Here is a 72,089-nt window from a genome sequence, read left to right as displayed (position 1 = left end):
TTTTTATCCATCATGATGGGCACTTAAAAGGAACATTACTTCTCCCTCCAAGGTATCACAAATGACATGATAAAACTCAAGGTGGGGATCTTATATATATAGGTAAAGAACGATGGCAATGATGAGAATGGATAAAGAAACAAATTGATGATAAATTGCATGGAGTTAATTTGTTGAAGTTTCCTATGCATGTTTCAAGAGAGATACTCATTACTTGGGGTGACTTACCAAATTACACCAAACTAGCTCATCCATTGAATTTAGAGCAACATTTGAGCAACTGGTCATTCGTACAGAGAACTTCACAAATTCCTTCTATAAAGAACTTTTCACTAGTGGCCTCGAGGAGGATATTCAAGCACAAGTTAGAGTGAAGCATCCTACTACATGGTTAGAAGAAACTAAGAGGACCCTAGAAGTTGAAATGGTGATCGATGTGCAAATAAAAAATATATCACTCATTCCTCACACTTGTCCACCCCAAGGTAATTCACCAAGGACATCTCCTACTCATCACTTAAAGGTACAAAGGTTGTCTCTAGTAGAAATGGGAAATTGTCAACCAAGTCATATGTGTAAAGGGCAAAAATTGTCCCAAATTGATATGACTAATTTGATCATGATGGAAGACATAACCACTGGAGATAATATAGAAATACAAGTTGAACACACCAACACTATGAATCAAGAATATATTGAACCATCATTTCCTCCTGAAGAACATGCAATCTCCCTACATGCATTATCAAGCATTTCAACTCCATAAACATTGAACTCATATGCTATATCAAACATTGGAAAGATATCATCCTAGTCGACAGTGGAAATACTCACAATTTCATTCATAATAGAGTTGCAGAAGAAACCCATTGTTTTGTACACTCAGTGCACAACTTTCATATATGATTGTCAACGAAGGTATGATGAAATGTGGGGTCAGATGTGGAAATGTCAAACTCCTAATCATATATTTTCAACTCAAAACCCATATATTTTCCATATACATGGGTATTTGTGATATAGTATTAGGGGTAGAATGGCTACACACATTAGGACGAATTACAATGGATTTCAAATAACTCTATATGTGTTTCACTAAAGAGCGTAACATATACACCCTTCAAGGTTTGTAGGCAAGTTCCCCTTAAATAGTCATATCTCATCAAGTGGAGAAGTTGTTAAAGAAAGGATACTATGGCATTAATTCCCAATTTAATGTCATACAGGTCATGGATAACATGAGGCATGAAATCCACCTAGATTCTTAGTCGATCCTTGACAAACACCATTGAGTCATTAAGACACTGAAGAGTTTACCCGCATCTCGAGGAGAACATGACCATAGCTTTGTCGTGATTCCAGGTATTCAACCACCAAATGTGAATGTTTAACGACACTCTTTTGCACAAAAGAATGAAATAGAAAATATTAATCAAGAACTAGTAGGGGTTATACTTCCTAGTACAAGCCCTTATTCATCACCGATAGGAATGGTGTTAAAGAAGGAAGGCACTTAGTGCATGTGTCATGATTTTAGGGCTCTCAATAAGTTAAAAATCAAGGACAAGTTTTCCAACCCAATTATTGACAATTTCTTGGATGAACATCATAAAGCGAAGTTTTTCACTAAGTTTGATCTACATTCAAGATACCACCAAATCAAGTTGAAAGAAAGAGACATCCCAAAAACATTTTTCAAAACACACAAAGCTCATTGTGAGTTTCTAGTGATATCTTTCGATCTTATAATGCTCCATGCACTTTATAGAGCCTCATGAACAAAATTTAGGAACCCTTCCCATGCAAGTTTGTGTTGGCATTATTTCATGATATCTTAATAGCATGGAAATCACACATGAGCATGTTGATAAGTACTTGCAACTTCTGAGACACAACCAATTATTTTTGAAGCACTCCAAATGTTCTTTTGGGAACTCTAAGGTAGAATATTTAGGTCGCATTGTAAGTTGGGAGGAGTACAAATTTACCCCAAGAAAGTGTAGGCTATGCAAGACTAGCCGTGACCCAAAACATTAAAGAGCTTGAGGGGATTCTTAGGATTTACAAGCTACTATTGGAAAATTGTGAACATTTATGGCAAAATTATAGCGCCCCTAAATTCACTCCCTTGGAAGAATTCCTTTTTCTGGATTGAGGACACCACAGCATTCATTGCTTTAAAAGAAGCCATGTGCATTACTCTAATATTGACAGTAGCTAAATTTAATAAGACCTTTTTCTAGGAATGGGATGCCTCAAGAAGAGGTTTAGGAGCAGTGTTGATACAAGAATGATGACACTTAACATTGACTAGTAAGAAATTGAGTGACCGCAATTTGGGAAAATCCACATATGCAAAGGAAATGATGGCTATCCTTCATGCAATGGAGACATGGTGACCTTATCTCATAGAAAGGCATTTTCAATCAAGATTGAACATCATAGTCTAAATCATTTCCTTGAACAACAATTATCTTCACTAGAGAAACATAAATGGGTAACCAAGATGTTGGGATATGATTATGAGATCATATATAAGAAGGGTATAGAGAGTTGTGGTTGATGCTTTATCCTTGAACAATTTGAAGAGGATGCATCACTCCTTGCCTTAATATTACCAAGTCCATAATGGCTTTAGGAAGGTCGCAAGGAATGGTTGCCAAACACTGCTTTAAGGCAACTCATCAAAAAGATTCAGACATATCCCAAGCCTCCTAAAAATTATACATGGCAACAAGATACATTATGTGATAAAGGGCACATTGTTTTAGCACAAGATTCTAGCTTTCATAAAACTTGTGAAAGAACTAAGAATTCATTCTTTTGGGAGAGCATGAAAAAAATATCTAGGATTGTAATATCCTGTGATGTTTTCCAAGAAAAAAGGGAGAAACATTAAAGTTACCAAGGGCATTGCAAGCTTTACCAATCCCAACACAAATTTGGACAAACTTTTCAATAGATTTTATTTTTGAACATCCAAAAGTGAGCAGTAAAACATTTATTATTGTAGTGGTAGATCTTCTTTCAAAAGTTGCTCATTTTTGTCCCTTAGCTCATCCTTTCACTCCTTCCTTAATTGTACAAGCCTTCATGATTCAAATCTCCCAGCTACATGGTATGCCCACTTCCCTTGTTTTGGATCAAGACCCCACATTCATGAGCAAATGTTGGCAGTCATTTAAACTTCAAGGTACACATCTAGAAATTCCCTAGCTCATCATTTTACTCCTTCCTCGATTGCCCAAGCCTTCATGAATCAAATATTCAAGCTACATTGTATGCCCACTTCTATTGTTTCGAATGAAGACCCTATTGAATTTGTAACTATGGTCAGTGTTCATAATATACATTCTGTCACATGATGTAATTGTATTTATCACTGTAAAGCATATTTATAAAATCTTGAGTCAAAGGAAAATTTATTTTGAGTCAAAGTCACATTGCAAATTTTTAAAGATGAAAATTTTGAATTTTTGAAATGTAAATTTTGGCTCCAAAAGTGACAAGTCGACTTCCATCCAAGTCAAGTCAACCCAAGCCAAGAGACACGTCCATTCGTCCAAGACTCTACTACTATATAAAGGCAGCTCGAACTCCTCCATTTGGGCATTCGCATTCTCTCACACAAGAGAGTCTCTAAGCAAGAAAGCGAAGGACAAGAAGGAAAAAGTAGGATGGACGTTGAAATCTCCCTTTTCTCTCTCTTGCAACTCGCACATGTGGATTAGTCTCTCTCTCTCTCTGTGGTTCACGTTTTTTTGGGCCAATTGTTGCAGGGGGGCGAAATTTCTGGGTTATTGGGGCAATTGTTGCAAGGACGAAATTTCTCAGGCAACTAGCTATTGCAGGAATGACAAAATTCAAGGTCGGACAAGCATAGTGAAGTGCAAGATCAGATTGGGTAACTTAACCCTGAAGAGAAAACCAGGTTTTACCATAGGTCTAGATGTCTCTCATTGAACAAGAAGAAATTCTCTATTAAAAAAGGTTGTTGGGTTTTTCCTCTTGGTGGGTTTTCCGAAGGTGATTGTCTTCTTTTGTGCGTTGTGATCTCTACTGTCCCATTGTTCTTTATGGTTGAATTTCTGAAGTATAAGTGTCGAATGATATATTGGAATAAGTTAAAAGATCTACATTAAGAGTAATTATTAGAATTTCATAAATATTGTGCTAACCCTAATTGCACTTAAAAATTCACCATCAAATTTTGGTAGTTATTTAAACTTGTAGGTACACGACTAAATATGAGCACTACACATCATCCTCAAATAGATGGTCAAACATAAGTGGTCAATAAGTGCTTCGAAACATATTTGAGATGCTCTACTTTTGAAAAGTTGCACCATTGGGCACAATGGCTTCCCCTCACTGAATGGTGGTACAATACCACTTGTGATGGAGCTACCAAAACAACACCTTCTGAAGCAATTTGTGGCAAAAAACCCCATGTGTGGCATCCTATGTACCAAGCGCATCCAAGGTTCAAGTAGTAAATAGAAGACTTCACAGTATAGAATTATTATATGTATCCTCAAGGACAACTAGGATATGGCACAAAAGCGAATAAACAACAAATTTATCAACATAGATCTGAACATTCTTTTGTTGAAGGGAACCAAGTGTTCCTTTGCCTACAGCGTTATAAATAGACATTTCTCAAGGATAAAGTTCCCTAGAAACTCTCTTAAGTTCTACAGGCCCTATCAAATCATACAATGCATTAGTTAAGTTACCTATAAATCAGGTCTTCCATCCGACTCCAAGATTCATCTAGTCTTTCATGCATCGTGTTTGAAGAAGGTTGTGGAATCAAATTGCAAAACATAGACCAAGCTACCAAAACTTAATGAAGAAGGTTCCATTTAGTTCCAACTAGAAGCAATGTTAAATATAAAATAACGCCAACTACACCAATACATTATAAGTGTTGATTCAATGAAAAGATATGCAACCAGAAGATGCTATATGGAAACCAATAGTCATTTTCCAACAATTTCTTTATCTTTAGTGTTGAGGACAATGTTCCTTTAGAAGGGGTAGGGTATGTTAGGGTCTTACCCTAACCCCCTTAGATACATTATTAATGTATGTGGCCCATTAAATAACTGGTTAACAATCACTCACTATAAAAAGGATCATCTTTGTTAATAAAACCAAATCAGTTAGTAGGCTCTCTTTAGAGATAGGGCCATAGGCAATTAATATTCTCCATGGATAGATATATATGAGTAAAGGATTATGTAATGTTTTGTCAAGAATTGTGATTGTACTTGAAGCAGTGCTCTTGGAGGTTGCCCCCTTGAATAGGCAAGTGAATAAACTCTTTTTTATATTATCAAAAAGATCTTTTTTGGGTTTCTATTTTTTTCTTGGGATTTTGGGTTTGATTTCAGGCCATATTTCATGTGAATTACACTATAGTGGTCCTCCCGTATTGTAACCTAGAATTCCTATTATATTATGATATTAGAGTTATGCCATACCTTACAACCCTTCTAAAATTCATAAACATACATTTATTCCATATTTTTGTTGCATTGATGCAAATTAAAATCGACATATACTTGTATCATCCATAAGCCTTACAAATATAACTTACTACAGCTCCAATATAGAAAAGCATCACTCTAAAACCAAAAATTTAGGGATCAATATCTCATTAGTGATTTAGCAACAAGTTGCAAGGTAATAAAACTTGTATTCACAGTGAACCCTGGAATCACTTTTCAATTAGTCGAGAATCTAGAGACCTTAGAAGCAAGCCCCAGGCGGATGGATCAATCGATGGCATGGATCATTGCCTTACCCTTTTATTACTGTTAGAAACCTAATATGATAGAGTGACTTTACCACCCTTTATTTTTACCACGAAGGCCAGATCAGTACCAGTAGAGGACACACAGTCTTATAACCACTTACCTTTAACGAATGGACACTAGACACCCAGTAGAATAGGAAAGGAAGGACATCACGTAGTGAGCATGACATGTAGCCCTTACCTTTGAACCAAAGGATGGAATTGTGGGATGGGAATCAGAATCGAACATAGGGATGGCCAATGGGATTAATATTTGTTCATGAGCCCTTACCTTACACTTAGAATAGGAACTCACTTTGTCATCTCAAACCCTCACTCTACATATGCCTTCCAGTAGAATAGTCCCTTACCACTCCTAGCCTAGTAGAACCTTTGCCTGCCATATACTTGAGAGTAGAAACCCTATTTACACTGAAACCCTAGGAGTATGGAGTGTTGCCCACCGACCAACTCATTATCTTCTTTCTCTTAGAAGCACCGGATGGATAGGCAATTAGTAAAGCACTTTTAATGTCTCCTGCGAGAATTTTCTATTAGCTAATATCGATAGGGTTGACCTTTAGTTTCTTATATCATATTTTAGCTTATTGTCCCGGATAGATTGATTGATTCTCAACAGCCAGAACTTATTGGATCGGATCAGATATCAGATGATTAGGTAGACATCGGCACTTAGAACCTTTACTATGTTCCATATCCTTACGGCATTAGATCGGACGGGACGAATGGAAGGAAAGGCTTCCAGATAGCATTCATAGGCTTGGAGTCAAACTTATCGCAGATGTTGTTGGGTATTAACCACTATTACCTTTTGAGACACACTACGACCTTCTGGCACCTCTCCCCATAATTGAGAGTGGTCTTACGACACCTTATTGATCCAGTAATCGAGATAGAGAGTCAAAGACAGCAACACCAACAACAGTAGTGCATGTAGCTTACCTAGTAGACCCCGTGGCATCAGTAGCATAGATAGCATAGCTAGGTACAAAGGTAGAGGCTAAAGTACCACGGGCAAAGGCATAGGTTGGGACATAAGCAAAGGTGGCAGGAGCAGCAGTTACAAGTCCAGATCGAGACTCAGAAGCACCTGAAACAACACCAGTAGCAAAGCTACCAACAACACCACCAATTTCAATAGAACAACAGTAGCAGAGGTAATAATTGTAGCTTCTTCAGGTGCATCAATTGATCCTATCGCTTAAGTCGTCAATGCAGAGGTTGAGGCAAAAGTAGATTCAGTTGAACAAACAGTAGCAGATCCAGTCGTTGATTCAGTTTATCCAGCACTACCAATAGCAGATCCCAATCCAATTGTATATCCACCAAATGCAAATGCATCTCTAGTCACAAAACCCGCAGAGGCGTAGCCAATTCCAAATTCACCAGCAAAGGGAGGATCAGTGAATCGAGTTGCAAGGCTGTGAGTAGCAAATGGAGATCGAATTCAAGTTATATTTTGATATAAAGATCCAAAGCCATTCATTGAAGTTCTAGATCCTCCAGTGTCTTTGCAATCATAGGCAAAGGTAGCATCCTAGCTAGTTACAAAACCAATTGATCAAGTGAAACTAGTAGCAGTTTATAAGCAGGAGGAGATACGGTTTAGGTTCAAGTGGATCCAGTAAGCGAAAGAGATAGAGTCAGAAGCAATGGTTTCCATCTCTAATGAACCGGTCTTGCCCCATATATCACGCGGTCACTGTAGATCGTGTATGGAAGTGGATGTTACCATGGGCCTATGGAACTAGCCTATAATCACAGGGGGAGAGATCCTTCACGCCACAATAACTTGCCTATGTCAATCATTGATGATTATGCTCGAGCCCTAGTGACGGGTCAATCCGTAACGAATGTAAACTACAATATTGAACATCTCACCAACAACATAAATCACTCACTTACGGCACGAGAAGCATCCTTACATGCATCCCTTCTAGGCCATATTATAGAGTAAGCATATCCTCTAGTTGCAGAGGAATAAACAGTTTTCCCAGTTCCACAAGCAAAACCAGTTCGAGTTTGAGTTCCCTATTTAGTTATTGTTCAAGCAGATCGAGTACGAGTAGTATATCTAGCATCAGTAGCAGCTTGACCAACATCCCTTGTTACTTATACAGAGCTAGATTCGGTTGATACGATTGATCCAGCTTATCTACCAGCATAACCAGTAGCAGCAGGAGAAGTAGAGACAGTTGACCCAGTTCCAGTTGCTATACCACCAACATCACTAATAGCAGAGTAAGTAGCAGCATCCCTGGCATCCCTTCGCACGGTTACATATCGAAAAGCAACAACATCAATAACAACATAAGTACCCACCACTTTAGCAATAGTAGCATCAGTGGTTTCAGTAGCACTAACAAATTCAGTAGATCCAGTAGCACAAGTAGCATGCTCAGACATAAAACTAGTAGACCTAGGCGCTGCAAATCCAATTGAACGAGCAACAGCATCATAAACTTAGTTCACTCTTTTCTCAATATGAAATTGAACTGCAAATAATGAACAGCAAACAGTGAATAATAAGTAAACTGTAGACTTAAACAATAGCGTCAATTGTCCTAGGTTACCTTTGCTAAGTTCCATACCCAATTCCAAGATAATTTCCAATGCCCAGTTGACCGGATGAAAGCCCCAGGGAAGGTGTTAAAATTGGCAACTAGGGCCAAACTCCATGTGGGTCATCTTATTTATGGCTGCTGATATTTTTATTGGAACCCTCTCATCGAGAGGTGTAGGATTGATCTAAATATCATCCGATTCCGATAAGTATTTATGAAGTTATGAATTTATTTATGTTATAAATCAAATTGTCAAGTCGGCCAACAACTTGAGTAGGCTCGGAAGCCCAATAGTCATGTCCATGCATCATCTACTTTTTAGCGTAAATAGAAGAGGATTTGAGGTCATTTGGACATACATTCTTCATGTGATCTCCTCTCCACGTCTTGGGTTTTTGGAGAAGGAGAAACACTAATGAAGGATGCCCTAAGATGATGCCCTAATCCAACGCAGTAATGGAGACACTTAGCCGCAGGTCAAGGAAGACATTTACACGCTGTAAAAGAAGACTCATATCCACAGCAAATGGTGGAGACATTATACGTTTTATACGCTGGTAGGAGAGGCCTAATACAGTGGATGCACAGGTCATGGATAAATATATTACAGTGTGGCAAAGACATATTACAGCGTGGAAATGATATATTACAGCATGGCAATATATATACACGCAGGTGACAACATATACGCTGATCATGGAAGACACCTAGCCATAGTAACATCAAGCCTAATACACTGGTCATTGAGACAACATACGCAGCAATATATATATATATATATGTATGCACAAGTCATGAAGCAATATATGTATGAACAGCTGGAAGACTTTATGCAATTAATAGATGGAGACCTTACGCAGAAGATATATACGCACAGCATACGCAGTATATATATGCACAGGTCATGAAGATACATATACACCACAAATGGAGGAGACCTTATACGTTGTACAACGCAATCAATTAATGGTAACACACAAACCAGCCTGATCTGTTGTTCTTGAATAAATTAAGGCAGCAGCAAGGTCACTTTGGTTATCAGTCCCGGAAGTCTCTAAGGTACAGTCGTAACCTAACCTAGGAGGTGTGATTAGGACGCTGTAAACAACAGTAATGAGGATTACGTTGGGTGTCATCTCAATAAGTTTCAGTGTTTCTCATACCTGTAAAAGGAGACATATAGTCTCAACAGTCATTACTATATTCAGATCTAGTATCAAGATAGCAAGGATCTAAAGTAGTATGATCATAATGATATATGAGATCATGGAGCATGGACAGCATCATGATGAATGAGATCATGAGCATGGGCAGCATAATGATCATTGGCAGCATGATAGATGAGATCATGGGCAACATGATGTAAGAGATCATGGGCAACATGATGAATGGGCAGCATGATAGATGAGATCATGGGCAACATGATGCATGGCAGCATGATGTATGAGATCATGGACAGCATGATGTATGGGCAGCATAGTGATCATGAGCAGCATCATGATGCATGATGGAGCATGATAGTGCTACACGGTAAGGTGCAGTGAATGGACAAGATGCAGCGCTATGTAGGTGAAGAAGTCACCTTAGAATCAGTGGAATCAATATGTCTTCAACTGATCTCTGTAGATATCAAAAGTCAAAGTATTGACTTCTATTGTAAATGTACTATCTCTCTCACTTTCTCTGCTGAAATTTGAAGAACATAAAATAAGAATTGATCAAGGGTTTGTCCCTGGCTAGCGCCACATCTTGTGTCCTCTTATCTTGGCTTGTCTTTTGCGATTTATGTTTATGTTCTATCTGCAGTTTACATTAATGCTAATGTGATTAATAATCTGGAAAAGATATTGAGCTAAATGTGAAAATTGAAATAAATTGCTCTAAGCATAGAACATACCTAAAATTAACATGGAATCAGAGCTGAGGTGAAGACAATGCCCAAGCAAGAGTGAAAGAGCAATCACCAAAGACAATAGGGACAAGACAAAAGGATCAATGGGTTCCTCATCTCTCTTCTAAGTTCACGAAGGGTGAAATCAAAGCAGAGCATACTATCAGAATGGCGTAGCGGAAGTTTCTAATGGCCCATCTAAAGATCACTTCATTGGGAAGTTCGGATCTAAGGGTGGAAGGTAAGGCGGATGCCTTGGTTGCAATAAGTTCGGCCATTATGCGAAGGAGTGTCCGAATGGCAGAGACACATCTCTTGATGAAGATAACAATCATTCCAGGGACATTTTCAATGATCAAAGGAATGACTGGGAATGCAAGCCATTAAGGAAATGCTCGACTCTTCAAAGAAATCAAGGAACCCCAGAATCACTTTTATGTACCTGATCGCAAGAAGAACCTGGTGTCCATCTCAAAAATGGAAGTCAAAGGTTTCAGGGTGGCACTCATCGATGAAAAGGTACGTGTTTGGAAATAAAATTTTCAAAGATGTTTTTGAGTTCAAGGTTGTATCAAATTGCAGGAAGTCCACTGGGGACCATGTCCATTGTCACGTAGCACCGAAGGTCTATAAGTCAGATGGTGACAGGGATGCCTGAATTCAAAAGGAGCATGAAAATACATCTCTGAGATGTACCGAAGGAAAATCTTACAAGGGGACCATTCCCCTCAAATAACATATCCAAAAGTCTGGAACAACCCGAGGGGTTTGACATTGATAATCAGGAATCTCGCATATGCAGGTGGAAGAAAGCCCTCTATGGCTTGAAGCCACCCCAGGCATAGTATGAGAGGATTGATAGTTGTTTGATGAAGCTAAGATTCACTAGGAGTGAGACCAATCCAAACCATTATCCGAAGGTTGTGGATGATAGACCTCTCATACCAGCACCTTATGCAGATGAACTATTTCTGACAGGGGCCAACCCTCTCATTTGCAGAAGTAAGAGGGAGTTGGATTCTGGACATATGTTTTGCAGTTAGCACGAGGAGCTCATATTTGGTTGAGCCTCACTGGATTGGTGCCAAGAATCTTCTGAGATGTCTTCAAGGCACAATCTCTCATGGATTGAGATACACTGCCGAAAATATGAAACTGCATAATTATTCGAATGCTGGCTCGGCACGTAGTGTGGAAGAAACCTAGAGCACTTCTCATTGTTGGTTCTTTTTGGATTTTGCTTCAATATCATGGACAAGCAGGAAGCAGAAGTCGAGACCGAATACATAGCTATGAGTATGATCTCGTATGAAGTTCCATGGTTGTGGAAACTCTTCAATGAGTAAACATGATGAATACCACTCTGATTCTCTGTGACAACCAGAGGTGGGATTCAATTATTGAGGAATCCCGTATTCAATGATTGCTCCAGCAAATAGACATCAGACACTGCCTTATCTTGGATATGGTAAGTCGATGAGCAAGGAGGCTCCATCGCACTGAGATGATGTACAGGTCACTACACTTTGTCAGAGCCCCAGGGAAAAATCAAATTTGTGATTTTCTCGAACGACTTGGAATCGTCAAGAGACCCTTGTAAAAGGGTCTTGCATGTTGCATACATTGAGATCTGGGAGCTCTGGGACTTGCGTTTCTTACTGGAGCAACATACGACCACAAGGTGACTCACCCTCCCCTGGTGGTGAGCACTGGGACAAGATGATTCGCTCTCTTGTGGGACAGGATGATTCGCTCTCCTGTGGACAGGATGATTCGCTCTCCTGTGGACAAGATGATTCGCTCTCTTGTGGAACAGGATGATTCGCTCTCTTGTGGGACAGGATGATTCACTCTCTTGTGTAGCAAGATGATTAGTTCTCCTGTGAGGTCTAGATGATGTGTTCTCCATGACGATTGTGTAGCAGGATGATTAGTTCTCCTGTGAGGACAGGATTGATTAGTTCTCCTGTCGAGGCATCCTACCCATGCAGTCTGGGACTCATGGGAAGTACCTCTCATCTGATCAATGAGCAGGGAAATGAGGATAGGGACCATAGTAGTACCGATGGACGCATCGTTGTATCTACCGTACTCCCTATGCTAGGATGACCTTCATTGATCTAGGATCAATGATACTCGTTTGGGACCAGTGGCAGGAGTTGTACCCACTATGACGTTGACTTTGGGTCAGTTGAGACTGGTCTGGGACTAGTGGTACATACTCTGAGACTGACTTCAAGTCAGTGGAGGACTGGTCTGGGACCAGTGAGAGTGGTACATACTATGACGCTGACTTCGAGTTGGTTGAGACTGGGCTGGGATCAGTGGTACACTCTCTGACACTGATGATACTAGTCTGGGACCAGTAGTAGGAGTGGCACCCACTATGACGCTGACTTTGAGTCAGTTGAGGTTGGTCTGGGACCAGTGGTACACTCTCTGAGACTGATGATATTGGTCTGGGACCAGTAGTAGGAGTGTTACCCACTATGACGCTGACTTTGGGTCGATTGAGACTGGTCTGGGACAAGTGGTACGCACTCTGAGACTGACTTCGAATTAGTGGAGAATGGTATGAGACATTCTCAATCAATTATTCTTCTTCATAAGTTCAGCAGAGCTAAGCAAAGCAGAGCAGAGCCAGCAGAGCAGAGCAGAGCCAGCAGAGCTGAGCAGAGCCAGCAGAGCTGAGCAGAGCGAGCAGAGCTGAACAGAGCAGAGCCAGCAGAGCTAAGCAACGCTGAGCAGAGCCAGCAAGAGCTGAGCAGAGCTGAGCAAAGCAGTGCAGGGCACTGATGGCAGAGATAGTACAGTCGGACATATGGATCAGCGGATGGATTTCTCCCTAGTTGAGAGGGAGTGTTAAAATTGGCAACTAGGGCCAAACTCCATGTGGGTCATCTTATTTATGGAAGCTAATATTTTTATTGGATCCCTCTCATCGAGAGGTGTAGGATTGATCTAAAGATCATCCGATTCCGATAAGTATTTATGAAGTTATGAATTTATTTATGTTATAAATCAAATTGTCAAGTCGGCCCGCAACTTGGTTAGGCTCAGAAGCCCAATAGTCATGTCCATTCATCATCTACTTTTTAGTATAAATAGAAGAGGATTTGAGGTCATTTGGACATACATTCTTCATGTGATCTCCTCTCCACGTCTTGGGTTTTTGGAGAAGGAGAAACACTAATGAAGGATGCCCTAAGATGATGCCCTAATCCAACGCAGTAATGGAGACACTTAGACGCAGGTCAAGGAAGACATTTACACGCTGTAAAAGAAGACTCATATCCACAGCAAATGGTGGAGACTTTATACGCTGGTAGGAGAGGCCTAATACACTGGATGCACAGGTCATGGATAAATATATTACGTGGCAAAGACATATTACAGCGTGGAAATGATATATTACAGCTGGCAATATATATACACGGAGGTGACAACATATACGTTGATCATGGAAGACACCTAGCCACAATAACATCAAGCCTAATACGTTGGTCATTGAGACAGCATACGCAGCAATATATATATATATATATGCACAGGTCATGAAGCAATATATGTATGAACAGTTGGGAGACCTTATGCAATTAATAGATGGAGACCTTACGCAGAAGATATATACGCACAGCATACGCGGTGTATATATGCACAGGGCATGAAGATACATATACGCAACAAATGGAGGAGACCTTATACATTGTACAACGCAGTCAATGAATGGTAACACACAAACTGGCCTGATCTGCTATTCTTGAATAAATTAAGGCAACAGCAAGGTCACTTTGTTTATCAGTCCCGGAAGTCTCTGAGGTACGGTCGTAACCTAACCTAGGTGTGATAAGGACGTTGTAAACAATAGTAATGAGGAATATGTTGGGTGTCATCTCAATAAGTTTCAGTGTTTCTCATACCTGTAAAAGGAGACATACAGTCTCAACAGTGATTACTATATTCAGATCTAGTATCAAGATAGCAAGGATCTAAAGTAGTATGATCATAATGATATATGAGATCATGGAGCATGGACAGCGTCATGATGAATGAGATCATAAGCATGGGCGGCATGATAGATGAGATCATGGGCAACATGATGCATGGGCAGCATGATGTATAAGATCATGGACAGCATGATGTATGGGCAGCATCATGATCATGCGCAGCATGATGATGCATGATGCAACATGATAGTGCTACACAGTAAGGTGCAACAAAAGGACGAGATGCAGCGCTATGATAGGTGAAGAAGTCACCTTAGAATCAGTTGAGGCAATATGTCTTCAATTGATCTCTGTAGATATCAAAAGTCAAAGTGTTAACTTCTATTGTAAATGTACTATCTCTCTCACTTTCTCTGCTGAACGTTGAAGAACATAAAATAAGAATTGATCAAGGGTTTGTCCCTGGCTAGCGCCACATCTTTTGTCCTCTTGTCTTGGCTTGTCTTCTGCGATTTATGTTTATGTTCTATCTGCAGTTTACATTAATGCTAATGTGATTGCTAATATGGAAAAGATATTGAGCTAAATGTGAAAATTGAAATAAATTGCTCTAAGCATAGAACATACCTAAAATTAACAGAAGGGGACAAAGTCCACATAGAAGGGGACAAAGTCCTTCTTCAATAGCTTGTTCTAGCCCCTTAGCTAGCATCCCTGGTAGTTATTGTTCTACCATAAACACCCGTCTCGGTGTTAGTAGCATCTGTGTCAGTGGATTTAGTTTTACCAAGCGAAAGTGGCAGTCATATCATAAACAGCGATAAAAGGGACAGCTAAGGTGGTAAAAGCACCAGTGGATTGAGATCGATACCTAGTTATTGAAGTTCTAGAGCCAACTTGTTGATCAAGATGATGAACCAGTCCTAGTTCCGGGCGCAGCCCCATAACATTAGTGAAAGATCCAGAGTCCTCACCCTTGATCCTCTTTATCCAATAATACCACAAAATGAGTAATGTTTACTCGTTGAGCCCTGGTACTATGTTATTTAGTTCTTAGGTCTGTAGCATAACTACATTTGTTCTCGATACGTAGAGTACGAATGATTCTCTTTTCAATATAATCCAAATAACTAGGATAATCTATATGAACATAATGTGACAATAAGAAAGGGAGAAAATATCATCTTTTTTTAGAAGTTGTATTAATAGTGATCCTTGTTGTTCTCCCTTTCAAAGAGTCATCACTATCATCCCCTTTTTAGTTATACATCCATCGATCAAGGTTTCATTAGGTGATTGTAGCATTAGGATATCTATAAGTACGCTATGGGATCAAGAATGCATAGTACCCATGAATATCGACACCCTTGACTGTTGAACCATCATTGATGGACGTTACACCACACTTGAATGACACGATCAATTAGGAGCGAAATACTGAGACTCCTTGGATACCTTCTCTTCCCATCCTTCTTCCCATTCATTCCTTCATTCCTTCTTAAATCCCTTCCTATTATATAGTTCGTAGCAGTGCTAGTTTACTTCACAGCAATTTGAGTTTATGATCGAGTAGACCCGATTAAAGTAGCATTCTTGCTAGTTTAACCCATTTTAGTGAATCACCCCTGCATCTTAGAAGTCCCGCAACCATAAATGACTGTTTAAGCCTAAGAGCTGATGCCAGATTATCCGGTTCCATTTGCAGGCAAAGGGATACGTGTCATATCGTCGTATCTTTGCATGATAGATCAGGTTTTTACGAGCGTAATAAGACAAAGCAAGTGAGGGTGCGTTTAGATTTCATCCAAGCATATAAAGGAGGGCGTAAAGATCACAATGTCATCGAAGCATGTCAATATCCCGTCTAGATAGAAGGGTGTTAAAAAACAAATCGAAGGTGGGAAGGCAAATCTTATACTCCATGCCAGGATCGAAGCGCATCAAGATCGAAGGCATAGGCATTTTCTCGAGATTCAAAAGCAATTGATCGAGTTGACTCGGATTCAATTCTAGCACAAGCATAAAAGGTAGAGCCAACATAAGGGACAGAAGCATTCCTTTGCGTGATTCCATTCATTTCCGGCAGATCCTATTTGAGCAGAGCCAATTCTCTGTGCAGAGGCGAGTGCTAGCGGGTCAACAATATCTCTATGATCTCCCTCAAAAGTGAATCTATTTGCCTTAGGTCAATAAATAAAAGTAGTGAGTGGAACCATAAGGGAAGGCTTTACAGGTGAAGAGACGGGTTTTGTAGGCGTGTGATAAAAAGGGTTTTGCGAGCAAAGAGAATGCAAGGGCTAGAGTAGATCGAATCTGACTTGTTGCATCTCCTCCTATCCCAAAATCTTTCTTTCTAAGATACCTGTTCCGAAATCTGCTAGTGTTTCTATGTCATGTGCATAATATGAGGGGATGGGGTGAAGGTAAGATAGTGGGCCCAAAGATCGAAGTCATAGTGATCTGGGACATAGAGATCTGGTAAGTGGCAAAGAGATCAGGTACACAGTTCATTGGGGGCATGTAGGGACTAGAAGGCGATCGTGAACATATAGGAATCAAACATATGGGTATCTGGCGATTGTCAACGTATAAGCCCAAGACGTGTGGATGAGGAGCATGGATTAAAGGGTTGTGTAACTAAACGCATGGGGGGTCAAGAAGGGGCATATGGTTCTTAGGGTTGCTCCATAGATAGACATGTAGTTCTGAGTCGTGTCGTAGAGATGCATAGGGATTAAAGTCAATCTTAAGTTGAAAGATCACATAAAAAGCTGCTAAAACGTAAAGTCATTGTCCTACTAACGAAGCAGACATGAATTGATCTATAAAATAATGAGCATTGCATAGGCTATAAAAGGACTATACACGAACAAGAGAGCATTGAATCAGTTGGCCAATTGTCCACCCAATATTGATGATTGTATCCATTTATGATACAAAGCAACGTCATGTGCCTGATCGAGCCATTCACAGGGCTAAGTATAAAAGCATTGCACTCAACCAAATTGACAAAGCCATATGTGATTTGTTGATTCGATGCAGTGTTATCATGTGTACCTTCCTTTTGCTCGTTACAACCTCGCTCTCGCAGCATAGGCGGCGGCAACGGTCAGGACATCGCCGGGTAGAATGGAAACATAGGCAAATCATTCAGCTTGCCTTGTGGACCCATTCATAATATGCAGATTCAGCTGCCCGATATTCAGATCCACTTAATAGGTGCAGATAGAGATCGAGTTGACAAGTCATAGCTAGCAACTTCAGCAGTTCCATTCGATCCAGTTGAAGAGTCTCCACTAAAATATGCTTTTGTTGTGCCCGACCTAGCTTTGGTTTGCCCTGTTCTAGGTCGAGATACAGATGCGGAACTAGATGTTTACATAACCAGCATCCTAAGAGCAAGGTGCAGATCCGGTTGAGATTCAATTGCCCTAGCAGCATTGGTTTCGATAAAATCTCCACTTAGACCTTAGCAACCACTTTACAAGCTTGTATAAGAACAGGCAGAAAAGAGGGTTTCAATTGTTGCCTTGTCTTGTATAGGTCCACCAAAACTTTCCTCCAGGTCACGGGCATAAGAACTTCGGCAAACAGCAAGTTCATTGAAGAAGGCAAGTATCACGGTCAGAAGGGAAGGAGTAGGTAAAGTGTAGAATGCTAGGTGAGTTCATAGGCTGAGTGTCAGGATGTTTCGAATGAGGTAAGAGGCATAGCTTTCAAAGGCTAGTCCCACCAAAGTCTGATTTCCTAACGTTAGTCCAAAGGTTGAGTGAAAGTTCCCAAGGCTTATTTTCAGGCAGTTCCAAAGGCAGTAAGGCATGGGTTCCCAAGGCTAATCCCACCCAAGGCGTAGGTAAGAATCTGGGGTTCCCAAGGAGTAGGTCTTACGCATAGGTTACCGAGGGTTACAAGGCTGTAGGTACCTAGGGAAGAGTTTATGGTTCCAATAGAATAGCTTCCCAGGCGTACCAAGTTGGTATGGATGAGTGTAAGATCCCGCCAATGCTGGGGGCGGAGGCATATTTTCAGGATGTTTTCCAAGGAGTTTCCCAAGCATATCAAGGTAGAAGTCTGAGGTGGTATGTCTGAGTTTCAGGATGTCCCCAAGGAGGAACTTTATGATTTTCCAAAGGCATAATTTCAGGTCCAAAGTCGTAGGTCTGATGCATAGGCACCCACCAAAGTCTGATTTCGAAAGGCTAGTCCTAAAGCGGAGGGGAGAGTCTGTAGGGTGTCGGTGTGATTTTGAAAGGGTAGTTCCAATGATAGCCTTATATAAGTGAATATCCCACACACCGTGCATAATCACCACCTCACTCAAACACAACTCGAAAACATCGGCCATGACACAACACCTTTGTTTGGAAACGATAAATGCCTGTATGTGTAATGTTTGGCATCCTGGTACTATTCCAGGATAGAGGGAGAGGTGCCCCCCCAGCAGTGTTGTTTGGTGCAATGCGGGGATCTGTACAGGCTTCAAATACCCCAAAAATGTTAATAACAAAGTGTAAATATTGGGGTGTTAATGGTAAATCCTCAACTTTCACCTTATAAGTCTCAACCATTTTTTTTTAATGATAAAGAAATTAGCAACCATTTAGAGAAACGTTGGTCTATCACACATTAATAACAAAATTTAATCATTGTGCTTTAATTAAATTGTTTCAAAATTTAATCATTATGCTTTGATTAAATTGTTTCAAAATTTAATCATTATGCTTTTGAGTATATTGTTTCTATGCTCAAATAGCTTACATGTAAGATCATTCTGCGCACGTTAGTATTCATGGTTAACACATTATAAATATCAGCAGCAGTATTAAAAATGTTTTGAAAATGTAGTTCGCAGTATGAGTTAATGAAGCATAATCTCCTTCCGTATAAGTGAGAATGCATTCAATAATTAATAAATAAATAAAAAGCCCACACAAGCTAGCGAATTAGACTTGTGATTAGAATATGAACTCAAGTTGCACTGTATTTAGTCAATGCATATATATGTTCGAGATAATAAATCGCATTTTTCGAAAGTTCAAAACTTTTTGAAATCAATGACGTTTGCCTGTAGCAAGTTTCAAGTGACAGTATCATGTTTTAGTATTAACCTTGTATGATGCACCTAAGTGCATGCATCTTGCATTTCAAATTTATCTTACTAACCACATGCATGACATGGCTTATGCAAGTGATGCGTGATTCTTAAATTTGCATATTCAAGTCCATACTCAGCCTACATGCCCCTTTAATATCATCGATTACATCCCCCTTTTTAATATTATCTATTTAGATTCAATGTCTAAAGTTGAGGGTTATATTTTTTTTAATCGAGGTTGCTTTTTTATTAAATTTTCTGTTACAGATGGGTCCATGTAGTCTACTAGAGTTGTTTATCTCAATAAGCTCTAATATTTAGACTAGGCAATATTTTCTTGGTAAGCCTTGCTCTAGCAAGCTATCTCAATAGCAATTCTTCTCCCCAAACAAACTGAATAATTAAACATAAGTCGCAGCGAATGATGCAAAGAAGAACCCCTGATGTTTCATTCATAAAGGCCCGAGTAAATTGTGAACGGAACCATGTTTCTTACAAATCGACATCTTTTGCATATAGATTGAATGCAAAGAAAAAACAATCTACTCATAAACCTAGTTGCAAAATATATAATGTACATTCCAGATAAGAAACTTAACATTGGAACATAAGCTCTGCTTGACTCTAGTAAATGAATATCGAACAATGAATACCAAAAAGGTTCGCTGGGTTGAATATATAAGCTCTATGTACATGTACATTGCTGGGGACCTGGATCATTGTGACATTTTGTTTCAATGGCAGTTTTCTGTCGAAGTTCTTACTTTGTCTGTTTCTATGATTCAGAAGAAATGGAACACTTTCTCAGAGCGTGATGGTAAACAAGATATCTTCAACCTATAGGACGCGTTTTTTAGATGCAGAAACCACTAACAAAACCGTGTAGCCAGGGTGCAGGCACCCACTCAGTTACACACACCCCTGCACTGCATTCAACCACCTGAACTATCCCAGTGTGAGATGCTGCACCCCAACCTCTTGCCTCGTGCTCATCCAACAGAACTACCCCCTGTGATAGGAACATCACCAATGCACCTCGGCTTGTTACTATGTGCAACAACAGTTATAGGGTTGAGCCTTGTAGTAACAGACACGCCTGCCTGCCTATAGGCTGTAACCACACGAAGGTCCCCTGTAACAGGCACAGATACCTAAAATTTTTGGGAAACCCTCCCTACACACACAAACCGGACCCAAATTTTAAAATTGGGGCATCTGTACCTGGCACCAAACCTGCACCCTAGCTGCCCAGGACACCGGTTCATTAATACAACACGACAGGCAAGTAAGTCGGTTGATGATGGTGGACACTAGCAAATGATTATTAATCACAGCATATATTAGTTAATACTTACAGACGCTTGTGCTTGATATTATTGATACAGCTTGCTAATCAAGTAAATGTTAAGGATGTTCCTAGATTATTTGCTATAACGAAGGTGAAGAAGAAATACTTCATAAAATAATTAGTTTAGAGAGCTTGAGAGAAATAACAGTTAAGTGTAATTATTAGACCATTACTCAAATGGGCCTTTTCCCTTTGCTCAAAAATATAAAAATGGACTGGATACAAAACCAAGAGTGTTTACAAATGAATAAGGCAGGATATTACTGCCAACGGCATTTTGCATTTCTTTTGCTTGCAAGGTAAAAAAAGATTAGCCCAGAGTTCCAAACAGGTACATAGGATAGCAGTGACTAACAAATTACTTAATCTGAAATTGTAGGAAACATTTAGAAGCAGCACTAGCCGAGTCATGAAATCCTTTTAAGAAGAAAATCTTGTCATAGAATCCTTTTAAGCACAATATCTAACAGTCTTCAGTTCTTAAACAGGATTTCAAAACAAAATTCAACAAATTACATGAAGATCAGAAACATGACAACCCTGTATACCTTAAAATTCACAAAGATCAGCAAAGATATGCCATTACAAATGGCTACCATTCAGCCAGTCTCCTGCTCAAAGTCATCGGCATCACTCTCCTCTGCATTATCAGCTTCTTCATCTTCAGGTTCACCTTCAAATTCCTCTTGATCGTTGTCAACATTCGTCCTGCCAAGTACAGGTAGATTGCTATTTGCACTTCTTATTTCAGCCCACTGTAAACAGCACATAGAGATCATTGTTAGCAAAAACAAATAAAGGTCTCAACAAATATATTGAGATCAACCCCAGGCATGAAAAAGCAGATAGGTGCCAATCAGAAACAACATGACAAAACACACAAATTTAAAAAAATAAAAACATTACAACCTAATAGAATTGGTTCAAAGTTTATACTTGAAAGAAGTATCAAGATGCAACCTTAATTCCAGAGATTTGAAAATTCTGCATATTCCATGATCCATTGAAGAGGGAAAAGGTAATTTTTTCTTATAACCCCAAGGGTTTTCCAGAATGACAAGCCATTGTACACATGCATTCCATTTCCATAGCACTCGTCATGGAGAAGAGAAGCATTACTGTAACAACACACAGAACCACCACAAACCAAAAACATCCCACAAATCATGACACCAAGACTACCAGCAATGTCATTACCAGAGTAAGGAAGGATGCTATTGCAACATCAGGGAGAATATTGGCACAGATTTTGGCGAGGTAACGTCTTATTGCGGCAAAAGGCGATTTCTACACTCCTATATGAGGGAGATGTGTAATTCATTCCGTGCTCAACCTAGAGTTGACACGTGTCCCTTTTAAAATAAAAACAAAATATTCACTAAATAAAAAACAATGTCAATTATAATAAAAAACAAAAACAAATATACATATTAGTTAGTTTTAAGCTATGTTGCACTGGCTGTGGGGACCGGGGATGGGGGGTACGTGGGTAGAGTTTCCGGGATGGCTTGAGTGCATCCCCAAATTTTCAGGGGACGACAAGTGTGGCAACTAATTTTTATATTTATTAAAAAATTAAAATTAAAATAAAATTTAGTAATTCAGCATAAACATGAATAATAAATTAAAATATAAAAATTAGAACTATTACTAATTTTGAAATTCAAATTACAAAATAAAATACTAAAGTCTAATACTATCTAATTATTAAAATATAAAAATTAGAATTATTACTAATTTTGAAATTCAAATTACAAAATAAAATACTAAAGTCTAATGCTATCTAATCATTATTGTACATCACAAAAACAAATCTCGTCATCATTGCCCATTGTCAAGAACTTAAGAAGTACCATTAATCTGCTACAACCTACAGTCTACTACTATCTACATAATCATTCTTTGATACATGACGAATGATTTCAAAATTTAAGTAGCAGCTAAACTTTAAAGACTAAAAGTAAAATTCAATAAAACTGTAAACATGAACAAGTCATTAAAATTTACTTATAAATCCCAAATTAAGAGTCTAGAAATTAAAAACCTTGTGGAACCTATCATCAGTGTAATATATATCATAATCATTCAGAATCATTATTATTTACAGAGCACAAAGAGTATTACCATCCTGTCTATTTACCTTATAACATTAAGTGTTAAAGACGAGTTAGCCATTGTAATGTTTATTTCAGGCGTAACAAATGTTATGTGCAAAAGAAATAATGTCATGAAGTGAAATAAATTATATAAAATAAATAATGTTTATGTTAATGTATCTAGGGAATCAGTTGATTGGTTCCTAAAATGAATAATGGAACTTACTACGTATATAGACAACACCACTAGTAATTTAGTAGCACATTAATATATCATATAGTCTCCCCTACTTGTCTCTTGCATATAGTTAACATGGTATTAAAGTCATGGTGATTGTGGCATAGGGAAATTTCAAAGATTCATGCCAAGAAAAGGTTTGTCACAGACATGGAGAAAGAGACAAGTTCAAATTGAAGGCAAATTAATTCATGGAGTATAGTGACTGTAAACTGTAAACATGAATAAGTCATTAAAATTTAATTATAAATCCCAAATTAAGAGTCTCAGACTTCGCCCCGTCGCTCGACTCTTACCTCACCTGCAACCTTTGCTCGAGTTCTCTCAACTCTGTTTACCTTTGCCGCCATGAATGGAGTTCTTTGTTCAACGTTTACCTTCACCCGTCGTCTCAGACTTCACTCGACTCTTACCTGCAACCCTCGCAACTTGTGTTTACCTACAACCTTCGCTCGAGCTCAGTGTTTACCTGCAACCTTCGCAATCTGTGTTTACCTTTGTTGTCATGTCTCTGTAACAATGTTTACCTTCGTCATCGCCGTGTAGTGTAGCGTGTAGGATGTGATAGGTTTAGTTTAGTGTGTATGTGATAGGTTATGTTTGGTCTATAGGTTTAGGTTGCGATAAGGTTTAGGTTTCAAAATTTGTTTTTTAATTTTTTTACTTTAAAGTCTAAAACTTAGGTTTTAAAATTTAATTTTTTTTTTAAGTTTAATGTGCATGATATCGGGGAATGCCCAAAAGTGCCCAATTTTTCAAGGGACAACAACCCAGGGACCTGGAAGTCCCCAAGTCCCTGATGGAGTCCCCAGCCAACTAGGCAAGGTTCCAATGAGTTCCACAGTACCCGGATTGTCGAGACAAAGAAAATGCCATGAATTTTGGTGGGTACGGGTCCCCGTGCAACATAGGTTTTAAGTAAAAGCATTATTGGGCCAAGAGGCTCTCTACAGTCCAGTACGAGGGAGATGTTATACTGTCTATAAAATGAAGTGTTAGATCAACAATAATTATAATAAAACATAATATCTGCGAAATTAAAAAAGTAATAAAAAATAAGAAGTGATAAAAATAATAAATCAATTCATTTCAATTTGCTATATTGTATTTTTGTTTTTAATAATAAAATTACAAACAATTTTTTAGAAAAAAGTTCACAATATGCATATCACATTAAAATAAATTTAAATCTTAATGATGATATTTCACAACATATAATTGATAAACATATAAAAACGAAATAAATTTAATTAATAAACATATCATTAGAAATAAGAATATTTATATATATGGAGATCAGAAATATATATAAATAGTAGCTATAAATTAAGATCTATTACACCATATAAATTAAAATAATGATTCAAATTGGTAATTATATATTTTAGAACTTCATAGTTAAATTTAATTAAGAAGCATATAAAAACTTAATACAAGAAACTATTTTTCGTAGTGCTCTCTCTCTCTCTCTCTCTCTCTCTCTCTCTATATATATATATATATATATCATCAATGTTATGCATATCACATTAAAAATTATAAAACACGCCAAAGAAAAACGACCAATGCATATATATATATATATATATATATATATATATATATCAGGGTTTTAATAAAATTAAAAACAAAAAAAAAAAAAAAAAAAAAAAAAAAAAAAAAAAAAAAAAAAAAAAATTCTATATATAAGATGTGAAATTTATATAAATATAAATCATATTATTAAGAAGAAGCATAGATCCATCTTAACTCCGGATCTACCAAACACAGAGAAGAATCAAATCTCTCAACGTGCAAACATTTTCTCAAATTTTGCACTCAAAAAGAGGTTTGATTCCTATTTGTTGAGAAATCTAGGGCATAAAGATTAAGTGATTTCTCCTCTATTAGTAATTGTTTGTGAGTGTTTTTTACTTCTTTAGATTAGGATCTTCTTTTACTTAGGTTATTAGTGTTCTTTTTCATCAGAGAGCTACCATTGCATAAACCATAAAGAGACAAGAGACACAAAATATATGCTATCAGCCAGGGCCAAAAACCTCTCAATCTTTGAGAGGAAAACCCGCACAAATTCTTCTTCTTATAGAGATTCCAGTTGATGAATACCAAGACCAAGACCAAGACCCTTCACCTATTTGCTTCTCCAAGACCAAGACACAAGTTCCCTTCCACTGCTCTTCGTGCCCTAGTCAAACTTTTGCTTCTTCCTTCTTTTCGGCTACCCTTCAATCTTGGCTTCCTTCTGCTTCAAACCTGCACTGTATTTCGGCCCTAATTGTTGCACATATGGTGATTTAACCTCGTCATCTCCTTTTCTTGGACTGGAAGGCTTTCTTCTTCAACTCGGATTTCTTCAATACTCCTTGATTAGGCATTCAATACATCAAGGATCTTCGGCCCCTTTTTCGCTGCAGTAACCCTCTCCTTTCCTCTTACATGTGGAGATCAGCCCTAAAAACAGTCCCAAACAAATATTATTCTAGTTTTCCTCCTTTGCTTGAATAGAGAGACTTTTTATGAGATCTTCGCATTCCTTTTTCTCGCTTTGACCGAATTGTAGACCACCAAAAATATTTCCCTGAAATTCTGTGCTGAAATGGAATTTGAACTACCCTATTTATAGTTGTTGCCCATGCTAATTAGCCAACTTGACAAGAGGATGAGCCAACATGTTCATTTGAGAGATTATATTAATCTTTTGAAGTCGACTTGACAAGAGGATGATTTTGTCTTAGTATTTGAGGGCCTTCTTTTACCTTTTATGACCAGTACAAAAATGTAACATACCCAAGAAGGGTCCTTCATACATCACATAGACTCAAATTGACTTTTATGAATAGATGACAAATCCTAAAGGCTCACAATGAGAGCCATCACTAAAAATAAAATTCCTTGCTCATGAAGCCCATGAGACAAGTATTACAATAATAATTTTATTTTTCTTCTTTTCAGCAATTACATAAAATCACAATTACACGTCATTATGAAGACCGAACATAGTTACTCTTTTCAACACTCCCTATTAACTAGGGAGGTATTCATAATGGTACTTGGTCATTCTCAATCTGAAAAATTTCTCATAAGAAGAGTCGGATTGGTAACCCGTCTATTTAGCATCATATCAACCAGCATTGTCACATAGCAAGGCCTCGACTAACAGCTCTATCTCTCCACGAGATCTTAGCACAATGCTGGCGAGAGCAATGATGTATAGACACCCTTGTCATTGTCTCTCTTGAAACATACCCCACCTAGGTTCTCAAGTTGTGTTCCACCAAGACTATTCTTAACTTGGATTTCTAGTCATCAAAGAATATTGGTCCTCAATGACTACTCTTATCTTGGATGCCCTAATACTTACTCAAAGAGCATTGGATGCAAGATGTTTACCCAAACCTCCATTATGTCTTCCCAAGTGAAGACAAGAATGATGTGTCCATCTTTACCGCTTAATTAGGGAGGACATGTCTATTCTAATATAGGAGTGTACTCATTCCTACGAAAGGAAGTTCCATGTTTCTTCCAAGTAAGAAACTTGTTTCCAAGCTCCCTCTTAATTAGGGATCTACAGCAGTTCCTCAGGTGGAGATAATGGGACAATCCGTTGCTTGAAGAACTCCTCTTCACAATGTCATGAATTTATTTTCGTTATCTACGAGTCTTCATGTTTGGGACTTCTACAAAGGGCATCGGCCATCCATGAGTCGGTCGTGTCATCATCGGAAAGTGATCCATCAGTCCATATCTAGCCTTCCTTCATGCCATGTTTACTTAAGGATCTTTCATCCTACTACATGTGCATTGGTAGTGGAAGACATCCATAGATCTTCCCTTGGCAACCTTGCATAAACCCATCCAGATATTTGTAAAAATAAAGGAATGAACATTTAAATCAACATTACCTTTGTGATGGTCTTTCATCATGACATCTAGTTTGCATCAGCATCCTGCATACATATTGAAACATCTCCCAAAGATATATATATATATTGTCAAGGGTCTCTTTCAGAGGCTAATATTCACCCATGGGCTAATTTTCTATACTTTTTCCAAAAAAAAAGATTCGCTAATTTTCATTTTTTTTATAAAAATGATTTGCCCAAATTTTATAGAATGAAATTATTTTACCCTAAAAATCGCCAAAAAATTATATATAGACTATATAAAAATATTATAAATTGAATATTATTACAAAAATATCTCCAAACATTTTATAGATTTCATATTATGTACTAGTGGGATTCGCCAAGGTTTCTAAACTTTAAGATAAATTTCCATCCGTAAAATTTTCCCGGGTCTTTCTTTTTCAGACTTCATCAGAGTCTTCATATCTTCCATGGAGATATCCTAGTCAAATCTTCTTGTTCTTTTGGATGTTGATTGCCTTTACCATGGTTGCATATTCCACAATCTGTTCCTTTCTTCACACGTTTCATTCCTAAGAGCTTCCAATCAAAGTTCCTCAATGGTAGTCAACCACCTCATACTTCATATGAGGACATATTATGTTGATTTCATCTAGTGAATGTGTCAGTGTGACCCATGCATTCATGCATCTCGTTGAGGGAGGATATCCTTTCTTTTGATCATGCTCTTAAGATAGAGCATTTGTCTGTGTAACCTACAACCATATGACATGACTCTTCAATATAGACTGTAAGCATACATACCATATTTTCCTTTGGGTCATCCAGACTTCATGCAATAGCGTCCTTTGATTGAAAGAGCTTCAATCCCTTGATTTGCTTCACTTTTATGTCATCATACCATCATCCCATGAATTCCACGAGTTTGAAATTCTTGATGAAACACTTGCTTCCCCTCATGACCAGTGAACTTTTCAATGAAGATTCCATCTGAGAATCTTGAGAATCTAAAGTATCCCCATCAGCAGATATTTTCATTTGACAGATGTATGATGAACCTTGTACTAGATGACCTTGCCACTTGTGTTTTTGTTAGGGTCCAACCCTAACCCCTTTATTTATGTAATAGGACCGAGTCATAGTTATAGTTAGTTAAAGGGTCAATAAAGCCCGTATTAATAATTGTAAGTGGTTGACCTGCATTTAAGAAAGGGACCACAGTTAGTTGCAAACGGGCCATGGTATTAGATAGATGGTATTGAGAGAACCATGGTAATGACCCATGGTATTGTATGTATGAATCCTATATAAAGGATAGAGACTCCCCATTGAGGAATATCGAGTCTTATTTTGTAATCAAGCTCTGCTCTGTTGGAGGTTTCCCCCTCAAAGAGGCAAGTGAACATTGCTTTCATTTCTGAATAATAAAATACTTGTAGTTTTTCTCATTTTGTTCTGTGTTCTAGGTTGTATTTCTTTGCATATTTGGTATTCTGGAATTTCTTGCAGGTCAAGAGCATAACAAGTGGTATCAGAGCACTTTCCAGGGCCGGTGGTACCTCCATTTTTGGCAGAAATTCTTTTTAGGCTAGAGACGTGTTCCGGCATCTTTAAACCACGGGATCTGTCATTGAGCACATAAACCTATGGATTTGGGGAGGCATGCACGCAGGAAATACAAGAGGTGGTCACGTTTGTTGGACTCCCTTGTAACCCCTATGGGTACCCCTTCGAGTAGTAGCGCATTAGACAGAACCGCGCACAGACTGCCTTCCACGTACCCTTTGGGTATATCGGAAGCCCCCTAGGCTCACCTAAAACCTCACCTTAGATAAACCGTCGATTGTCTTGCTGCTACAGTACACCAAGAACAGCACTCGGGGAGATTACTCGCACATACGATAGGGTAGTCAGGTAGTACGGCTAAGGGTACAGTTGATCCTCCTTAGTTAGTGCCCTGAAAGATTGGATCAAGTACTATTGTTGGAAACTTATGTATATTGCGATCTGTAGCACCTGACACTCCTTTGAGACCATAGTTCCCTCGACTCTCTGAAAATCGCCCATTATCTTATTTGCCAGATCAAATCTAGCAGTTGGGGTTTTGTCGTCGCCGCAACGATCAGATCCACTAGTTGAGGTTCTACTGCCACCGTGCCATTCAGATCTAGCAATTGGGGTTCTGTCGCTGCCACAGTCCAACTCCCATTCAGCAATTGGGGGTTTCGCATGCAAATCTGACCATTTGCGTAGTGAGGCTTGTGGCTCCTATAGCCTGGGCCGATTCTCGTAGGACATTGGACAGGATCAAGTTTTCTGGAATTTGGCCACTGTAATATTGATCAGCGGGGAGTGAAACTCCATTCAGAGTAAAAAAAATAAATAAATAAAGTTTGAGGCCTTCCCGGGACGCTTACAAGAGACAGCCCATAAGAATCAAGACGATGAGTTGATCGTAGTGGTACCATTCACTTGTCAGTTTCAATTTTCGGGCAGTCCCAAATTTTTCAAAGTGACGACAAGTGACCAAGATCTGTGTATGGTAGCAACCAGAGCTCAAGTCATGGCCAACGAGAAGATCAAGCGCCTTGAACAAAAGTTGGATTCTTTCCAGAGCCTAGTGGACCAGATGAAGGAATTCTTGGCACAATTCAAAGTGAGCACGTCGGGGTTGCATTTGGAGGCACATGGTATTAATGAAGACCTTGAAGGAGAATCTAGCCATCATCTTCACTTCCATTCAAATCACCAACATTCCCACCCTCGCCCAACCAAGTTGGACATGTATAAATTTGATGGCTCTAATCCGTCAGTATGAGTAGCACAAATGGAACAATAGTTCATTCTGAATGATATCCAAGATGATCAAACTAAACTACGTGTGGGAGCCCTTTACTTGGACCAATGGTGGTAGTGGCATCGGAAATGTTATCTCAGGAACATAACTTGGCTGGTGTTCTCAAAATCTCTTTGTGACCGCTTTGACAGAGAATCTAATTTTTTGGGTCGTCTTACTAAGCTCCGACAGACAGGAACAGTAAAAGACTGCATTGCAGCCTTTGATACATTGGCCATCCACACAGAAGGTCTGGGAGATGAATTCTACTTGGAATGTTTTATAAGTGGTGTTGGATAGGTAAATCCCCTCTGCGGACAGAGGCGATCCCACTAGCCTAAAACAGAACTAGCCACAATCAAACCACGCTGCCACGCAAGTTCCTAGTTATGCATCAAAGGTGAATTAAGAAGACCAACCTGGAATCCAACGCTATGGTCGAAGCAGAGTTGATATTCCCGCTCCCTCGCTCCAGCAGATCATAAACGGACACCTGCACATGCAAAGGAAGAAACAGATACCAACATAAAATCTACCAAGGCACAACTATATTTCAGTCAGAAAGGAAATAAATCAACACATCACTATAATAGACAATGAGATTGGAACTATAATAGCAGTCGCTCATTAATTAATAATAGACAGGAAAAGTTACAACCAAGGTTCTGACGTTGAACCTCTCCTCTGGCTGGGCGAGCAACTATATGTGTCTTGCAATGTGTCTCCTCTCCGGCAGCATAACCTCTCTATGCTTCATTATCACTCATGATAATCACAACTAGCATTCCTCCAATAACTCAAGAACTCAACAACTAGCACTAGCTTGTCTAATGCATGAGGACAAATATTTATAGATGGAGAAGGTAGAAAGATTCGATGAACCAGGACACCCATTGTGGATTGGCATTATCTCGGAAAAGCTACTGTGGATAGTTGTCAAGGATAGATGATGACTCTCGACCTCTATCCACTGGATTTTTCCCTCAAAAGGTTTCGTGATCTGAAGGGAAAAAATCATATGGGCGTGCTTTTGGCAAAAATCATTACTAAACTGGGCTGGCGCGGGTGTTGTTCTGTGACAGAGCGCCAGTGGTCGCGCCCTCTTTTGAGGATCTCAGTTATTGGCGCGGGTAAGATACTGTGGACCTGCGCCAATGGAAAAAGAGCACTTTTCAGGGATAATTTGCAGAAGGTGTCTTCAGGGAACATGAAGTACATACTCAGGGGAACATAATGCAAGTGTTTTTGGGTTATGTCACTGCTCACAGGTCCCGGAATGCGTCCTCCAATGTATGGAAACGGGGCGATAGGGACGGTGACCAACAGTGACAAATTACTGTGTAACAAGTGGTCTCAAAGAAGCCATCCAAGCCCATGTTCGGATGCACCACCCACCTCCATGGATGGACGCTTGCGCAAAGGCTATCAAAGTGGAACGTGCTTTAGCTGCCCAGTCGCCTCGGCCAAATTTCATAGCCAAGGGACGCCCCACCCAGGCTCAAGGCCCTACCCAAACACTTAAGGTTCAAAAGGTGTCTCCATCAGAAATGGCTGAAAGAAGAAAACAAGGATTGTGCTACTACTGCGATGACAAATACTCCCCTTGGAATAAACGCAAGGAACTCAAATTATTTCAAATTGATGTCACTGATCACAGCTCATCGGAGGAAGCCCCACCCCTTAAGGGACCAGAGGACAAAATTGAGGAAACCCAGCTGGACAATGAACTCCCAACTATGTCAGAGGAACCAGTTATCTCGCTACATGCTTTGACAGGCATTTTTGTGCCCCAAATTCTCAAAATCAGAGGCTTTATTAAACATCACCCTGTAGTAGTATTCATTAATAGTGGCAGCACTCATAACTTTACACATCAGCAAGTCACCGAAGCTGTTCATTGTTTTGTCAGGGCAATCTCTAATTTCCAGGTCCAGATTGTTGATGGGGGGACAATGAAATGTGAAGGCCACTGCGAAAATATCAAACTTCAGATGGGAGACTACCACCTAAAGACCCACATGTTTGCAATTAACATGGGTGGTTGATCATCATTAAACATGCGTAAATTACTTATGTTATCCAGGATAGATGGTTTGTACAAAATTTCAATAGTGAATCTATCCCTAATCAGTGACATTCTTGGAGTTGCATTTGCCAGAGCATTGGCAACTGCATTACGCGTACATGGAATAGCGATGATGTTAAATACTTGGAAGTTTGAGATTAGTTGCCATACCTCTTGCTAGTAACTTTTGAGATGCGGTGACAAACAGTGAATGGTGTTACGTACCTAGCGTACCACTATCTCTGAATCACCTACCACTTTGAGTGCGACCATGTTAAGGCTGATGGCTTTATGCAAGCCTAACACGAGTGCTTCATACTCAGCAACGTTGTTTGTTCACTCAAACTCCAAGCGACTTGAAACCGGATGCTTCCTATTGTAAGGGTCGATCAAAACACACCTAGCTCCTGAGCCATCCTGTGCCTTTGTGTTAAATTATGGTATGTTCTATGCTTAAAGCAGTTTACTTATTTTTCTTCTTATTATCCACAGATTAGCAATCACATATACATTAAGTAAAGTGCAGATAGAACATTAAATGATCAACAGAAAACAAGCGAAGACAAGAGACACAAGATGTGGCCGCTAGCCAGGGACAAACCCCAATGCAGGGAAACCCTTTGATCAAATCTTCTTTTATCTTCAATAGTTCAACAGAGAGAAACAGTACAAAATCTGAATTCTATAATTTTATATCAACAGCAGCAAACCCTAGATCAGCAAAGTCAAACTTGGTCAAACTAGTTGAAATTGACCTCTAAAATACTTGGTCAATTTCCGATCAACTTGTCCTCGAACAGCATGAAGAAGCAGCCCTTGAACAGCCCCAAAATTTCAATCAATTTGCAGATTTAGCCAACTTGTAGCCCTAAACTAGGACAGTCAACACCAATCAAACCAGAGGTCAGATCACCTCGATTTTCGTGCCAAAAATTGCAACCTGCCTAGGAGAGGCAACCACACCCAATCCGCACTTCTGGATGGTCAACGCTGGTCAAAGAGATGACTTGTTGTCCTAGCGTCCTTCTTTCTGCGTCTTCCTTGCCCTAGGAGGTCTTCCTTTCAGCGACACTGAGAGAGAGAGAGGCTCCTTTTATGCATAGGAAAGAGAGAGAGAAGATGAGTGAATTGAATTGTCCAAATGAGGAGGAGGATCCTTGTAATTTATATGCAAACGTTGAGTGTGAATAAACGTGACCATTGGGCTTCTGAGCCTACATAAGTTTGATGGCCAACCTTGACAATTTGTCCATAATCAAAATAAATTCATATCTCCATAAATATATATCGGAATCAGATGATCTTTAGATCAATCCTACACCTCTCGATGAGAGGAATCTAGGAAAAATATCAGAAGCCATAAATAAGGTGATCCACATGGAGTTTGGCCCTAGTTGCCAATTTTAACGCTTTGATTCGTCAAAGTACATGGTCCACAACATGTCTGTACATGGACCGCTTGATGTGCTAGTACTACTGCAACTATTGTTGCTGCTACTACTGCTACTATTGGTACAATGTATTGTACAAGTTTCATTACTATCAGTTGGGCAAGGAAGGAGTCCCAACTGCGTGTCTAGTGGGGTTGGAGCTAGCCGTGCAGGATAACAACCCAATGTTGTTTCAAGGAGGCAGTTGCTAAACATGAGTTCTGCGAAATCCAACGGTTCATTCTTACCATTAAGGGGGCTGATATTATGCTTCATGTACCTCGCGAACAACACCCGGATTTGGTTTCACTTGCCCTTGTACGGAAGCCACATGTGAGACCAGTCTGTAGCAAAATATTCGTCTAGCTTGCTGGACCAGTCTCTGCTGAGTAGTAGACCGTATGCTTCCAATATGTCCACAACCACTATGTTAATGCATTGGTGGACTCGACCGTCATGAGATAGTCGGATGATCACGTCTTGTAGTTCACCAATGGCTGGTACCAATGTTCGATCAAGTTGGATGATTTGCGCGGATGTCTCGCTCCATTGTGCATTGATCTTTTTTGCAATGGAGAGCGGCATGACGTTGGTTCTCACGCCGGAATCAACCAAGCAGTTGTGAACATTGCAGTTGAAAATTTCAAAAGATAGCAGGAATGGAGGGCAACCTGAATTCGCTTCTTCCATTCGGAGTGTATTGAGCACAGTGGAAAGTGATCTGAGAGGTGTGCTTGCTCCCTTGCTAGTAGAGGTTGCGCTGTCCGTTGTTGTCTATCCCAATGCACACAGCAGGATATCTCGCTGACTCTGGATCTTAGCTAACTCGAACAAACTGATGTTCGCTCGAGTTTTCTTCATGTCATCAACAATGTTGTAGTCCAAAGGTGGTAGACTTACCGAGGTGTCCGGGGTAGAACGGATGTTCGTGTTATCCGGCGGAGTGTTTTGCAACTTGCTACTCATGGATGTACTCTTGTCCATCGCTATCTTCCCGAACTTGTTTTGTGTTTTCTGCTTTGGGGCAGCCAGTGGGTCAGCCTTCCTCATCAGCAGTCTCATCTTCTCTTGCATTTCCCCAAGTGTGGGGGAACCCCTTTACTCCTAAAGATTGTAACAGTCAGTTTGCTTTTAGGGTTGATTCTCGGTATCTGTCTTTGACATTGTTCGCGAGCACTGATACGCGTTCACCACATGCCCAGAGCTTGATGGTTCATCAGGTACAGCCTCTTCGTCATCAGCAGTGTCTTCTGGTTGCTCCTGCATATTGCTTTCCGCATGAAGTGTATGACTACATAAAGACCTTTCAACTCGCTTCCAGACCGAACAAGAGTTCTCAGGGTGATGTTCTTCGTGGAAAGAACAGAACTTAGGATCTGCGCACTATTCAACCTGGGACACAAGTTTCTACGCAATTTTTGTAGCGAACCGGTTGCTGCTTGATGAGTTGGTTGCCTGTCTCTGTCTGGGCGGATGGTTGCTTGCAAATGTGACTGTTTTCCGTTGTTTGAGCTCGGACACTTCTGTAGTCAAGTTCTTGACAAGGCGAGTGAGGGTCTCAATATCGTTTGCTTCAAGGAGAGGGATTGTTAATCACACCTTCACGCGCTTCACCTTGACTTCTCTCTACCACTTACTACAAGTTTAGTCTCAATATAGATAAATATCAAAGGTCATACTTAGATTAGGCATTTAATTAAAATTAACCAAGATCTTTGCATTTCACATAGGTCTTAGGAATTGTTGGGAAATCTAGGGCATCAAGATTAAGTAATTTCTCTTCTATTGATAATTGCTTGTGAATGCTTTTTACTTCTTAGAATAGTATCTTCTTTTACTTGTGTTAGTATAAAGTTATTCTTCATCAAATAGCTACCAATGCATAAACCATAAAGAGACAAAGAGACACAGAACATAGACTATCCGCCAAGGCCAAAACCTCTCCACTTGAGAGGAAAACCCAAACAAATTCTTCTTCTTATAAAGACTCCAATTGACGAATACCAAGACCAAGACCCTTGACCTATTTGCCAATCCAAGACCAAGACACAAAGCTTCCTTGATGAGACCCTTAGTCAAAGATAGTCAATATTCTGCTCCTTCCTTCTCGACTACCCTTCAACTTTGGCTTACTTCTGCTTCAGCCATGTACCTTATTTTAGCCCTAATTGCACATGTGAGAAGTATGATGACCAACTTCTGCACCTTGTCACCACTTCGCTTGGAGGGGAGACTCTCTCATATACTTTGGCTTGATGACTTCAGCTTCTCAAGTGACCTTACTAACCTTGGATCCTTCAGCAATATTCTCGGCTTCTTCTGCAACAAATGTTGCCTCCTTACTTCGCACGTATGAGAAGTTAGCGCCCAACAGATTTGAAATAGTTCGATCTTCTTCTTTCACCCGTTGGTTATAAGGTTGCCTTCCTTGACCTTTCTTGCACTTCTTCCAACCACAGACCATGACCAAATTACTTGATCTGAAATGAGTCTGAGTGGCCTATTTATAGTTGTTTCCCATGATAATAAGCCAACTTGACAGTAAGCTAGGCTGATGTGTCATTTGGAGAGGTATTATTATTCTTCTTGAAGCTGACTTGAAGGAGGTGTCTTTCCTTGGTCTTGGAGGGCCTTCCTATATATTTAATGACTCATACAAAAATGTAACATGCCCAAGAAGGGTCCTTCATACATGACATTGACTCAATTTGACTTTTATGACTAGATGACAAAACCTAAAGGTTCACAATGGGAACCTTAACTAAAATAAAATTCCTTGATCATGAAACCCATGATTCAAATACTTACAAAAATAATTTTATTTTTCCTCTTTTCATCAATTACATAAAATCTCAATTAAATGTCATTATGAAGACCGAACCTAGTTACACTTTCCAACATCCCTCTTAACTAGAAAGGTATTCATGGTACTTGGTCATTCTCAATCTGAAGAATTTCTCATAAGAAGAGTCGGATTGGTAACCCATCTATTTTGCATCGGATCAACCAACATTCTTACATAGCAAGGCCTTAACTAACAGCTCTATCTCTCCACGAGATCTAAGCACAATGCTGGCAAGACTAATGATGTATAGACACCCTCATCATTGTCTCTCTTGGAACATACCCCACCCGAGTTCTCATGGTGTGTTCCACCAGGACTATTCCTATCTTGGATTTCCAGTCCTCAAAGAATATCAGTCCTCTACAACTACTCTTATCTTGGATGCCCTAACTCATTCTCAAAGAGCATCGAATGCCAAATGTTTACACAATCCTCCATTCTATCTTCCCAAATGAAGACAAGAATGATGTGTCTATCACCCCCTCTAATTAGGAAGCACATATCTATTCCAATAAAGAAATGTACTCATTCCTACGAAAGGAATGTACCTAGGCTCCCTCTTGGCTTACGAATTTTGCATCCAAGTTTATACCAAGTAAGAAACTTGTTTCCAGGCTCCCTCTTAATGAGGGACCTACAGCGGCTCCTCAGCCGGAGATGACGGGACAACCAACTGCTTGAAGAACTCCTCCTCACAATGTCATGAACTTATTTTCGTTACTTAGGAGTTTTCATGTTTGGGACATATTCAAAGGGCATAGACCATCCATCACTTTCATTCACGAGTCAATCATGTCATCGTCAGAAAGTGATCCATCAATCTATATATGGCCTTCCTTCATGCCATGCTGCCTACTTCCATGCCATATTTCCTAAAGGATCTTTCATCCTACTACATGTGCATCGATGGTGGAAGATATCATAGATCTTCCCTCTACAGCCCTACACAAGCCCATCCAGATATTTGTTCAAAATTAAAGGAATGAACATTAAAAACAAAATTACCTTTGTGAGGGTCTTTCATCATGTGACATCTTCTAGTTTTCATCAGCATCCTGCATACATATCAACACATCTCCCAAAGATATATATTTCCAGGGGTCGCTTTCTTTTTCAGACTCCATCAGAGTATCTTTCATGGAGATATCTTAGTCAAATCTTCTTGGTCTTAGGATGTTGATTGCCTTTTTCCATGGTTGCATATAGTACGATCTCTTCCTTCCTTTCTTCACACATTTCATTCCCATGAATTTCCAATCAAAATTCCTCCATTTGTTGTCAACCACCTCATATTACATATGAGGACATATTATGTTGATTTCATCTAGACAATGTGTGACTCATGCTTTCCTGCATCCTTTCAAAGGAGAAAATCCTTTTTCTTTTGATCATGCTGTCAAGATAGAGCATTGATCCATGTTACCTGCAACCATATGACATGACTCTTCAATAATGAATATAAGCATACATACCTCATTTTCCTTTGGGTCATCCAGACTTCCTGTAATAGCTTCCTTGATTGAAAGAGCTTCAATCCCTTGCTCTGCTTCACCTTTTATGTCCTCATACCATCATCCCATGAATTCCACAAGTTTGGAATTCTTGATGAAACACTTGATTCCTCTCTTCATAGGTGAACCTTTCGATGAAGATTGCATTAAAGAATCTCGATAATCTTGAGGATCTAGAGTATCCCCATACAACAGATGTTTCCTTTTGACAGATGTATGATGAACCTTGTACTAGACGACCTTTTTCTTGCCACTTATGTTTTCAATGCGGTTCCCAAGAGCTACATCCTTCATTGTTGACTGCCATAGATTTCAACCATCTTTCATGCTTCTCTATGACGACGTCATGAGTTCTACTTTCAATGCTTCTATGATGCCTTGATGTTTCCCATTATTTTTCTTAGTGAATCAAGATAGCCATATCTTACAATAAAAGACTAGGAACTTGAAAAGAACTTAGGTGAAGAAGATTATCTCAATCATAGTAGAGATCTCTTACTTCCTATTCCTTGGACTTCTTCTTTTTAGCTTCCTCCACTTCTTCGGTGATATGAGCTTCTTCTCTTCCTCTTGTGTTATTGTCCTTCTTGATCTTAGGACAATCTCTTTTCTAGTGTCCATATTCATGACACCCATAGCATTGAATATTAGTCATGTCCCTCTTCTTTTTCCAAGAACCAGACTTCCCAAATTTTCCCTTTCTTCTTGTCATTGTAGCATAAGCTTGATTTTGCTCACCTGCTCCCACATCAGATTTGGCCTTTAGTCTAGATTCTTCAATCTTACATAGTGACCATAAATCCTAGAATGGAGTAGCTTCTTTCTTCCCATAAATACTTGAAGTAAAGTTACCCCACTCCTCCGGTAGTGCATTTAATACAACTATAGTCATTTCTCTATCAAACATGACTTCTCCCAGATCTTGTACTTGATCCTGGATTTCAAATATCCTCATAAAGTATGAGGTTATTCCATCTTCCCTTGACATCTTTAGCTTGTAGAGTTCTTGTCTTAATGAGATGACTTCTCCAGCAGTGCTTATGGAATACAACTCTACCAATTTGTCATAGATTTCTTTTGAAGTTTCGAGTTTAGATACATATGGGATGAGGGGATCCTTGATGGATTCTATGAGAATCCTTTGAGCCCTAACTTCCCCTTTCATATACTTTGCAAGAGCTTGAGCATATTCGTTTCCTAGTTTAGTGATAGATCCTTTGACTTGTTCCATAACCTCATTTTCAATGAGATTCAGATTTTGTCCTTTTCTTCCATGCAAGATAGTTTGAAGCGCCAACCAATTTGTTGCTTTCCTTGCAAAAAGAAATTTTGACAGATTCAAATGTGGAGATAAATATACTTACTCGATAGGATTCTCTTTCTCCTTGTTGCTTCCTTGATGTTGATGATGATATAGAGAATAGAAAACTTCTCCTTGATGAAGATAGTTTTCTTCAATAATGATCCTTGATCCCACAGAGAGGGAGATCCCTTTGGATCCTTTGATGGTGGAGTCTTTGTTGATGAAGATCAATGATGACTTCTTGATGATGTCTTCAATGGTAAGGACCTTGCTTCAACGAGAGAGAGATCGCCTTAGAATCTTGATGACAACGTTCTTGGTCTTGCTTGATGTAAAAGTCCTTTAACTTGATTAGGGTCTTTGAGGTCTCTTGAGATGGCTTGAGGGTTCCAAAACTTCTTTGTAGACTTCTTCTTTGATCTAGGGTTAAGATGCTTCCTTTGTAGATCTTGACTTTGATGCCTTCCTCGAGATTTGATCCTCGAGTGTCCCTTGATAAGATGCCCTTCCTTGACTTTGTTACCTTAGCTTTGATCCCATGTTGAGAAATCTAGGGCATCGAGATTAAGTAATTTCTCTTCTATTGATAACTACTTGTGAATGCTTTTTACTTCTTAGATTAGTATTCTTTTACATGTGTTAGTATAGAGTTATTCTTCAACAAATAGCTACCAATGCATAAACCATAAAGAGACACAAAATATAGGCTATTTGCAAGGGCCAAAAACCACTCCCACTTGAGAGGAAAACCCGAACAAATTCTTCTTATAGAGGTTCCAATTGACGAATACCAAGACCCTTGACCTATTTGCCACTCCAAGACCAAGACGCAAAGCTTTCTTGATGAAACCCTTAGTCAAAGAGAGTCAATATTCTGCTCCTTCTTCCTTCTCGACTACCCTTCAACTTTGGCTTACTTCTGCTTCAGACCTGTACCTTATTTCGGCCCTGATTGCAACATGTGAGAAGTATGATGACCAACTTCTGCACCTTCTCACCACTTCGCTTGGAGGGGAGACTCTCATATACTTCAGCTTGATGACATCAGCTACTCAAGTGACCTTACTAACCTTGGATCCTTCAACAATATTCTCAACTTCTTCTACAATAAATGTTGCCTCCTTACTTCGCACATGTGACAAGTTGGAGCCCAAAACAAATCTGAAATAGTTCGATCTTCTTCTTCTTTCACTCGCTCGCTATAAGGTTGCCTTCCTTGACCTTTCTCACACTTCTTCCAACCATAGACCATGACCGAATTACTTGCTCTGAAATGAGGTCGAGTGGCGTTTTTATAGTTGTTTCCCATTATAATAAGCCGACTTGACAGTGGACTAGGCCAACGTGTCATTTGGAGAGTCGACTTGAAGGAGGTGTATTTCCTTGGTCTTGTAGGGCCTTCTTATGTATTTAATGACTCATACAAAAATGTAACATGCCCAAGAAGGCTCCTTCATACATGACATTGACTCAATTTGACTTTTCTTCTTTCACTCGCTCGCTATAAGGTTGCCTTCCTTGACCTTTCTCACACTTCTTCCAACCATAGACCATGACCGAATTACTTGCTCTGAAATGAGGTCGAGTGGCGTATTTATAGTTGTTTCCCATTATAATAAGCTGACTTGACAGTGGGCTAGGCCAACGTGTCATTTGGAGAGTCGACTTGAAGGAGGTGTATTTCCTTGGTCTTGTAGGGCCTTCCTATATATTTAATGACTCATACAAAAATGTAACATGCCCAAGAAGGGTCCTTCATACATGACATTGACTCAATTTGACTTTTATGACTAGATGACAAAACCTAAAGGTTCACAATGGGAACCTTAACTAAAATAAAATTCCTTGATCATGAAAACCATGATTCAAGTACTTACAAAAATAATTTTATTTTTCCTCTTTTCATCAATTACATAAAATCACAATTAAATATGTCATTATGAAGACCAAACCTAGTTACACTTTTCAACAGGAATTGCATTCCATAAAAGATAGTAACACATAAAAGCAGCAGTTGTCCATCCAATACTTCGTTTTAAATTTATAAAGCAAGAGCGTGGACTCCATAAGGCACTGGTCTCAAATATATAAATTCAATTTATCCTTAAAATCTTGCTAGATCTAACCAAGAGCTAGACCACTCAATTGTGTCTCCCAGACTAGTTGATTCTCAACTTGTCCCCCATCATTTCATTTCCACAGGGTCTAAGCCCCATAGCCTGTTGTTGGGAGACAGTTAGAACGAAGAGGTTGGGGATCAGGGTGACAGCCCCCTACCTGAGTTGTTGTCGTGGTGCCTGTACAATTTGAGCGACAACAATCCCCATGAATACCTTTAGCCAATTGGAGACCAAGTATGAGCATGTACATTTCTGCAGGATTGTTCGTCTTCTTGCCTAGCCCCCATGAATACTTTACTGCTTGGTTTCCCTCGGGATTTAAAAGAATCCCTCCCCCTCCTACCACCCTTTTTTGTTCTCTTGTTGTTAACAACAGTATTTCTTTTAATATATGTAAAAATAGCATTCCAACTTTTAATGTTTTGCAATTTATCGGTCTGTTTTAATTCCAAATCTAGTATTTGGACTGTAGTTTAGCAATCTTCTAACTTTAGCAAAATGCCAAATTTAAACGCCAAAATTAAATGCCAACACCAAATTACTGGAACCCTATCCACTGTGGAACTGTGCCCTTAGCTATCCAAGGTCATCTCAATGTTGACGCCATGTTGATGTCACCTGTGCCACACGGTTAGTATGGTGCATTGTCAGGTCCAAGTGGAACCATAACAAACTTTAAGTTGCCATAACTTTCGATCCCTTATGTGTTTTGCAAAGTGCCATATACCGTTGGAAAGGTCTTTCTAAGAGCTATGCATCTAAGCAATGCGTAGGAACATCTGAGTTGATCTTATGTAGCTAAAATTCCTCTAAACATATGCTCCATCCTTTACCTTACCTAATCAACAACTTACCAATAACACCAACAAATAGCTAGGACTAAACAATCACTAACCACTATTGACATCAATGACAACACTTTTCTAACAATCTCCCCATTTGTCATTGATAGCAACATTACCAAACATTGTTGGTCATTGATGGCAACGTTATTTAACCAGTTTACTGATTTGTTCTCTTTCCCCCTTTGCTTCTCCTCCTAAACATATTTGCACCAATGTTGGCTCATACTCTTCCCCCTTTTACATCAGTGGCAAAGAGCTTAGATACTCCTCCTGCAACTATTCATATGATTATTTTGTTCTTGTGGACCTGTCAGCTCCCCCTGTGCTGATCTCTATGGTTCAGCTATCGCTTTTATGATTTGGATAATTGCCTTCTTTCCTTATGGAGGAGATCTAGTTGAGAGAGGAGAATACTCAATTACTATTGTACCAATGTGCCAAAAGACACTAATGCCTATTGGTCTAAGCCTCGACTAAGCTAACAACGCTAATTATGTAGCTCCCCCTAGGCTTATGCACTTTTCCTCTTCCTGTCATACAACTTACCTTAAAATTACCTCATACCTTATTTCTTTACTTTTGCTTGAGTGCACACCACTCTTCTACTGCAACTCATCTTCAATGATTATTGTCTTCTTCATGTGACTCGAGATGTTGATGTATACAACCCTGAGATTATGTTGGTTGCATTCTCTCCTGCAGCGTTGTTATATAGAAACAAATGCATTCATCTAAGTAACTACAAGTGGGCATGACTTACCTCAAACATTCAGAAGCATTCATATTTCTTCTCGTTCCTTGCATATGACATATTTGCCTTCACTTGAAGCCATCTTCTTCTTTTCAATGAATAGCGACAAGGGATCTACTCCCCTTGAGTAGATTATCTTCCATTTTCTTCCATACCTTGGTGTACTGAGTCTTGATAGGGGCATCACCTTCTTTTGATAGCCTGTGTTGAGTAAATGTTTCCTTTTGTATGACTTGTGTTAAGAATCAAAGTAACTTACTACTACAACCTGAGCATCTACACCACTAGTCATTCTTCTTATTGCGAAATAGAGCTAAACTGCATATTTCCTTTAGTTTTTTCTTTGTGCTAGCTTTTTTTTATTCTGCGATGGAGGACTACTTGGAATGTTGCTTCATTTACCTGCTTGAGGACTATATTTATTGCAGCTGATACTTTTAGAGAGATCCACCACGAGAATATCAAAATCAGTCTCAGATATGTTAATTTTCCTCTTATTTTCTTTGAGATAAAACTCGAGTCTTTGTTGATTTCTTGCTCCTTTTGGCAAGTTTCTTTTATTGCTGATGCAAAGTTGTCCTTGTTGATCCTTAACATGATCTATGCCTTTGATTGCATTGTTCTGAGAAGGAGGTCTATTATTCCCATGTCTACATGCAACTATTTTGTGCCCATTATTTCTGAACTTGTAGCATCCAACACGATTTAAAAGAGAAGCAAAGGAGTTGTAATTCCTAACATCATCCTCACCATATCCTTTGTTATTGCTAACATATCCATTTCTTGGAATATTACATGCTTTCCTGGATACATTTTTCCTTTGAAGATTTTGTCCTTGAGGGAGAAAGGACCTCTACTTTTTCTTCTGAACTTTTCTATTCTTATCCCTGGTTTCATGTTCACTATTCTTCTTTTTTGGACACTTAGAAGCATATTGACCTGCTTCACCACAATTGAAACACTTAAAGAGCAACTTATCTTAAGCTTTACTGCTAGTAGACTCTTCTTCGCCATGGTTATCTACCCTTTTATCTTCTGCCTTCTTTGAGCATGATTCTTCTTTATATCCAAGTGCAGTCTTGATGAGGGAAGATCTCTCGCTATTGAGAATCACATCCAAGATTTCGGTACCTTTTTCAAGCTTCTAATCTCAGGACAATTGATCAATAGCATGTCTTAATGCAACTATCTCAACTTCTAGTTGCTAATTTGTGGTTGTAAGCTTCTTGATCTCTTCAAAAGCAAATATAAGTTTTCTTATGAAATAGATCTTTTCATCAAGATCTTTTAATTCATTAGATGAACTACTAGATTCATATCCAAAGTCTTTTTCACTTTCAGCTTTTTCAATATCTTCTTCCCTTTCTGAGTCTAAGAATTCTTTGGAGACACATGAGATATTATTTCTTCCTCACTACTGGAGGTGCACCCATTATCTTCTTGAGTAGTATCTAGATCTGCTATTGCTATGAATGTAGTTCCTTCTTCACTACTACTAGATGTACAAGTAATATATATATATATATATATATATATATATATAAACGAACCTAATGTTGAACCTCATTAGAAAATACAAACTCGAATCAAACTTAATTGTAGTCCAACTCGAATTCGAACCCGAACCATGTGATATTGAGCAGCACCAAACTCAACTTTAGCACTTCTTCCTAAAAACATCCAAGTCTTGCTTACAACTTTGCCACTCACGAATATATATTTGAAATGCATTAGCCATGATCTTTATTCTTTCTTCAAAGTCTTAGTTGTCACATTATGCCCCCCCTCTAAACTAGAGAGATATACACTTTCTTTCATCCAAGCTTCCTCTCAACTACACAAGCTCTTTATTTCACATCATTAATTCATCAGAGAATTTCGATCTTTATTATTCTTCTATCCTTATGTGACAACAAGGTTATCTTATCATCTAAACTCTTATAGCACCCTCTTTCCATCATGCACAATATCATCATTAAGTCATTGTCAAGTATCTTTAACATCTTGATGACCATGTACCTGCAAATATTAAGTAACAAGTACAACCAAACACAAATATATGTGTACAAGAGCATGATGTCAACTTTTTCAATAACATGTCATCACAATGGGAGCACCTAGGGTTATCAAAATAATCAAACTATAGATATCCAAGACCTAAACCTGGGTTTTCAATCAACAAGGGTTACATCTTTCACACCATAGATTCTTACAACAAATTTTGCTAGTGTTTTGTCACAAACCATAGATTTCATCATCGAAACTAAACTTTAGATATCAGGTCGGGATATTACTCATAGTGAAAGTAGTTTACATCTAACATACCCTATAATCTTATAGCAATCTCTTCAAGGGTTTTATCGTATAACCCTAGATACAAAAATCAATACTTTAATGATATATATACAACTCAACCAAGCTAGGGTTTCAAATAAACAAAAGCATATACACCTAGGGTTTCATTTCTAGAATCTTATATTAACTCTTACAAGGGTTTTGTCATAATCCCTAATTCAACAAATCCTAAAAAACATCTAGGGCTTCATTATATATCCTGGACATCAACAACAAACCCTAAAAGGCTAGGGTTTTATCATTACAGTACCAAACCCTAAATATCAAAAGGCAAGAGTTTTATAGTGAACCCTAAAGGTTAGGGTTTTATCAAAGTGAACAAAAGGATAGAATGCATGACAAGGATTGATTTAATCTAAAGATTAACCACCCTAACACCATGAGAATTTTTCATGATTATAAACATGAGAGACTTAGACAAAATGATCATACCTTCTTATATGAAGAAGGTCTACAACAAATTTTAAAATGTACCTTGAGTTGCTTCTTTGACAAACCTTGAAGGTTTTCCTATCGAAGGACTCTCTTTGAATCTAGTCACAATCGTTACTCTTTAGAATATACCTGTCAGCTTAGTTCTTCCAAGGAAAACACAAGAGCAAGGATAATAGTGAATCAGCTAATATAAAGTTGTATATACACACAGAACAATATATATATATATATATATATCTTTTGTGAGAAGGTGGAGGCATCCTTTTGGAAGAACTCCCTCTCATCGTGAAATATCAACATCCTCATTCCTTTATGTACCCATAACAAAAACTAACAAGTACTACCAAAAGTATACAAGTACAAGATTATAATTACAAGATAAGATTTCATATTCAAACCTTAAGTTCAAATCCAAATCTATACTCACTGGGATTTTAAATTTCACCCTAGGGTTTCAAACCCAAAAGGTAGGGTTTTTGTGAGGGGACAAGATGAAATAGGGTAGGGTTTCTCTACAAGATTTATGACAACAATCTTCAATATTACAAACCCTATAAATTATGGGATAAGGTTTCTTAAGAGGGAACAAGGGTTTTTATATGAACTTTCTAGGGTTTTACAATCCCTAGATACAATGAAAACTTCTAGACCCAACGACCATACAATCAACTAGACACTAGAATATTCTTAGCAAATGAACATGTTATACATACCTCAAAATTAGATACCTTTGCCTTAAAGGATTCATGTTCCATAGAGCTTGTTTCCTTTTCTTGCAAACTAAAGACATATGTTAGATGATTAAGGTATAAAGAAGTCAAAACAATACTTACTTGACTTTGATAAGTTCTCCAAGGCTTCCTCCACAAACTGGTGCAAGACAAACTAAAAAATTGTTTCCTTCCTTGAGACAAAGATGTTAAGCATGCTCAACGAGTTCTACTGAATGCTAATTTTATTGCCTTTTTCAAAATAGTCAAGCAAGGATGCTTTTTTAAAAGACTATTTTTGCATTTCATTTTTTAGCTGCTACAAATCCTTAAATAGAGTTCTCCTTTTACTATTGTGGACAAAGATGCATAAGTTTCTTGATGTTGATCAAATATTGATATGTTCTTCTTCCAAGTCTCAGATTCCAAGGTTGGCTTCTTCATCAATGTTTAGGTTCAGACTTCTTTTATATATAATCCACAAATTTGCTACCTTAATTCAAATATCTCGGCTTCTATATTGTAACTTGGTGACAGGCCTTCCAATCCATGCCCATAACAGTTCGGTCTTGGAAAATTTAATACTTGAATATTTCGCTTGGTTATAGAAGACACTTCAATTCGGTCACCTATATAGATTATACTCAAAACCTTATGATTCAAATCTCAGTGATAAATTCAGACCTTTAATCTTCTTTTTCGGTATTGACCAGACTTTTAGTTTCTTGTATTCTTTGAACCTTTATATGACTTTTGGTTGTGATAAGGCTTATAATCTAGCCACTCAAATTTCTGACTCAGAAATAAGGGTGATTTTTCGGCGCCTTTAATGAGTAACCCGAGTCCGCGGCCTTTGAGCCTATTGAATTTTCAAAACGATGCTTCTTCAGTTTGTTCTTCCATCTTGGTAGGTAAACTTGACACATGATCTTCTAGATGCCTTGATCTATTGATCTAACTATGATACCATGTTGAGAAGTCTAGGGCAGCATTTAGATTAGGGTTCTTTAACATATTTCTCTTAACTTGACAAGTTCTTGTGATGTTTTTTAGTTATTCTTCATTATATTAGTGTTTTTTCCATCATCAATACAAATGACAAAACAAATGAAGATCACAAACACAAGAAAAGGGACAAAGGGTGTAGGCACTCAGCCACGGCAAAACCCCTGAGAAGGGGAAAACCCAATCAAACTCTTTCACTAGTAGAATCAAATAAAGATGAGACAGACCATGACACAATCTTTCCTCCATCCATCAAGTCAGCCTTTAAGAATACTTCAACTGATCCAATAGACTTCAACCTTTTGTACTTCTTATTATTTATGTTTCTTGTCTCTTCTCTGTACTCTCAGCCCTGCAGTGCATCAAATTTTTGTGGTTCATTATGTATAACACAATGAAAGATAAATTCAGTATCCTTTTTCTAGTCCAACTAGGCTACTTCGCATCCTTCTTTCATATTTCAATATCATAGATCACAATCGCCGGTCTCATCACTAACTAAGTCGAGTTCACTTTGCTATATATAGTTGTTTTGCCTAATCTATTGGTGCCGACATGAATGATAGGAGAGGCTGACTTGATAGAGGGCACAACCAACTTGATGGAGGATAAGACATAATTTTTTACATAGAAAAATTTCTTTCTTTGACACAATGAGCCCAAGAAGGGTCTCTTACATAATGACTTTGACTCAACAAAAATCCTAGAGCACTCAATGGGTGCTTTGACCTAATGACTATTGACCTAAGCATGAAACCCATGCTTTAATAAGTCAATTTCTTTTACAATTAAAAAAAAAAATCATTTTCTTTTAACAAATACAATTATGAAGATCGACACTAATTACATTCTTCAATACAAAATAACCTCCAACAACTAGTAAAGCCACTAAAATAATGAATGGCACATTCTCCAAGTCAAACAACTAAACTAAAAACACACCAATGGCTAGTTGCTAGTCAAAGGATAAAAGAGTCAACATAACTTGAATACATGTGCCCAAATCTCCCACGCATGAATTCGTGTCTAAATTACAGGATATAGCCTTGCCCTAAAACCACAAAATAATAATAAAATAACATAAATGCCTCCACATGAGTGCAAAAGGGTAGAGCTCCATCTAAACATTACCTCAACCCCTTGATAAACCATAGTGCTAGTGCAAAGTCACCACAAGAGCTAGGGCGCTAACTGAAGAGACCCCCATTTAACAATATCATGTATAACCACTAAATCACTTTAATCACCATCAACATGTGGGCATGAAGAGAACACCTCTAAAAGACCATAGTATACATGAGAATCAAGTGAGTAAAGTGAATATTATTATCAAATTCACTAGGGCACTCACATATGAGCTCAATACCACCATCAATATAGTAATGACACACTATAAAGGATGGAAACATATACAAATGATGATGATAATCAAATAATAAAAGAGGACAATGTGATATGCACTCTCTTGACCAATAAACCACAAGATCATCATCACAATATTAAATACACTAAACATGTCATTAACACATAGGGACATAAACTAATCACCTGGCAGAAGAAACCTTTATCTAAACATCACAAAACCCACTATTGAGTGCTTCCATAATATGTCCCTAGGTAATATCATTCAGCCATCTAGAACACCTGTAAGCATCTGCCACTAAAACAAAGTGCTATGGACCATGCTCATGCTTCATACTTGGCAACAATCTCCACATGTAAAATGAAAATGTTCTTCGATGGTGCTTCTTCAAACACAGGATATGACCTATCCCAAAACATGTGACATCAGCTCCAAACGAAAGCGGTCCCACCATAAAATATTAATGCGTGAACATACGTGAACCACTGTAGACCTCTCCAACAAACAATAAATGGAGGCAACTTGCACAAGAGTGGGGTGACTCCATATGATGATTAACATAATAATATATGCCTGAACATGTGTGCCCCTTCAATATATGTCATGATAAAAGGGGGTGGACCTGTTAAAGTAATAATATATCACTTCCATATACCTGCCATCAATGTGAGCCCAAGAAAATAAGCATATAGCTAGCTTCATAATATTGAGGATGCCATATTAACATCATCCAAGTTTAATCATGTGGTGAGCAAGTTAACACAACAAAGGGGACCATGAGGAACATCCTTTTGTAGTGACAAAAACAATATACTCCAACATGCACTAAAAGCATGGTAATCTCATTAGATTTCTTAAGACTCTTAAGAAAAACCACAAAAATACTGAGTTTTTTAACTAGCATGTTGTAGAAAATAAGGAACAAATGAAGAAAAACACACCATAAAACTGTACACAACAAATTTTACCTAGGAAACCCCTAGTTAGGGAAAACCAACACACTTGGTGGCTTTTTATTAAGTTGCATCAGCAAAAGTAATATTCAAAAATTGATTACAATGAGATGGTAAATTTCCCTAATCCTTTTCAACTTCTTCAACACACCCTAACTACCCTGATTTCCGTAGGAAATTCAAAGTATTTGTAGATTATAATTGACTTTCCTTACTTGATAATTACTTGTGATTATTAGTTGGCCTTTTATTCCATTCATTTCCTTTTCATCAAGCAAATACCAAAACAATGAAGATCACAAAGAGATAAAGTACACAAGATATAGGCTCCAAGCTAGGGCAAAACCCCTCCAAGGGAAAAACCCAAAAAGAATACTTAATTTATTATAGAACCAAATCAAATTAAGACTTCCAAGACCGAAAGACCAAAGCCAAATTTCCTCCCAAGCACCAGATCAGCCCTCCAACAAGATCTCCTTCAAGCAAAACAAAATCTGCCCATCTCAATGAAAGTCAACCTCTATTCAATCACGTCTCGGCCTTCACCTTAGGTCTACAACTTCAACCTGCAATTAGCCCAAAAACCCTAGATTTTCCCACATGTGGACTGAAATAGGTCAGATTTTTGAGCTCCTTCCTTCACTTAGTCTTTCTCCATGTCTTCTTGTCCTTCGCTCTTGTTTTTCTTCTCTTCTTATTGCAGATCGAACTTGTTAGTGTGAATGTGCTAATTGAGCCGAAGTCCCTTCTATTTATAGAATTCTTGAGGAGTCGAATAGGCCTCTTCTAGGCCGACTTCACCATGGCAGGGCCAACTTGGTCTTGGAGACAAGCGACCTAATGGTTGTATATATAGTTGTAGGGGCAAAGATTTCTTCATAATCGATACCTTCTTTTCGTGAAAAACCTCTAGCCACAAATCTTGCTTTATACTTGTCAATGCTCCCATCCACAGCATGTTTTATCTTGTTTATCCATTTGGAAGTGACAACAGATTTGTCACTTGGTCTAGGAATAATTTCCCAGACATCATTCTTCATAATCAATTGGTATTCTTCTTGCATTGCATTCCTCCACTCTCAATGTTCAATTGCTTCTTCAAAGGAGGAGGGTTTAGCCTCAATGAGCTTAGTCATATAGGTTGCATAACCAAAGTACTTTTAGGTCTTTTACTTTCTCTAAAGGTTCCCTTTGTTGTTGCATGTCCCTCTACCTCTTGTAGAGTTGTCCTCAACCAAGCAGGTCTCTTATGAGTTTCTGGAATAACAACATGCTGCACAAGTTCACTAGGTCCTTCAACATCTTCTTGAATTGATGTAGGATCTTGAACATTGTCATCTCTTGAGATTTCTTCAAAAATGGGTACCTCTTCTTCATCAGAATCAACCGGAATATCTTTGGATCTCTTGTAAGCTACATTTTCATCAAAGATGACATCTTTGCTTACTTCAATACGACGATCCTCTTTAATGTAGATTCGGCATGCCTTTGACGAAGCACTATAACCAACAAAGATGCCTTTTGTACTTGTAGGATCCAATTTCTTCCTTGTCATTTGGAATGTGCATATAAACAGGACATCCCAATATTCGAAGATGACCCCCACTAGGCTTCTTTCATGTAAATGATTCTTTTGGAGTCATATTATTGAGAATTTTATGAGGGCTTCAATTTTGCAAGTAGACAGTTCTTACAAATGCTTCTCCCCATAAGAATTGAGGGAGATCTTGGTCATGAAGCATGACTCTAACACATTTTTCAATTGATTTGTTCTTCCTTTCAACCACACCATTTTGTTCGGCATTATAAGGAACAATTAGCTCCCTCTTTATTCCTGCTTCCTTGCAAAATGCTATAAGCTCTTTGGAGGTGTATTCTCCACCATTATCAGACCTTAGGGTCTTTATCTTCTTCTTTGTCAGATTTTCTACTTCATTCTTGAATTCTTGGAATTTCTCAAATACTTCATCTTTATTCTTGAGGAGGTATATCCATGTTTTCCTAGAGTAATCATCAATGAATGTCACATAATATTGATGACCTCCAAGATATTTTACTTCCATAAGCCCACACAAATCAAAGTGTATGAGATATAAGATGTCCTTGGATCTTGTATCACTTCTTACAAAGGGTTTCTTCACATTCTTGCCTAGAGCACATCCCTTACAGATTCCTTCATGATCTTCCTTCAATTCAGGGATGCCAATGACCATTTGATTCAGAGATGGCAATATCTTGTAGTGAAGGTGTCCATACCTTCTATGCCATAATTCAGAAGGGCTAACATCTAAGTGTACAAGAGCTTGAGGGAGAGGTGTAAGAAGTCTATACAGTGTTCCCTCACAAATCCCAATTATCTTAGCATGTTCAATACTAGAGCCCTTTCCCCAAACCAAAACTTTTCCATCAACAAAAGCAATCCTATCACCTTTATCTTCTAGGCAAGAAATAGAAAGCATTTTTTTCTTCAAACCTAGAACATAGAGTATGTTATTGAGATGAATGCTTCCACCGGTCTCTAGCTCCAACGAAGTAGATCCAATTCCTTTCACTGGATAGCTCTTCTTGTCTCCAAGTTTGACTGAATGAGAAGAGGTTCCTTTTGACAAATTCTGGAGTTGACTACATTCGCATGTCATATGTCTGGAAGCTCCATTATTAATGACCCATACATTATCATCCTTAAAGGTACCTGTGAAAGCGGACAAGAAACTTTCATCTATCACTTCTTTTGCTAGCTTGAGGTGTACTTCAAGACATATCCTTTAATAATTTCAAAGAGGTTCCCAAGAGACTTGAAACCTTTCTTCATAAACCTTGCCATTGAGAAGAAAGATTAGATGACTGCTTCTAGATTGTTCTTCAACAAAGGAACCAACTAAGATGTGATCTCCAATCTCCTTCCTTCACCTTAGCTCTGATACAATGTTGAAAATTCGAAGTATTTGTAGATTATAATTGACTTTCCTGACTTGATAATTACTTGTGATTATTAGTTGGCCTTTTATTTCCTTTTCATCAAGCAATTATCAAAACAATGAAGATCACAAAGAGACAAAGTACACAAGATGTAGGCTCCAAGCCAGGGGAAAACCCAGAAAGAATATTTTTCTTCTTATAAAGTCAAATCAAATTGAGACTTCCAAGACCCAAAGACCAAAGCCAAATTTCCTCCCAAGCACCAAATCAGCCCTCCAACAAGATCTCCTTCAAGCAAAACAAAATCTACCAAGATCAACGAAAGTCAACCTCTCTTCAATCAAGTCTCGACCTTCACCTTAGGTCTGTAATTTGGCATGCAATTAGCCCAGAAACCCTAGATTTTCGCACGTGTGGACTAAAATAGGTCAGATTTTCGGCCTCCTTCCTTCGCTTGGTCTTTCTCCTTATCTTCTTGTCCTTCACTCTTGTTTTTCTTCTCTTCTTATTGCAGATTGAACTTGTTGATGTGAATGTGCCAATTGAGTAGAATTACCTTCTCTTTATAGTCTTCTTGAGGAGTCAAATAGGCCTCTTCTAGGCCGACTTCACCATAGCAGGGTTGACTTGGTCTTGGAGGAGAAATTGGTTCTCTAGACTCAAAAATAATAATTTTCTTTTGTTACAACAAGTCCAAATGGGACTATAATACATGACAAAAATTCTTCTTTGACTCAACAAGCCCCACAAGCATGAAGAACATGCTTTGACCTAGACCTTGGGCATGAAAACCATGCTTGAATAAAAATTATTTTTCTCTTTTTATAAATATCAAATATATAATGTCATGATTACAAAAGTCATTATGAAGAACGAATCTAGTGCATTCTCCAACAATTTCCTCATGGCCTTCTTGATCTACGAATTGTATGGATCATTACAGCATTGTACGATCGCATATGGTCTCCCTATGTTGATGCTAGTGGTCAGGCTAAAGATGACAATGGTTGAAAGTGATAATGAGATTATTCTGCCTCTCTTCTCTCCCTTGGCTACGCAAATCTGAAGCCCTAGTTCATTGAAACCCTAGCCTGAAGTGTTTTCTTCAAGCTACTTTTAGCCATTAAGTCTCAAGTGATTAATAAACCACTATTGCACCCTTTTCCTCCTTTGAAATTGACGTGGGCCCACCAATCCCACGAAGGGCTGACATTAGGTCTCCCTGCACAATTGAGATCATTCCAATTCTTGACAATAGGAAAATTTAAATTTTCCTAGGTCGAGGAATAATTAAAAAAAGGTATGACTACACCTTGCTCCACCTGTGAGTCCCTCAACCAAACTTAGTGCACCTCTAACTTTAGCTGAACACTTCCTCCTCTAACTCCATTTAATACTGCCTCTTAGAGGGAAAGGTGTTCTAAACTACACCCAGTTTGTCCCTAAAATGGACAAAGCTCCCTCCAGGCAAAGCTTTGGTCAATATGCCCATTGTTTGCTCTGTTATAGGAATGTACTGACATCTGGTCTTGCTCCTCTAGACACAATCTCTGATATGGTGGTACTGGATCTCAATGTGCTTGCAGCAGTCATGGAACACTAGATTGTCAGAAAGCTTAATGCAACTCCGATTGTCATACTGTATGACTGTAGGCTCCAACCTCTGACTGAAAATCCCAACAAGCAGCTTCCTCAACTAAATTGCCTTCTCAAGTTGTCAAGCCTACATACATGTATTCAGCTTCAGTTGAGCTCAGTGCCACTAATCTATGCTTCTTATTGAACCAAGAAACAGTCATTGACCCAACACTGAAGGTGCAACCTGAAGTACTTTTCCTGTTTATGGAACCTACTACCCAATCTGCATCTATGAAGCTTTCTAGCTTCACTCCATCAACCTGTTTGTCCGACAAAACATAAACCACTATGCCTCTGAGGTACATGAGCATATGTTTGGCAGCAACCCAATGCATTCTAGTAGGTTCAACCATGAACTGGCTCAACTGGTTCACTGCATAGCAAATGGCAAGTCACTTGTTCACAAGATACATCAACGACCCAATCAGTTGTCTATAAAGTGTGGCATCAACTCGCTCTGCTCTGCTAGCATCTACCTTCCTCCAGTTTATCACCAAAGGCATGGCCATGGGCCTGCAATCCTGCATGCAAAACCTCTTGAGAATCTCTAGAGTGTACTTTCCCTATCCCAAGAAAATCTGTCCATCACCCTGCCACACCTCCAACCCAAGGAAATAGTGCATAAGCCCTATATCCTTCATGTCAAACTCTATTGCAAGATCCTTCTTGCAATCACTGATGAGCTTCTCGTCCCTTGTCAATATGAGGTCATCTACGTACAACACAAGAATGAGAGGTTGCCCCCCAACCACAATGTAGTATAGGTTAGGGTCAACTTCACTCTTGGTGAAGCCCAATCCCAGAAGATAGTTGTCAATGTGAGAGTACCACACTCGCGGGGCTTGTTGGAGCGAGTACCACGCTCGCGGGGCTTGTTGGAGCGAGTACCACGCTCGCGGGGCTTGCTGGAGCCCATATAGAGCTCTCTTGAGCCTGCACATATGTGTCTCCCTACCATGTGCCTTAAACCCCTTTGGTTGCTCTATCTAAATCTCTTCCTCAACAACTTTGTTAAGGAATGCAGTTTTCACGTCCATTTGGTGGATCTCCCGCCCCATTTGCGTTGTTAGTGCCAATATGGTCCTAATGGACGAATAGCGGGCCACAAGTGCAAAAGTCTCATTGTAGTCAATGCCCTCCACCTTAGAAAACCCCTGGTAATGAATAAAGCCTTGTACTTATCCACACTCTCGTTAGCTTCATGCTTAATCATGTAGAACGGTCGAGATATAATCACAAATTTGCCCTCCTCCCTTGGCACAATCTCCCATACATCATTCTACATGATGGAAGAGTACTCCACCATAGCATCACCAAACCTATTGAGAGGTTGCCTCCTTGTAACTAGAAGGCTCTGAGTCTAAGGACTCAGTCACCAATGCCAGATAACCTATGTATCTTGTGGCTATTTGCTATGCCTGAAGGTAGAGTTGGGTACCCCAACCCTATCCTAAGTCTCTGAAATCAACTGATCAGCCCACCTCAACTTTCTTATGTTTATGCTAGGTGTCACTGCTGAAGTGGGCCCTACTCACTCCTCTCTCTCCTCTTTCTCTTGTGTTGCCTCCTCATCTGACCGGTATATGGCTTGCCCAACAATTGGTTGTGACATGGTTTGAGTGGTTGAGCCTCCTGCTTAGAAGCCTACATCTCCCCCACCTGTGTTGTAGCCTGCTCGTGCTCTAAGGACTTCTTGAGAGCCCTTTCCTCCTCAAACTTGACATCACGCCTGATAATTGTCTTCTTTAGTGTTGGTATGTACAACTTGTATGCCTTGGACGTCTCACTGTAGCCCATGAAAATTTCCTTTTCTGTTGCAGGCTCCAGCTTCTTCCAGTGCTTTGAAGGCACGTAGCAATAAACCAAACAGATAAAAATCTGAAAATGAGAAACGTCTAGCTTCTTTGTGGGTGAAAGCCTCCTCTGGTGTAACTCATCCAAGCACCTTATGTGAACTCTTATTCTACAAAAAGAATACAATGTTGCATGCCTCTGCCCAAAGAAATAATGGTAGTCCCTGGTCATGCAAATACTCTGATTCTTGCGTTCTGCCAACCCGTTATGCTAATGGTTATAGGGTGTGGTGAGCTCCCTCCTGATGCCCTCTATGGCACACAAATCCTTGAAGACATTGGAGATGTTCTCCCCACCATTATCTAATCTCTGTGTTTTGACCTTCTTTCTTGTCTGGTTCTCCACCAATGCTTTGAACTCCAGGAACTTCGAGAACACATCGTCGTACTTCTTCATGAAGAAGATCCACCTCTTCCTCGAATGGTCATCAATGAAGGTGACATAGTACTTGTATCCCATGAGGGATGGAGAAGAGAATGGACCACAAACATCTGAATGAACCAAGTCCAAGATGCCCTTGGCTCAGTGTTCAGATCTAGGAAAGGACGTCTTGGCATATTTGCCAAGTGTGTAGCCCTTGCACACGTCATGTTGCTCCATGTTGCATTGTGGCAACCATGTGGTTATCTCCCTGAGGATTTTCAACGCTCCATGGTGCAAATGGACCATACGCCTATGCCATAGCTACCCAAGGTCTCGAGCCTCTCTGCTACTCAAGGTCGCAACTGTATCAAATTGTAGCCTATAGAGGTTTTTCACCCTCACTCCAATCTACTTCGCTATTGCAAAATTTAAGGGCTTGAGGAAGCCCTTTCCTCTGTTGAAGATAACTCCATATCCTTTGTTCTCCCAAGGTTGAGACTGAAACAAGGTTTTTCTTCAACCCTGGAACGTAGATGACATCTTTAAGGTAGAGAGGATTCCCGGACTCCCTCTCAAACTTGACAACACCCACGCACTGTGCTAGGTACCTGCCATCATCTCTCATCTCTATGTGAAACTGTATGTCCTTTTCCATCAACTGGCTAAGAGATTTCTTGTTCCCAGTCATACGGCAGGATGCTCCACTATCAATGTACCATATGTTGTTAGCCACTGTGCTTGCCATGCAAGCTATGAGCAAGAACAAATCCTCAAATTTGGAACTAAACTCATCCACCTTTGCCAAAGCTGCCACTTGGTCCTTCTTGGACCCTTTCTTCCTCTGAGGACACTTGATGGCACGGTGTTCTAAAGCTACCACTTGATCCTTCTTGGACCCTTTCTTCCTCTGAGGACACTTGGTGACGTGGTGTTCCAAAGCTGCCACTTGGTCCTTCTTGGACCCTTTCTTCCTCTGAGGACACTTGGTGGCATGTTGTTCGAACTGATGGCACTGGAAGCATTTTATCTTGTTGAGATCCTTCTTTTCATTCTTGCCTTTGGAGCTAGACTCAACCCTTCCTACGCTCTTATTGCTTTTGACCTCACCCCCTTTACCAGCTAGGGCAAAGTTCTCCCCGTCCTCATGCTTAACATGAGCTCTAGATCCAGCCTGCCTCTAAATCTCCTCTTGGACATAGTCACCCCACAAGTATTCCCGGTTTGGAAATTTTTCTCTGCCATTCACTGCATCCTAGGAGTTATCCCACGATTTGTGAAGCCCTAATAGTGCAAGACTCACCCTGTTTACTTCAAGTATTGTCTCCCCCACACCGGCCAACTCGTCCTTCACCTGAGTGAATTTGGTGAGATAAGAGATTATGGGCTTAGACTTGCCCATCCAAATGTTTCTGAGTTTGTCCCTGGGCACAAGTTTTCTAGACTCACTTGAGCCCTGGGATAAGTTCAAAATGGTTGTCCACATTTCTTTGGCAATAAGAGATTATGGGCTCAGACTTGCCCATCCGAATGTTTCTGAATTTGTCCTTGAGCACAAGTTTGCTAGCCTCACTTGAGCCCTAGTATAAGTTCAAAATGATTGTCCACATTTTGTTGGCAGTGTTCTGGTTGAAAATATGTGGAACAATGTGGTCTTTGACTCCTTCAAGGATAATCCTCCTTGCTCTGGCATCATTCTTATTATGCTAAGCCAATTGTTGGGGGTTAGTTGGTGTAGCTAGTGGGTTCTCCACAAACCCCTTCACATCCTGCTCCTCTAGCAACACAGTAATCCTCTTCTTCCATGAGCAGAAATTTGTCATTGCCTCCAAACTGTGTTATGGTCTCAAACCTTGGTAAGACATTATGTTGGTCGAATTCTTTAGAAACCCTAGCACGCTAGTTTGACTGGAAAATATATGCTCTGTGGATCAAAACCCTAGGTCACACTTCTAAAAACTCTAGCACAATCCTTTAACTGTACTACGCCTCTCCTCTACGCCTTAAACTTGTTCCTGAGACCCAAACAAGGGTGTTGGTCTTCACTTAAAGACTTGGCTCTGATACCATGTTAGATTTGTTAAAACTCAGCAACTAATTTGTGAACAATGCTAAGTAAAGAGCTGAAAACTAAACTTTAACTTCAATACTCAAATATACTGAGTTTTCTAGCTAGCATGCAACGGAAAATAAGGAACAAATGAAGACAAACACACCATAAAAATGTACGCAACAAATTTTACCCAGGAAACCCCTAATTGGGGAAAACCTGCAACCTTGGTGGCTTTTTATTAGGTTGCTTCAGCAAAAGTAATATTCAGAAATTGATTACAATGAGGTGGGAAACTTGCTTGATCCTCTTCAACACGCCCTGACTGCCCTAATTTCCTCACAGCCTTCCTAATCTATGCATTGTACAGATCAGTACAGCATTGTATGGCTACGTACAGCCTCCCTACGCTAATGTTAACGGCCCGGTTGAAGATGACAATGGCTGGAAGTGATAATTGTTGAATTTTGTGCAACTAAGGGAGAAATTTCCCTAGAAAAACATTCTATGAGTTAACCCCTTTCAACCTTGAAGCGAATTATTTCTCAAGTGCAAATTATTTTTATAAGTGCAAAAGTTATTTCAAAATTGTTTTATAAAGGTATTTTGACATGTGCAAAATAAAATCACTTAAGTGATCTAATTCAACATGTGCAAAAATGGATCACTCTAGGAGCTTCCAAAAACCTAATTCAAGTTAGGGATTTTGTCTCAAAGATTCCTATATATTGAAGAGAAGCCTTCATTTGCAACACATCGAGTTCTCTCTCTCTTGCTTTGGTGATCTAGCTCTCGCATTGGTGATCAAGCCCTCACATCAATAATTTATCTCTTATTATTAGCAGATCTATTGTAGATTTGCAGATCTCTGATTATCAGTGGCAAATCTCTTATCATCATTGGCAGATCTCTTATTATCAGTGGCAGATCTCTGATTATCAGTGGTAGATCTTTGATCATCATTGGAAGATCTCTTATTATCAGTGGCAGATCTCTGATTATCAATGGCAGATCACTTATCATCATTGGCAGATCTCTTATTATCAGTGGCAGACCTCTGATTATCAGTGGCAGATCTCGTCATCACCGGTGATCTCTTTCGCACTGGTGATAAAGCCCTTGCAGCAGTATTTTATCTCTCACTATTAGCAGATTTATTGGAAGCTTATTATTTTGTTTCATCATTGGTAGATTTAGTGGAGATTTCTCTTTCACATTTCAGGAGGTTTCTTTCTTGCATTATTGTTTGGCAGATTTTGTAATATTGGTAAGATCTCTATCTTGTATTATCATCGGTGGCAAATCTCCCGTGTATCAGTTTTTGCATATCTCTTATTCGCACATGTGATCTTTGTTAAGGATTGAAGGATCAGTTATTCTACATTTGTGATCAGATCTCACACTTCTGAAGATTTGTCCTAGTTTGAAAAGGGGTAATGTTGTGGTTATTGAGAAAAGGGCTTTGTACTCTACTTATGTATCTTTGTTAAACATTTGATGAAGATCTAATAGAAGAATATTCTTAAAGGGTTTTCCCCCACAATGGGGTTTTTCCCTAGACTTGGACCAAATCTATTGTTTTATTGTTCATTGATTGTCTTCTATATGGTTATTGGTTACTGTCTGCACTTAAAGGTTGAAGATCTAAGATAATTAATTTAAAAATTGCAAAATTTAACAATAATGAGGTTGTTCTGCCTCTCTTCTCTCCCTTGGTTGTATTGATCTGAAGCCCTAGTTCGTTGAAACCCTAGCCTAAAGTCTCTAGTACGTAAATGTAACACAATTCCACCATTTTCCTCCTTTGAAATCGACCTGGGCCCACCAGTCCCATGAAGGGTTGAGATTAAGTCACCCAGGACAGTTGAGATCATTCCAATTCTTGACTATAGGAAAATTCAAATTTTCCTAAGTCAAGGAATAATAATAAAAAGGTACGATTGCGCCTTGGTCCACTTGCAAGTCCCTCTACCAAACTTAGCACACCTCTAACTTTGGTTGAACCCTTCCTCCTCTAACTCCATTTAACAAATCCATCCACCAGCAATATGCCTCCATGAAGAGTGAACCAAGAGGAACCATGATTGTCCACCATGAGCTAATCAAAAAAGGTAGCATCATCTCCAAGCCAAAAGAGAGGATGCATACTCCAAGTTGATCAATAGCCTTATATGTCATCCTAAAAATCTCAGCATGTGATGAAAATCACAAGTTTTCCTCTGATACAACATGGTAGGCAACAATTTCCCTAGTGTATCTTAAGAATATAAGACTTAATATATGTTTTTCAGTCCATACATTGAATCAATTGATGGCTGAACCCTAACATTCTAAATGGAATGATGTCAAGCATGTTCTCAAATACCTGAAGGGCACAATCCACTACGGCATAAGGTATGTAGAAGATGGTGAGTTATTCTTGCATGGTTTTGTGGATTTTGATTAGCTGGCAATGAAACAACTAGGAAGAGAACTCAAGATTTTGTTTCATCTTTGGCACATGTATGATTTCCTAGCTCAACAAGAAGTACCTAGTAGTTGCACACAGTTCAGCATGAACAAAGTATATGGCAGCCTCATATGCTTATTATGAGACCATATATGACTTCATGAGTTGATAGTAGAGTTGGTCGATCAAATGTTGGAGCCCATTGTTGTTTAAATTACTTTACATTAAGTCTTCTGAGAATTCAGTACTTCATAATTGCTCCAAGCATATTGATATTGATAGCATTTGGCGAGAAAACGAGTCAAAAGGGAGCAGTTATATTTGATTAGATTCCTACCAATTTACAGGTTGCCAACAATATAACAAAGCCCCCTAACAAAGTGGAAATTTGAGATGTGGAGGAAGAAGGTTGGATTGATGGAGAACACCTTCCTCGCAAAGAGAAAGAGTTAGTTTACCTAGGTAATACGAGTCATCCTCCATTCAGCTGTAGCAAGTTGTCGCAATTATTTGGCTGGTTCGTGAAGAGAAGGTGCACTTGTGAAATAGAATTTCATGAGCTTGAGTTTGTCTCATGGCCCTCCTATTAATTTGGCACTGGAAGTTACACTTGAGTGATAACGTGCATTAAAGCTGGAGTTACACTATAGAAGGGGCACACTTCTCTAGGGGGTATTCATTGTTGGGGATTACACTTGTGAGTGAACACAGTCATTTGTTGGAGTTACATCTCCAAATGGAGAGTATTACCTTAGTGGAGAAGTTCCCTCTTTGAAGAATGTGCACTCTTCCCTATGAGGGTGCATTTACTCTTCCCCGTGAAGGCACATTTACTCTAGCGGTTACATATATGTTTGAAACTCCCTCCTTCCCTTAGTCTATAAAAGGAGAAAGAGGGCACTTCAGATAGGTTGGTTAGTATTAGTAGAGTGTTTTGCTGTGACAGCCTGAGTGTGAAGCTTCTGTGTGACACCAAGCTGCTGTAATTTCTTCTTACTTTGCTAATAGTGAGAGAATATGTTTGAATCTCCATCCTTCCCTTAGTCTATAAAAGGGGAAAGAGGGCACTTCAGATAGGTTGGTTAGTATTAGTAGAGTGTTTTGCTGTGACAGCCTGAGTGTGAAGCTTCTGTGTGACACAAAGCTGCTGTAATTTCTTCTTACTTTGCTAATAGTGAGAGATGAGATTTCTGCTACTGGATCATAGCCCGCTGTTCTGAATTTGAAGATATCTTATGTCTTAGACTACTTTTGACTAATTGCTGTTTTGATCTACCTTTGTGAAATACAGTGTCTACACTTGAATTTTCATCCTTGTAATTCTGTTTACGAAAAGCTGAAGTTTTGATAGGCAGTTCCTAACTATTTAGTTCTGCTGTAGAACTTATAAAAAAAATTAGGGAAGATCTGTATCACGTGCTGAAAACTTAACACCGGGATCATCCAGCCATGTCCTCTCAAGCATGGGCACTCTCTTGACAACATCATTAGAATCCATTGGGTCCTTCTCCGTGTTTGACTCCACAGCAAACACTTCCTCCTTGTCTTCTTCCTCTTCATCTTGTCTTACAGACTTCTAGATACTCTCTTGCATTGTCTCCTCTTTCCTCCTCTTGAATGTAATATTTGGTTCACATTTTCTTTGATCATATTATATTTTTCCTTATGCTTTCAGAGCAGCTTAGTGCATCCCTACAGAAAGGTATCAGTGATTGTTCCTTCTAGTCTCATTGATCTTTCTTTTGGTCATTTTATGGAAATTAGCATGTGTTCGATACTTAAAACATGTGTTTCAAACTGATTATAGAAAGTCTATCCCCTATCTTTAAAGGACACAAGTTACACTTAGACAGTCCAAGCTTTCAAAAGTACGGGCTTAGCTCAATTAAAAGATGTCAAAGGTTGTAAAGACCTTGAGTATCTAGACAACAAGATAACATAGTATCAGTTATGGAGAATGGCATCATTAAACTCGTAGAGTCCTGTAACAAGACGTTCATAGAAGACTAAAAGGTCGTTTATATGGGCAAGTAAATGTCAAACTCAAAGGAGATTTGTAATGTAAGTTGATAGAGGAACCAAGGGTTATTTACAACAATCCGGAGAAAACATTAAGCAAAAAACCAGAGTAAATCAGAGAAATCAAAGAGAGGCTCTTCTACTACAAGAGCAGGAGCATTGGAGCCAGCAAATTGAAAAAAGCATTTCATAACTTAGAAGTCAAAAAGCTACTCAATTGCATTCTCTAATGACTTATGCAGATATGTAAACTTGAAGTTAACTTCTTGGTGGTGTGTTGCGCTTTAGTGTACAACATTACAACGGCACTGCCAGTGATATTTAGTAACGAAAAAGGCGGTGGACGACACTATTAAACTAAATTTTCATACCATTAGGCATGCGTGGCAACGAAATAATAAACTAAATTTTCATACCATTGGGTATGCATGGCAACGAAATAATACATGAATTTGGTGAAGCTTCTATGTAGCCTTTTCTGTAACTTTTGGCTTAAAACCCCTTGATAGACAGAGATATCAGTGATCCAAACAGGAATTGTCGATTGCCAGATTTTCCTCATAATACAACTACAGAGACCGCAAATTACCAATCCATATCCACGATTATAGGGAAAAGGAATCTTACCCAATGATACAACATTACACACTGATGACCCAACTAAAAAAAGCACCAAACAATCGTATCTAAAGATTTCATTATGCATGGGTGAAACCCGTTTAACTATGCACGAGAAATTTACCTCGGTCATTAATAAAACCATGCAATTAAAAGTAAGGAAATGGTATTACAAATACCTTTTCTTCGAGCTCGGCCTCTTCCATAGCAAGCTGAACATCATCATTCTGTAGTGGAGGCCACGGCGACAGATGAAGGAATGATGAGGCCACCAATGTGGATGTTGGATATTGCTGCATAAACGCTGGAAACTGCAGCATCGCTCCTCTATTCTCTTCCGCTCTGCTTCACACCGCTTCAAAACCCTCGAAACCCTCGATCTCCGGTTTGAAATTTAACTGCTCTGCTCATAAAAATACTCAAATTTGTCGTGTACATCTGATTAGTAGTCCCTCCCTTCTTCTCGAAAAAAAATTATTTATTTATTTATTTTATTTTTTATCATTATATTATTTTTTTATTTATTTATTTATTTTATTATCATTATTTTACTAACTCTTTTTAATGTTTTTTAGTTTTTTATTTATTTATTTATTTTATTATTATTATTATTATTTTATTATATTTATTATTATTATTATTTTAGTATGTTTTTTTTCTTAATTGGTTTAGTTTGTTTTAATTATATATAAAAGTTCCCAAATTTATTTCCTTTGTAGTTAATATAAATATATAAATTAATTAATTAATAAAAATTATATATATTGGTAAATTGTTTGATTTATTTTTTAATCTAGTTTTAATAATTAGTTTATAAAGGCACAGTGGGGGTTAGATCTTTTGGAAGAAGCTTGGAGGAGATGGTGGCAGAACTATCCGGAGGGAAACATGAGAAATCTACCTCTTATCTTTTTTTGGGGCGTATGGCTAGCGAGAAACAAAAACCTGTTTCAAGACAAGGACACTCCCACATCCGCCATAGCCATTAATTGTGCAGCCATTTACTCTGCCATCCCAATCCCTGAAGCAAAAAATCCTCAAATTCAACACAAGCCTGTTATTATCCAGGAGGGCACTCCATGGGCCTTTTTTGACGAAGCATCCCAGAATAACAAGGCTGGAGCAGGACTGTGCATTCATTTGAATCCTGAACACTCCCTAAAAGCTTCTGTAGGGCTAGGACCTGGCACAAATAATTTTGCTGAGTTGTCTGCCTTGCGCCTTCTTCTTTGCTGGCTACTTCAAAGAAACATCTTCACAATTCAAATCCTCGGAGACTCTTTGAATGTCATAAAATGGGTCAATGGGAGTGCTTCATGTCAAAACCAGATTCTAAAGATTATTTTAGAAGAAATTTTGTTTTTAAAGTCATCTTTTAACAGCTTTACCATATGCCATATTTACAGGGACAAAAACGAGGAAGCAGACCAGCTTTCTAAGGTTGGTTTACAACAAGTTTTGGGCAGTTGGTCAATAGTAGAACTCAGTCAGGGGCAGTCATCCGCCTCTTTTCAGCCCCCTTTTGCTCCTCCACAGTGACCGCGGCATGTCTTTCTTTTTGTTTGCAGTTTCATGGGCACAATGATATATCTGATACAGATTCTTTTATATTGTAACTTTTTGAGCACTTCAAAACAGGAAAACTCTATAACTTTTTGTACTTTTCAGCTGGTTTTAAGTGGTATTTACAGTCATGTAAGGGGTTGTTTTCCTTCTCAGAAGGAGACCCTAAAGTATACTTTGTTTTAATTGTACTAAGCCTCCTGAAGGGAGGAAGACTAGACAGTTTCTATTAGACTTCTTTTCAGCGGTTTCCTGACATATTTATCATCCACAATCAGTCAAAAAAGACTGAGTTTTTTGTTGTTACTTACAGAAGATCAAAACAGCAATCATATGAGCCATCAGGAGTGCTCAAAGCATACAGAATGTAACTTTTTATTTTCTTAATAAAAAGTTGCGTTTTTTTCTTCGGAAAAAAAAATAATTAGTTTATTGATATTTTATTTTTATTTATTTAAATTTTAATCTAAATATTTCACTTTACAAATTAAAATATTATTTCATAAAACATTTTATTCCCATTCATTTTATTTTATTCTTTAATTTAAATATTTCATTTTACATATTAAAATATTATTTCACAAAACATTTTATTCTGATTAATTTATTTTATTCTTTAATTTAAATATTTCATTCAATCTTAAAAGTTTAATATTTTGACACTAACTTAATAGTTAATTTTATTTTATTATTATTTATTTATATTTTAATCTAAATATTTCATTTTATATATTAAAATATTATTTTATAAAAGATTTTTCAATTAAAATATAAATAAATAATATATTAAAGGCACAGTGGGGGTTAGATCTTTTGGAAGAAGCTTGGAGGAGATGGTGGCAGAACTATCCGGAGGGAAACATGAGAAATCTACCTCTTATCTTTTTTTGGGGCGTATGGCTAGCGAGAAACAAAAGCCTGTTTCAAGACAAGGACACTCCCACATCCGCCATAGCCATTAATTGTGCAGCCATTTACTCTGCCATCCCAATCCCTGAAGCAAAAAATCCTCAAATTCAACACAAGCCTGTTATTATCTAGGAGGGCACTCCATGGGCCTTTTTTGACGGAGCATCCCAGAATAACAAGGTTGGAGCAGGACTGTGCATTCATTTGAATCCTGAACACTCCCTAAAAGCTTCTGTAGGGCTAGGACCTGGCACAAATAATTTTGCTGAGTTGTCTGCCTTGCGCCTTCTTCTTTGCTGGGTACTTCAAAGAAACATCTTCACAATTCAAATCTTCGGAGACTCTTTGAATGTCATAAAATTGGTCAATGGGAGTGCTTCATGTCAAAACCAGATTCTGAAGATTATTTTAGAAGAAAATTTGTTTTTAAAGTCATCTTTTAGCAGCTTTACCATATGCCATATTTACAGGGACAAAAACGAGGAAGCAGACCAGCTTTCTAAGGCTGGTTTACAACAAGTTTTGGGCAGTTGGTCAATAGTAGAACTCAGTCAGGGGCAGTCATCCGCCTCTTTTCAGCCCCCTTTTGCTCCTCCACAGTGACCGCGGCATGTCTTTCTTTTTGTTTGCAGTTTCATGGGCACAATGATATATCTGATACAGATTCTTTTATATTGTAACTTTTTGAGCACTTCAAAACAGGAAAACTCTATAACTTTTTGTACTTTTCAGCTGGTTTTAAGTGGTATTTACAGTCATGTAAGGGGTTGTTTTCCTTCTCAGAAGGAGACCCTAAAGTATACTTTGTTTTAATTGTACTAAGCCTCCTAAAGGGAGGAAGACTAGACAGTTTCTATTAGACTTCTTTTCAGCGGTTTCCTGACATATTTTATCATCCACAATCAGTCAAAAAAGACTGAGTTTTTTGTTGTTACTTACAGAAGATCAAAACAGCAATCATATGAGCCATCAGGAGTGCTCAAAGCATACAGAATGTAACTTTTTATTTTCTTAATAAAAAGTTGCGCTTTTTTCTTCGGAAAAAAAATAATTAGTTTATTGATATTTTATTTTTATTTATTTAAATTTTAATCTAAATATTTCACTTTACAAATTAAAATATTATTTCATAAAACATTTTATTCCCATTCATTTTATTTTATTCTTTAATTTAAATATTTCATTTTACATATTAAAATATTATTTCACAAAACATTTTATTCTGATTAATTTATTTTATTCTTTAATTTAAATATTTCATTCAATCTTAAAAGTTTAATATTTTGACACTAACTTAATAGTTAATTTTATTTTATTATTATTTATTTATATTTTAATCTAAATATTTCATTTTATATATTAAAATATTATTTTATAAAATATTTTTCAATTAATTTAATTTTATTCTTATTTATTTATATTTTAATCTTTAAAAAAATAGTTTAATCTAAATCTAAATATTTGACTTAACTCTATTTAACATTCTAAATTTATTTTTTTCAAAACAACTAGTTGTTCATTATAATCTTGAAAAATATTAATAGTCTCTACATTGATCTCTCTATTTAATCTCGTGCCATGATGCTCCATCTTAACTTCACAATAAACCACACTAGATGATTAGAAAGGCCTCAATAGTTCAGGAATAATGTGATTATCTCAGAAAAATTCTTAATACAAGGAAATGTTCAAATAATTAAAATATAATCCAAAATAAAAACCTATTCTTAATCATTATTTCACTTAAAATATATATTAACCCAAAAAATTAAAAACATTTTCTTAATCATCATTTTCATTCAAAACATATTAACCTATAAAATTAAAAACATTTTCTTAATAATCATTTTCATTCAAAACATAAAAAAATATATCAATCAAAATTTTAGATTAAATAAATTTTGTAATTTTTTAAAAAGTGGTAAAACCTAAAATTTTATTTTTACTATTTTATTAACTTGTTTTTTTATACAGTTTAATGGTTAGGTTAAATGGTTGATGTTTCCCATAAGAAGGGACTCTACCCATCATCAAGGACTAGAAAGAAAACATATGGTAAGAGTGGGTGTTTTTTATACACGTAGGAAAATCTATCATAACTCAGTTGTAGGAAAATCTATCATAACTCAGTTGTCAAACCAGTAGTGAGGACAGCCATCTCTAGCTGTTATCTCCGAATGCAGGCTGACTAATCACCCTTATTCAAGGAAAACCACGTCACTTGGAATAGTCCATTGGTGGTCCGTAAGGGGGCAAGCTTTCACTCATGCCAGATGCCTCTAGGCCTTGGGTCGTTAACCTGTTTCCTTACGTTAGTTATAGAGAATGTTTATAATAATAAAATAATAAGAACATTTATTTATATTTTTAAAATTTTGTTTTAGAAGACAATTACTTAACCAATTATAATCATAGGTTTCTTCCACATAACGATATATTATTTATTGACAACCTATTCCAACAATCATGTGTTATTTACTTAAAAAAACATTTTATTTTTATTTTACAATATATACCAATTGCATTCTCTTGTTTTTTTTTCCTTCACTTGTAACTATTTAGGTTGAAATTGTATTTTTGTTTTAAAGTGAAATCTAAAATTGTTGTTGATTAATTATGAGTTTATTTTACTTTTATATTTACAAAAAAAAATGGTAGACTTGTTGTCTGTCACCAAAAAGACCTGGGATCGAGTTAGTGGAATTGTAGGAATTTACAGGGTAAGTTCCTCAGACAGAACACCAAAGGACACTGCTCACAAACAGATCACAGATCAATACACCAGTATTTTGACGTGGTTAAAACCCTCAAAGAGGGAAAGAGTCCACGGCCTGAGCCAACGCGACCACTTCAGGCAATTTATTAATAAAAGAATGAAAATTTACATATGCTTCTCTCATAGACGGATCACCCTACAAATGACCCTCCATGCTCTTTAAATAGAGATCATGGACCAATCGGGTGTTAAGCCACGGATCAAGTGTCGGTAATACCGAGGAGAGAATGAACCGTCGGATCACTACATATCGTGACCGTCGGATTGTAAGTTACAAAATGTACATAGTAAAGAAACACACTTTACCTAACTCTATACCTAACTCTATACTAGATCACGTTGTACTTAACTATTTCCTATGTGTTGGAATATCCTAACATCCCCCCTTAAGAACAACTTGGGATAGGATTGAAGGATTTACAAATATGACACAATAGGAGAAGGAAGGAGGCACTAGAGCCTATCCCCCCTTAGTGACAACTTCCTGAACTCCAACCATAAATCGAAGTTTAGTGAACTTCGCCTCTGTGAGAGCCTTTGTAAAGATGTCTGCAACTTGATCATCTGTTGAACAATATTGCACTTCAAGAACATGGTCATGAATGAGCTTTCTGATGAAGTGCATGTGCAGTTCAATGTGTTTGTTGCGCTGATGTTGGACTGGATCTTTGCATAGTTGAATGGCACTTTGATCATCACACCAAAGTGTAGTCGGATGTTGCTACTGAAAGCCAAACTCTAACAAGATCTAACGAAGCCACAAGGCTTCCTTACTAGCTTCTACGGCACCACGATACTCTGCTTCTGCTGAAGAAAGAGAAATGGCACCTTGTTTCTTGCAAGCCCATGTAATAGGTCCTAAACCAAGAGTGAACACATAACCTGCAGTAGACTTCCGATCATCAGGGTCACCAGTCCAATCGGAATCAGTGAAACCAACCAATAGAGGAGATGCTTCGGCACGGTAATGAATCCCAAACTGAATTGTACCTCGAACATAACGAAGTATTCTTTTAGCTGCTTTCCAATGACTTTCATGTGGGTTTTGCATAAACCAAGCAACAAGGCCAACAACAAAGGAAAGGTCAGGACGAGTATGGGTTAGATACAAAAGTTTTCCTACAAGTTGATGGTATAAGGTAGCATCAACTTTAGGAGAAGTACAAGTGACTGAAAGTTTGACTCCAGACTGAAAGGGAGAAGGGGCTGGCTTACAGTCTTCCATGTGAAAATGGCGTAGAATATCACAGGCATACTTGGATTGGGAAAGGGAAATACCTTCCTTGGATTACAGGACTTGAAGACCGAGAAAATAATGTAAGTGTCCTAAGTCTGTCATTTCAAACTTCCTTTAAAGGCTAGACTTTACATGGTTTATAAGGTTGGGATCACTACCAGTCAGGATAAGATCATCAACATAAAGAACAAGAATGATAAGAGACTTGCCCACTTTCTTGGTGTAGACAGTATTGTCAGAATGACACCTAGAGAAGCCAAATTCTAAAAGAAAGTTATCCATTTTGGCATACCAAGCTCGAGGAGATTGCTTGAGACCATAAAGGGATTTCTTAAGCCGACATACAAGGCTGGAGTCTGTTTGTATAAAGCCAATAGGTTGTTCCATATAGATTTCTTCATGCAAGTCCCCATGCAAGAAGGCGGATTTAACATCCATCTGATGGACTTCCCATTTGAAAGAAGCAGCAAGGGAAAGAACAAGGCGGATAGAGTTCATTTTGGCAACAGGGGAGAAGGTTGCAGTGTAGTCAATGCCTTCAACTTGTGAAAAACCCTTAGCAATAAGACGAGCTTTATGTTTATCAACTTTCCCATCTGGTCCATACTTGGTTCTGTAAACCCATTTGCATCTAACAAGTTTTCGTCCCTTTGGTAGAGGAACAAGATCACATGTATCATTTGCCAATAATGAATGATATTCTTCATTCATAGTTGCTTCCCAATCCGGATGGCCTGAAGCTTCTGCAAAGGTGTCGGGATCATAATTCGTTGAAGCTTGAGCCAGTAAAGAAGAGGCTCTCTCGAACTGAGAACGTGTACGTCGCTGATCTATAGGATCACCAGCAAGATCACCCGCTGCATCCCGAGTAGCACGGACCCATTTTGGAAGCTGAGGAGCTGAAGGAGGATCCTGAGGTGGTGGGGGAGGATTTTCATCCTCGCTTTCATCATCTGAAGAAGAAATATTTTCAAAAGTAGAAGAGATAGGGAGAGGTGGCACATCTGCCGAACTAGGCTCGCAGGCCGATATATTTTCAGCAAACTTTACATCTCTTCTAATGATAACATTTTTGGACTTAAGTGGAATAAGTCTATATCCTTTGACATCTTCAGAATATCCAACAAAAATACATTTTTCACTCTTAGGTTCTAAAGCTTTATGTTTCTCATCTGGAATATGGACCCATGCTTCACTTCCAAAAACACGAAAGTGACTTACATCTGGTTTGATTGAGCTCCATGCTTCTTCTGGAGTGATATTCTTTAAAACCTTAGTAGGAGTGCGATTTATTATGTAATTTGCACAGTTAATTGCTTCTGCCCAATAATTAAGACTAAGTCCTTTAGATTGAAGCATACAATTAGCCATTTCCTTTAAGGTGTGATTTTTCCTTTTAGCTACACCATTTTGTTGTGGAGTATATGGAATAGTATGTTGCATTTGAATTCCATTCTCAGTGCAAAAGTTGATGAATGTGTTTTTAACATATTCTTCGCCATTATCAGATCTTAGCTTAAGAATTTGATGTCCAGATTGTTTTTCAACAAGGCCTTAAAGGCCAAGAACATGTTAAATACTTCACTCTTGAGTTTTAAGAAGTATACCCAAGTGCGTCTGGAGAAATCATCAATGAAAGTTAAGAAATACTTGTAGCCAGAGAATGAAGCAACTGGAAGTGGACCACATAAATCACTATGCACGAACTGTAAAGGGGTTGAGGCGTGCCAAGAGGCACGTTTTTCAAAACTGTCCCGATGATGTTTCCCGAGTACACATCTGGAACAAACACCATCTCTGCAAGATACCATTGAAGACCTGTCACCATATTTTCTTTACATAGATTCTGAAGAGAGCGATAGTTTAAGTGACCAAATCGCTCTGCCAAAGTTTGCTCACTTCATCATTATAAGCAACAAATATTGAGGGAAGATTTGATGACCCAAAGTTGTGAAACTTATACAACCTTGTAGAATCATCAGCAATGCCAGTAGCTAAAATCTGTCTAGGATCTCTTAGGTCCTTAATTACAACATCATGAGGTGAAAATTCAACGATTTTACCTTCACCTGAATGAGTTATCTGATATACAGATAGAAGGTTGCAGGATAAGGTTGGAACACATAACACATCATTAAACTGACCATTGTCTATATGAACAGTTCCAGTCCCTACAACACTAAGAGATCTATCATCACCAACATATATATTTTTGGTGTTACAATCATTTAAAGAAGAAAACATGGCTTTGTTTTTGGCCATGTGATAAGAAGCTCCATAATCAATGAGCCACTCATGAGAATG

The 72,089-nt window shown here is 38.4% G+C and overlaps 1 protein-coding gene across 1 annotated transcript; it reads right to left on the bottom strand.

Annotated features, from left to right (window-relative positions):
- Positions 1 to 20,902: 20,902 nt before the first annotated feature.
- LOC149228704 (transcription termination factor) lies at positions 20,903 to 63,724 on the bottom strand. The gene is made up of 2 exons (XM_089378330.1): positions 63,480 to 63,724; positions 20,903 to 21,421 (listed from the first exon to the last, which is right to left on the bottom strand). Exons 1-2 carry the CDS (start codon positions 63,618 to 63,620, stop codon positions 21,266 to 21,268), a joined length of 297 nt encoding a protein of 98 aa, XP_089234456.1. The 5' UTR covers positions 63,621 to 63,724; the 3' UTR covers positions 20,903 to 21,265.
- Between the last annotated feature and the right edge of the window lie 8,365 nt (positions 63,725 to 72,089).

Source organism: Pinus tabuliformis, chromosome J (assembly GCF_031772625.1).
Source record: "Pinus tabuliformis cultivar Carrire ecotype Pingquan chromosome J, CPIR1, whole genome shotgun sequence".
NCBI classification, from domain to species: domain Eukaryota; kingdom Viridiplantae; phylum Streptophyta; class Pinopsida; order Pinales; family Pinaceae; genus Pinus; species Pinus tabuliformis.
This window is presented reverse-complemented; position numbering and strand designations above follow the sequence as displayed.

Excerpts from the sequence above, each read along its gene's own strand:
- LOC149228704 (XM_089378330.1), bottom strand. The coding sequence starts at position 63,620 with ATGCTGCAGTTTCCAGCGTTTATGCAGCAATATCCAACATCCACATTG. Across the intron at positions 21,422-63,479 it reads AGGCCGAGCTCGAAGAAAAG|TGGGCTGAAATAAGAAGTGC; the intron begins GTATTTGTAATA and ends TGCTGTTTACAG.